At 40.0% G+C, this 55,444-nt stretch overlaps 3 protein-coding genes across 3 annotated transcripts; 2 read left to right on the top strand and 1 right to left on the bottom strand.

Moving 5' to 3' along the window:
• Positions 10,438 to 11,553, top strand: LOC100739746 (putative olfactory receptor 5AK3). The gene has a single exon (XM_003480701.3). It carries the CDS (start codon positions 10,504 to 10,506, stop codon positions 11,431 to 11,433), a length of 930 nt encoding a protein of 309 aa, XP_003480749.2. The 5' UTR covers positions 10,438 to 10,503; the 3' UTR covers positions 11,434 to 11,553.
• LOC110259548 (putative olfactory receptor 5AK3) lies at positions 26,425 to 51,682 on the top strand. The gene is made up of 2 exons (XM_021085041.1): positions 26,425 to 27,312; positions 51,524 to 51,682. Exons 1-2 carry the CDS (start codon positions 26,425 to 26,427, stop codon positions 51,680 to 51,682), a joined length of 1,047 nt encoding a protein of 348 aa, XP_020940700.1.
• On the bottom strand, positions 51,472 to 54,841 carry LOC110259264 (182 kDa tankyrase-1-binding protein-like). The gene is made up of 2 exons (XM_021083046.1): positions 54,334 to 54,841; positions 51,472 to 52,369 (listed from the first exon to the last, which is right to left on the bottom strand). The coding sequence occupies exons 1-2, from the start codon at positions 54,535 to 54,537 to the stop codon at positions 51,716 to 51,718; spliced, it is 858 nt and encodes a 285-aa protein (XP_020938705.1). The 5' UTR covers positions 54,538 to 54,841; the 3' UTR covers positions 51,472 to 51,715.

Genomic DNA, 55,444 nt, shown 5'->3' with positions numbered 1-55,444 from the left:
TCACCCTCGAAAACCTAAGCTAAATCACATGATTAGAGGTTTGGACCTTTCAGTTCCATCCCCCAACCTCCATGCAGGGGAGAGGGGCTTGAGATTGAGTTTAGTCACCAGTAGCCAATCAATCAAGCCTATGTAATGAAACCTCCACAAAAACCAAAAGGACTAGTTTCGGAGCACTTCCAGGTTGATGAACATGTGGTGATTCAAGGAGAATGACATTCTGAAGGAAGGCATGGGAGCTCTATGCCCTTTCCCCATACCTTCCCCTATGCATCTCTTCCATCTAGCTGTTCCTGAGTTAAATACTTCTATCATAAACCAGTTATCTGGTAAGAAATAAATGAATAAATAAAAATAGAACCTAGGCTAATACAACAATGGGGTCCTCATTATATCCCTACTTACTCATAAGTCCAAGTCCTAAAAAATACAGATGACAGCAGATGAAAGCCATAGCTTTACTTCTAACATTCTTAGGAAGATTGTGTGCTCACTTAACCTGAGCTGTCATCTCCAGTATCAAGTCATTCAAAAGTCAGTATATAGGACAGAATAACTCATTGTGAGACTAGCCCTAATCCACAACAAAAATAAAATTACATGTTCCTTTATTAAAATCCAATCAATTTCTTGATTGTTTAAAATTTATAATTTATTTAAAATGTATTCTAAAGTATACGTTATCTCTGTGTATTTCCAAATTAATTTTTAGATAAGTTATGTGAATCAAAAAGCAAAAGGAATTAAAGGTTTAGTCACTATCTCCCTATTACTCAAAGGCAGCCACTCTTTTTTTTTTGAATTATTTTATTAAAGTGTAGTTTAAAGTGGTGGAATGTTAGGCTCAAGAGATTGGAGCTAAAGGCAAATATTTATATTCAAATTTTATATTTAGGCACCTTCAACTTTAATATCTGAGGTACTCGATGTTACACAGAACCCCAGCTTCATACATCTTTCCCTGACAAGTTTTGGCCATTCTCTGGTAGGACAAAAAGGGGGAAATTTAAGATTTCCCTCGCATCAACTTTTTATAGGCATGTAATAAAGACAGAGAAGGCAGTACATCACACGTTTTGTAGCAACCTTTAGGTGCTCTTCAGAATTGGCTCTCTGCTGAGGTATCTCCTGCCCTAGGAAGCAGGGTTAGGGGTTCTGTGAGCTATTTTGAGCTATGTAGGCTGTAATGCAACTCTCTAAAAGGAAGTGTAATGGTTCATTTTACATGTCAACTTGACTGAGCTAAGAGGTGCCCAGAAAGGTAGCAGAACATTCTTTCTGGGTGTGTCTGTGATATGTTTTAGGGTACAGGAAAAGTAAGCATGTACTCAGCAGGATACATGAACAGATAGTGTCAGAATGGCTGAGAAGTAGAAAAATAAACATTATCAAATACACAATTATAAAGCATTAATCAATTTGCTACAAGATTTTTCTTCTAACTAGGCAATAATAATAACAGCAAAGTGAAATGTGAAATATAAATGCAGCATATTCCTCAAAGTATGAAGTTATGTGAGAGATCTAAAATCTAAAGTACAGCAGCTAAGTGAGAGGTGCTTTCAAGAGATTTTCATGAAAAAGAAAGGGAAAGGAAAAAGCTACCAGCCCCAAAACCTTTAAGAAACATTCATAGACCTGGTGAAATGATTCACTTCTGCATTGCAATAAACTAATAATCTATCAGGAAAAGTCTTCAAAATCACATTTAAAATTACATCAAAAAGAACAAAATACCTAGGCATAAACTTAATCAAGGAAGTTAAAGACCTATACTCTGAAAATTATAAGACACTAATGAAGGAAATTGAAGATGATACAAAGAAATTGAAAGATAGATCATGCTCTTGGATTGGAAAAATTAATGTTGTTAAAATAACCATGCTACCTAAAGCAATCTACAATTTAATGCAATCCCTATCACAAATACCCATGACATTTTTCACAGAATTAGAGAAGATAGTCCTAGAATGCATGTGGAACTCAAAAAGATCTTGAATTGCCAAAGCAATCTTGGGAAAAAAGAACAAAGCTGGAAGTATAACCCTCCCAGACTTCAGACTGTACTACAAAACTATAGCAATCAAAACAGCATGTTATTGGCACAAAAACAGACACACACGTCAGTGGAACAGAATAGACAACCCAGAAGTAAACCCCTGCACCTATGGCCAATTAATCTACCAAAAAATAGGCAAGAATGTATAATGGATAAAAGACTCTGTCTTCAATAAGTGGTGCAGGAAAACTGTATTGTTACATGTAAAACAATGAGATTAAGACATTTTTCTCACAACATATACAAAAATAAACTCAAAGTGGATTAAAGATCTAAATGTAAGACCTGAAACCACAAAACTAGAAGAGAACTGAGGCAGAATATTCTTTGACATAAATCATAGCAATATTTTTTGAATCTCTCTCCTAAGGCAAAACAAATAAAAGCAAAAACAAGCAAGTTACATCTAATTAAATTTAAAAGCTTTTGCACAACATGGGAAACCACTGATAAGACAAAAAGACAACCTAGGGGATGGAAGAAAATATTTGCAGATGATGTAATCGACAGGGGGCCAGTATCCAAAGTATATAAACAGCTCATACAACTCAAGATCAAAAAAAAAAACCCATTAAAAATTGGGCAGAATACCTGAATAGACATTTTTCGAAAGAAGACATACAGATGGCTAATAGCCACGTGAAAAGATGTTCAACATCACTAATTAGAGATATCACAGTGAGATATCATCTCACACTTAAAGTCTACAAATAACAAATGTTGATGAAGATGTGGGAGAAAGGGGACTTTTGATGGGAATGTAAACTGATGTAGCCACTATGAAAAACTAAGAATAGAACTACCATAAAAGATCCAGAAATTCCACTCCTGGGTATATATCCAAAAAAAAAAAAAAGCAAACAAACAAACAAAAACTAAAAACAAAAGCACTAATTTGAAAGATATACATACCTGAATGTTCATAGAGCCTTGCTCACAATACCTAAGATATGGAAGCAACCCAAGTGTCCATCCATAAATGAGAGAATAAAGAAGATATTACACACACACACACACAGGATTATTACTCAGCCATAAATAAATAATAAAATTTGCCATTTACAATGACATGTATGGACCTGGAGGGTATTATGCTAAGTGTAATAAGTCAGACAGAAAAAGGCAAATAGTGTATGTTTCTACTTATATGTGGGACCTTAAAAATAAAACAAACAATGAATATAACAAGATAGAAACAGCCTTACAGATACAGAGAACAAACTAGTGGTTACCCATCAGGAAAGGGCCGTTGAGAGAGTCAAGATAGGGGAAGGAGATTAAGAGGTACAAACCCAGTAGGTGTAAAGTAAATAGGATACAAGGATGTAATGTACAGTACAGGGAATAAAGCTAATATTTTATAATAACTTTAAATGGAGTATAATTATAAAAATATTGAGTCACTATGTTGTATACCTGAAACTAGTATAATATTGTAAATCAACTATACTTTAACTTTAAAAAAGACTCCTTGTTTTAGGGACCCAAAGTAAGCTGTGTTTTCTTTTACTAGCGGTTGAACACATTCCTACTTGAGACCCTGGTTATGCAATAAGTAATGCCGAATGCCAGTTAAACAGCTGTTGACCATAACTCTCCTTCATATGTTTGTTTGTTAATCAAAGAGCTACAGACTCATTGAATATAGCTTTCTCCTTTCATACTTATTCAGTGAAAGGCTTAACCCTAGCAGACGTTAGCCAAACACAACTTGAAGTCTCTTATTCCACAGAATTTTTTTTACCAGAAATATTTTTATGTCATAAAGTGCAACTGGAAAAAAAGATGATTTTTATTGAGGGATAATTTTTTAAGTATATAAACTTTTAGGAAAAAAAGAAAGAAGGAATCAAGATTAACTTTTTTCTTCAAATAAATAAAAATGGTAAATATGATAATATAAAATATGTTTAAATGGTAGTAGCTCTGTCACACTAGGGAGGGACCATGTGTCCTTAAATTTAATTAGCTTTGGATTTTGTTTTTCAGAAAGTCATCTCTTTCACTAATTATGGTGACAAATATAATTATCTAGACAAAGCATAGGTCCCTGGATGTAAGAAAAAATGCTCCATCACATTCATAACAATGGAGAAAAGGGAATTATTCTACAGCAAGGCGAGTCTAAAAAACCTGCAATAAATAAATAAATAATAAATAAATTTAAATTTTCTTCAGCAGAACATAGTGAATGCTATTTTTTTTTTCATTTCCATCTTAGTCCCTGGAAGCTAGGATTCTCAAGAGAGTGAGTATTGATCCCTTAGGTCCCAACTATAAATTCCCCAGATAGAAGGAACCACACACACAGACACTGTGGGCAGTCAGCCTGTACCAGTTGCAGAAAGACAAGCTGGAGGCAAGCCTGGTGTAAGTTCAACATCCAAATCCCATTTTTCACACCAGCCATGAATCATCCCAGAGTGGGCTGGAAATGGTGAAGCAAAAGGGTTAGAGCCTAAGGTCTCATACGTTTCACCCGCTCCCCCAGAAAACCAGATCAGTTCATCCCTGGTGACCTAACAGAAATGGAGTAAGAAAGTGGAATTAGACTGTGCATTGCCTGGGAAGAATGTGACTGAATGGATATTGTACAATTGGATGAATGAATGAGTCTGTATCTTGTGGCTTTCATGCATTATTTGCACAAGTTATTATGACCTTCGGTGAGTTCCCATTCAATGCCTAGCCCTGTGCTGGCAAGTTTGCAGAAGACACAGCCCTTGAACTTTACATCACTCCCAAGCAGTCTTTACTTCTTTCCCTACCTCTTCTTTTTAAAAAATGTTAAGCTATCTTAACTACCTGCAAGAAAATGAACCCCAAACTCACTCTTTGTCTAATTTAAATGTCACATTTGCAACACGGCATTATGTGTGTATAGGTGCACAGATAACATTTTGAATATTAAATATTCCTGATTATTGCACTAATTGCAAAAATCAAGCTATTTTTCAAAGAAAATAAGTTTATTAGTTTAAAGATTTGTCTCTCTCCTACTCCCGTGCCCACGGATAACCATTAAAACCTTAGTGTGACTCCTTCCTGAGCTTTTCCACACACTGAGAAGGAAAATGCGAAAAAGAGAGTGGGAGTGAAAGAAACTTTTATTTTTAAGAATCCACACTCTATGTATTATTCTGAGACTTGGTATGTTCATTGACAATATGACAAGAGCACCTTTCCATAAAAGTATACATTTATCTCATACTTTTTGGACCATGTATTGACCCATAATATGAATCTACTCTGACTTTATGTAACATTTTTTTTAATTTTTGCATTAATAAACAGTGCTACTACAAAAATCATGACCTTCTAGGTAATTCTGTGATCCTCATTTTATAGAGGACAGAACTGAAGGTGAAAGGAGTTACATCCTTTGTCTCTGTGAGGTGGTAAGACCAAAATTCAAACCGAGGTCTGCCTGTTGCCTTTCCACTGCACATCGTGTGTGTGTGTGTGTGTGTGTGTGTGTGTGTGTGTGTGTGTCCTTGTTTATATGGGACGAATTTATCTATAATATGTCCCATGATGGAAATTCTTAACCATAGGAAGGCATATATTTAATTTTACTACTATTTCCAAATTTGTCTCTAACATGACTGTGGCTAATTTACTTTCCCACCAGAAATATGTGAGTCCCCATGGCTCAACTTTCCCACCAAAACTTTGCATTTTAGATTTAGGAAGGTAAGATTGTATTTCAATGCAATCTGATTACTACTCAATTATCTGATTACTAGTGAGTTGTGTATATTTTTATATCTCTGTTGACCATTTAGGTTTTTTCTTCTATAATAACTCTGTGTACGTCTTTTGTGAGTTTTTCCACTGGGTATTACATGTATACTGGTTACTAATCCCTTACATGTGTATTTGTTACAAACAAAATTACCTGAGTAAATTTCCAGTGAGTATCTAGTCTTTCTTTTTATTTTATAATATTGGTATTCTTAATTTAAATATAGTTCAATTCGGTGTTTTATGATTCTTGCATTCATGTCTTGCTTAAATTTTGTTGTTTTCCTCTCAAAGCTTTACAATATAAGTCTTTAATACATTTGGAATGAATCTTTATAAAATGTAAAGTATAAATACTAATTTTTTTTGGCTGCTCCAGCAGCATGTGGAATTCCCAGGCCAAGGACTGAAACCATGCCACAGCAGCAACCCAAGCTGCTGGAGTGACAGCATTGGATCCTTAACCAGCTGTGCCACAAGGGAACTCCTACAATATTATTTCTAATATGTAAAAGCCCTAATAGCTCCATAGTGTTTATTGGGCTATCTTTCATTGATGTACATGCTACCGTTTTCATACGCCAAGCTTCCAAAGACTTATGCATCTGTTTTTGGTATCTTTTTCTCAGTTCCATTGATCCGTTTCTCCACCCTGACACCACACTGACTTTATTAGTATTACTTTATAAGATGTTTTTATTTCCCATAGGATAGGTTCTCACCTGGTTTCCCTTTAAGATTGTCTTAGCTATTTTTAGCTCTTTTCTCTTCCATGTAAAATTTAAAATAAGTCTGTCAGGGTGAACATAAAATTCTTTTAAGCATTCTATTGGAAGTACATTGAATATGTAGGGGAAAAAACCGAACGTTTACAATATTGAGTTCCTCTTCACGATCTTGGTTTATGCTTCAGTCTTCTTCAAGCATTCGAATAAAGTCTTACTTACTCTATAATGGTCATGAACATTCTTAGATTCACATCTAGGTACTTTTATTCTGGTTCTTATAAATTAAAATTTTTCAAACTCTTTCAAAATTATTGCTGGAGAACAGAAATCCAATTGATTATTAAACTACTATCAAGTAACTTTACTAGGCTAAGAATTTCTCTCTCAGTTCTCTAGGGTTTTCTATAAAGATTTTACATTCCCTAAAAATAATAATAGTTGCGTTCTTCCTTTAAAATCACTTTAGGAGTTCCTGTCGTGGCGCAGTGGTTAACGAATCCCACTAGGAACCATGAGGTTGCGGGTTCGGTCCCTGCCCTTGCTCAGTGGGTTAACGATCCGGCGTTGCCATGAGCTGTGGTGTAGGTTGCAGACGCGGCTCGGATCCCGCGTTGCTGTGGCTCTGGCGTAGGCCGGTGGCTACAGCTCCAATTCGACCCCTAGCCTGGGAACCTCCATATGCCGGGGAGCGGCCCAAAAAATAGCAAAAGACAAAAAAAAAAAATCACTTTACATTTTATTTTATTTGTATGTCCTTTATCCTGTCTAGGACTTCCAGAAAAACGTTGAATACATTCAATCATAACATGCATCCTTGTCTTATTCCTTAATTTACAGGCATTGCTTCTCATGATATATTAGTAACTATAATGTTTACTCCAGCAATATGTTAGATAATCTGTACCACGTTATATGTAGTTCCCAACTATTTCCAGTTGTGATCTGTTCTGTCATGAAAGTTATTGAGTTTTTCCAAATAATTGTGGCTTTCTACTGAGATAATCATGTGACATTTTCCTTTAAAATATTAATATGGCAAATTATATCCATAAAATTTCCAGCATTAAAAAAATACTTTCATTTTGGGATAAATATAACTTAGTCTTGATTACTGGTGGAAAATAATTTTTTCCCTGCTACCGATGTTTCTTTCCTACAAAAGGAGCTCATTTTGTGGAATCATGGCCATCCTGTTCCCTTTCTATTCACTCAGTTCCTAGAAGGGTGCAGTGACATATCTGATTGGTACATCTACATCTGCTCCGCCCTTATCCTCAGAGCAGCCGCATGCTGAAGCCCTTGTCCCCCTGCATCTCAGAGGGGCTTCCCCACAATGTGCAAGAGGCGTGCCCCCGTCACTGCCACCAACACTGGGTAGATAAGCTTGTCTACTCAGGGTGTTCACTGGGCACAAGAACCTGACTAAGAAAGTCTTCCTACAGGTGTCTGAAGGTGACATAAGATCTCTGTATATACACTTTTTTTATTTCTCGACTTGTTCAAATCCAGGGAAAGGAAGAAAATGGCTATTTACTAGACCCTCTTTGAGACCTTAGTAATTGTTTAACACATGATGGATTTGGTTGATGAATGCATGTTTTTAAGCTTTTTGCATCTATATTCATAAAGGAGATTTGTTCCAGAGTTCCCATCACGGCTCAGTGGTTAACGAATCCGACTAGGAACCAGGAGGTTGCGGGTTTGATCTCTGGCCTTCTCAGTGAGTTAACGATCCAGCGTTGCCGTGAGCTGTGGTGTGGAATGCAGACACAGCTAGGATCTCGCATTGCTGTGGCTCTGGAGTAAGCCAGTGGCTACAGCTCGATTAACCCCTAGCCTGGGAACCTCCAAGAAATGCCAAAAAGACAAAAAAAAAAGGGGGTGAGATTTGTTCCAATGTTTTTCTCATATTTGATTATTTTGGCTTCAGTGTTACAGTGATGTGAATTAGAGAATGTTCTTTACTGAGATTTTTAGGAAAATTTATATAATATTAGAATGAATTAGTCCATAAATATTTGGTATAACTTTCCTATAACATAATTGGGCCAAATGTTTGTGAGAGTAAATTTTAAAATAACTAGCAAAACTCTTCAATTAGTTTAAAATAGTTGAATATTTCACATGCAAACACACATACCAATTACTATCACTCTCTATCCAATTAGTCTGCTTTTTTCTGAAAATAAAATTTAGTAAACACAAAGTAACTATTTTCAAATTATATGTGTATATAGAATATTGTGGTTCAAAACATGTACCAGCAACTCAGTATAAGGAAAATAAGTTTTGTTATTACGTTTGACTCTCCTGGGTCAAACGAGCTAAAGGAAGGAATGAACTTTATTTAATTTCTTTAAAAAAAATGAAGTATAAGGCAAAAAAATGATGAATTATTATTTCAAATTTAAGGATTTCTGGTCTGTGAAGAACACCAAACATAAAGTTAATAAATAACAGAATGTGAGAAAATCTTTGTCAAGTCAATATCAAATATTCAAATCTAGATTTTTTTAAAAGAGCAACCCTAAATTAACTCATAGAAACATTGAGAAAAAAATGAAGTCAATTTTTTACAGAAAAATAGAATAGCAAAATTTTAAGAATATTAGACAATGATCAGATTTATTTCTAGTTAGGGAAAGAAAGAAATAAAAATTAGATATCACTTTACACTTATTTTTCTGACCAAAAAATATTAGGAAAACACCAATGTTCACTAGAAAGTGAGGACATGGGAACTCCATACACAATTAGTAGGAGTGTACACTGGCACACTCATTAAGGAAAGTTATCTGGAAAAACTTGTTAAATGTGTGCAAACCCTCAGACTCAAAATTTTTGTCCCTAGTAATATGCCCCAGAAAAGTTTTCACAGTGAGTTATATGTAATGGAAACAAGTTGTAACTAACCTACTATCTATCCATCACTAGGAAAGCACATATAGAAATTAGGATGCATGGACACCATAGAGCAGTGCTACTCAGTGTGGGGTCCATGAACCAGCATCAGGCCTTGGACTCTCTGTTTCCACTCTATGATGAGATAACTCTGAAAGTAACACTGAACATTTCAAAGTATAATAGAACTTTGCTGAGAATTTTTATTGCATTTTGCAAATATTGGTCTACAGCAGATTGGAAATTCCACAACAAAATGTTCCTTTCCCATAGACCCTTTGAGAAACACAATAAAAGATTCTGCCTGGGTATGAGTCTGTGATGGCCAGAGTAGAATTAATAAGGAGACAAAAAGAATAGGATGAGAATATGGAGATAAATTATAGGAAGATAATAGAACTCTGTGGGTAAGTCAAGATTCTCATATACAACAATTTACATTTATGTAAATTACAGTGTATTAATTGAAATGTATAAAGTGTAATTTTAAAGTGAGTTTTTATATGTTCCCTAACCTATATATTTATGAAATGCCAATCATTTTGCACAAGAGAACACAGCTGCTGGTCCATGGCAATTTCCCCACACTGTTTATCAAGTTCTCTAAGTTAGGCAGCAAGCTTCAGCCCCCTGCATGTTTGCTTTTAAGATCCAAGTTAATTATGTCATAGAAAGTATCTTGAGTCCACTACAGTACCACATTTTATACCATTTTTAGATCGAAAATTAATTAGAAAATCACAATGGTCTTAGCATTCTTTTTTTTTTTTTTTCCTTAGTGCGGCGTGTGGCATATAGAAGTTCCCAGGCTAGGGGTCCAATCAGAGCTGCAGCTGCCGAGCTATGCCACAGTGACAGCAAAGCCAGATCTGAGCCGCATCTGCAACCTAACACTGCAGCTTGCAGCAATGCCAGATCCTTAACCCACACAGCAAGGCGGGGGATTGAACCCATATCCTCATGGGTATTAGTCAGGTTCTTAACCTGCTGAGACACAATGGAAACTCCAGCTCTTAGCGTTCTGTGTTCTGCCTTTACAACTTTTCAGCTGATATTTCATCTTTGTCAACCATGGAACAAAACAATGGCACCAAAGTGACGGAATTCATTCTCCTGGGATTTGCTGGTCAACACAAGTCTTGGCTTGTCCTCTTCATAGTGTTTCTGGGGATCTATGTGGTCACCCTGGTGGGTAACATTGGCATGATCCTGCTCATCAAGATTGAAGCCTCCCTTCACACCCCCATGTACTTTTTCCTCCAAAACTTGGCTTTTGTTGATCTCTGCTATACCTCCGCTATCACTCCCAAGATGTTGCAAAACTTTGTGGGGACAGAACAATCCATCTCATTCATAGGATGCATGGTGCAATTACTTGTCTATGGTACTTTTGTAACAAGTGATTGCTACATCTTGGCTGCAATGGCGGTGGACCGCTATGTGGCCATCTGTAACCCACTCCGCTATCCAACAGTCATGTCCCAGAGAGTCTGCATTCAACTCTTGATTGGCTCATACCTCATAGGTTTCCTAAATACCTCTGTACATGTAAGTTTCATTCTCCCCCTGAACTTTTGCAAATCCAATAAAATTAACCACTTTTTCTGTGATGCACCCCCAATTCTTGCCCTCTCGTGCTCCAGTATTTATTTTAACGTCATGCTAATTGCAGCTTTTGTGGGGTTTAACTTGATGTTCACTGTGTCGGTCGTCATCTTTTCCTACATATTTATCCTGGCTGCCATCCTGAAGATCTCTTCTGCTGCAGGGAGGAAAAAAGCCTTCTCCACGTGTGCCTCCCACCTGACAGCAGTCACCCTTTTCTATGGGACTCTGTCCTACATGTATCTGCACCACCGCACCCTAGAGTCTCAAGAGCAAGAAAAACTGGCTTCCGTGTTCTATGGGATTGTGATCCCCATGTTAAACCCCCTCATCTACAGCCTGAGAAACCAAGATGTGAGAGAAGCTCTGAAAGGGGTTGGAAAGAAGTATTTCTAGTTCGAACTTTGGTTTCTAACTCAACATGGTTTGACAGGCAGACCAACATTTCTGTCTTATTTCTCAACAGCAGAAGATGTAGCAAACGTTCATGAGATACAGTCATTCCTTAGTTGTATCAGCAGCACCTGAAAAATAATGAAAACATTGCAAATGATTAAATGAGCTTCTAACTCATGTGTATCTTAAAAGATTGAAAAAATTTTGATATTTCTTTTATACATTTTGAGGAGCCCTCTTCAAATACTCCACATTAAAAAGGGAAGGAAAATTAAGGAGAAATGTATAATTGATATTGTATAAATACCTCTACTAGTGAGAGTATAAGGAATCACTAGGATAAAAACATTTTAACCTTCTCCTAAGAGTTACTGTTACTCTGTAATTTTTTATTAAAGTAGCCAAGCAACTTTATTATTGTAAAAAAATATTTTTGGAAAGAGCCATCTCCTTGGAGAAAACGTGCAGTAAAGAAGAGGAGGAGAAAAGGACCTTCGAGTGAATCTCCATAAATTTGGGGACATTTGACGTCAATATCCCTCCTTTCTGATGTATCCCATAAACAATTAGGAAATTGACACTGGAGTCAAGAAGACATACCACTTTTCTCTCTGGTAGTTATAACTTGAATCTCCAGATAAATCCCCTTGCAGATGTACTTAAGAAAATAAAATCCAATTAAAAAGTTGGTGCTATAAAGTAGACTCATTTATCCAGAAGTGTTCCATTATACCTCTCAAATTCCAAGAATGAAGAAAAATGCAGGAGTCTAGTCTTATTTCTAGAAGTCAACTAAGGGCTCAAACCCTTGTTGCCTTGCCATTTGGATTTTTAAAAGAATGAGAGGGAGTTCCCTCGTGGCCTAGTGGTTTCAGGATCCAGCATTGTCACTGCTGTGGCAGAGGTTCAGTTCCTGGCCCAGGAACTTCTGCATGCTGTGGGTGGGGCCAAAAAAAAAAGAAGAAGGAAAGATCAAACACAGTCATTCTGTGCTCAGGCAGCATAAACAAAATGACTGACATCACATATTTCATTTCTCCTCCCAGTCCTACTAGTCAGTTAAACCATAGGGAGAAGTTATTTGGAGAGCTGATGGGATAAGAGTTAACCATCTTTCCCAACAAGTTAACCATCATAACCCAGATAATACCAAGAGAAATCCGATGGCACCAGCCCATGCAGCAGGGTGCATTCCAGGAATCTCCAAATTAGGAAACTCTGATATTATATCAAGTTACTGGTGACCTGCCCATATTTCCCTTATGTAGAGAGAAACTGTTCTGCTCTAGCATATGAGCAGATCCTCTTCTAAGAAGGAAGAACTTACTACTCTAAAACATCATCCGAGAGGGATACACCTGTTTTACTGTGCTGATATGTCACCTTATACAAACATCCTTATATTAATGTTTATTAATGCCTTTTCTCAGAGGAACTGGGCTGTGCAGAAAGGTAAAATAATCGTGAAGAATATGTGTACATAATAATGTTTAATATTCATAGAGTGGAAAAAACAGAAATACATGAACAAAAGAAACACAATAGTAACAGTAAATGTAAACCCATCTCTTCCAATCCGTGACAGATGAAATTGAGGAAAAAATTAATAAGGATATTTATGGGAAAACATTGAGGATGTTCCTTTTAAAGTCAAGAATAAGGAAAAGATGGAGTTCCTGTCGTGGCTCAGTGGTTAACGAATCCGACTAGGAACCATGAGGTTGCAGGTTCGATCCCTGGCCTTGCTCAGTGGGTTAAGGATCCGGTGTTGCCGTGAGCTGTGGTATCGGTTGCAGACATGGCTCAGATCCCGCGTTGCTGTGGCTCTGGTGTAGGCCGGCGGCTACAGCTCCGATTAGACTCCTAGCCTGGGAACCTCCATATGCCACAGGAGCGGCCCTAGAAAAGGCAAAAGACCAAAAAAAAAAAAAAAAAAAAAAAAAAAAAAAAAAAGAATAAGGAAGAGATGGCCTTAATCAAAATTATTCTTTGGCTATTGTGAATAATTCTGCAATGAACATGCAGGTGCATGTGTCTTTTTTTTTTTTAAGGAAAGTTTTGTCCAGATATATGCCCAAGAGTGGGATTGCTGGGTCATATGGTAGTTCTATGCAGTTTTATAAGGTAACTCCGTACTGTTTTCCATAGTGGTCATACCAGCTTATATTCCCACCAACAGTGCTGGAGGGTTCCCTTTTCTCCACACTCCCCCCAGAATTTGTTATTCATGTGTTACAAAGGATGGCCATTCTGACTGTGGTGAGGTGATGTCTCATGATAGTTTTGGTTTGCATATCTCTAATTATCTACTCAGCCATAAAAAAGAACAAAATAATGCCATTTGCAGCAACATGGATGGAACTAGAGACTCTCATACTGAGTGAAGTCAGAAAGAGAAAGACAAATATCATATGATATCACATATCTGGAATCTAATGTATGGCACAAAGGAACCTTTCCACAGAAAAGAAAATCATGGACCTGGAGTATGATTGTGGTGGCCAAGGGGGAAGGGGAGGGAGTGGAATGGACTGGGAGCTTGGCGTTAACAGATGCAGACTGCTGCCTTTGGAATGGATTAGCAATGAGATCCTGCTGTGTAGCACTGGGAACTCTGTCTAGACACTTATGATGGAACACGTAATGTGAGAAAAAAGAATGTATACATGTATGTGTAACTGGGTCAACATCCTGTACAGTAGAAAAAAATAAAAGGTAAAAAATTAAAATTAAAATTAAAAAAATAAAACCACCCGAAGATTTAAAAAACAAAGTATAGTTGATTCACAATATTTCTTCGATTTCTGTTGTACAACAGAGTGACCCAATCACACCCAGTTCCCTTCACTGTACAGCAGGACCCCATTGCCCATCCATTCTAGATGTTACAGTTTGTATCTGTCAACCCCAAAATGCCCACCCATCTCACTCCCTACCCACTGCTCCCTTCCCTCCAACCCGGAAATCTGCTCACCATGTCCATGAGTCTGTTTCTGTTTTGGACATAGGATCATCTATGCCGTATATTAGATTTCAGATATAAGTGATATCATATGGTATTTGTCTTTCTCTTTCTGACTTACTTCACTTAGTATGAGAATCTCTAGTTCCATCCATGTTGCTGCAAATGGCATTATTTTGTTCTTTTTTATGGCTAAGTAGTTTTCCATTGGATATATATACCACGTCTCTTAATCCACTCATCTGTTGATGGACATTTAGGTTGTTTCCATGTCTTAGCTACTGTGAATAGTGCTTCCATGAACATTGGTGTGCATTTATCTTTTTGAATGAAAGTTTTGTCTGGATATGTGCACAGGAGTGGGATTGCTGGATGATATGGTAGTTCTGTTTTTAGTTTTCTGAGGAATCTCCATACTGATTTCCATGGTGGTTGTGCCAATTTGCACTCCCACCAACAGTGAAGGATGGTTCCTTTTTCTCCACACCCTCTCCAGCATTTGTTATTCGTAGACTTGTTAATGATGGCCAATCTGACCAGTGTGAGGTGATACCTCATTGTAGTTTGACTTGCATTTCTCTAATAATTAGTGATGTTGAACATTTTTCCATCAGCCTGTTGGCTATTCTTGTGTCTTCTTCAGAGAAATGTCTATTTAGGTCTTCTGCCCATTTTTCAGTTGAGTTGTTTGGGTTTTTTATTGTTGAGTTGTATGAGTTGTTTACATATTTTGGAGATTAGGTCTTTGTCTGTTGCATCATTTGCAAAGATTTTCTCCCATTCCTTGGGTTATCTTTTGATTTTTTAATGGTTCCCTTTGCTGTTCAAAAGCTTTTAGGTCCCATGGGTTTATTTGGGGGTTTTTTGGTCATTATTCTAGGAGGTGGATCATATAAGATGTTGCAGTGATTTAGGTCAGAGAGTGTTCTCCCTATGTTTTCTTCTAGGAATTTTATAGTATCTGGCCTTATATTTAGGTGTTTAATCCATTTGGAGTTTAGTTTTGTGCATTGTGTTAGAGAATGTTCCAATTTAATTATTTTGCATGTATCTTTCCACTTTTCCCAGAACCACTTATTTAAGAGACTCTTCTTCCACTCTATGTTCTTGCCTCCTTTGTCATGGATTAGTTGACCATAGGTGCTTGGGTAAAGTACCAAGCCAATTCTATGATGAAGTGATTGAATGTTTTTTTAAAGTGGTGCTGGACTGAATAGCCAGGGAGATAAATCCCAACTTTTAGCTTATACTATACACAAAAACTAACTTGAAAAATGTTGTGTATACCTAATACATATTACATACAAATTGTAAATGCTAAAACTAAAAATTTCTAAAAGAAAATTTCTAGAAGACAAATCTCATGACCTTAATAGTGAAGATTTCTTCGATAGGAAACCAGAATACAAACCATGTAATTAAAAATTGAAGTATTTACTTTATTAAAATTTAAAACTTCTGCTTTTCTAAAAACATCAGGAAGTAAAAAGATATAACACAGACTGGGGGGAAATTTTATATATATATAATATTATACATATAATATACATGTTTTATATATATATTATGACAAAAACTTTCTGTTCAGAATATATAAAGAACATTTACAACCCAACAATAAAACTGTTCATTTTGGAGTTCCCATCGTGGCTCAGGGGAAACAAATCTGACTAGGATTAGGATGCAGGTTAAATCCCCAGCCTCACTCAGTGGGTGCAGGATCTGGCATTGCCATCAGCTGTGGTGTAGGTCTCAGACACGGCTCAGATCTGGCATTTCTGTGGCTGTGGCTGGCAGCTGTAGCTCCAATTCGACCCCTAGCCTGGGATCCTCCGTGTGCCATGGGTGTGGCCTTAAAAAAAGGACCAAAAAAAAAAAAACTGTTCATTTTAAAATGGGAAAGCGGTAACAGTGAAAATCTCAGAATAAGTTCCTCTGAAAATTCATTCCTTCATAAAAGCAACTAGAACACTGGGATGTGCTGCACACATGCACACACATACAAACACACACATCACAATCAACTTTTTTAGCCTCTGGAAGTTAAACAGACTTGCAGAAATCCAGGGAGCATCTATTCAGAAAACACAATTGAGTCTTAGCAAGAATGCCAAGCTTTGGGGTGCTTTAATGTGCCCTATCCTCATCCTTCCCCTCCCCATCTCCACAGAAACCCTAAAAACCAAAAGTTGGCAATCAGGTTGAAAAGCAGTAGCCTGGCAGCCAGCTGGAACAGACCAGTTTAGGAGCACCTTCAAAGCCTCATTCACAGCGAATTGTCATCCTTTGGCCCATGTAGTGGTTCTCTGGAAGGTCCTGTTTGCAAGGCTGTCAATATTTGTCCAAAGCTCACTCAGTCCAAAGAGCCTTTTTTCTGAGGTCATTTGTCAAAAACAGTCACAGGTCAATTAATTGTCTAACATCACAGCTGCTTATGGATGGAGGTAAGAGTTGAAGCAAACAATAGGCAAACCAAAAAGCTTAAAAAAAACCTCATGAACAAAATATCCATAAGGATGTTGAAAATGTCCAGTATACTCTTGAGAATATAGAAAACAAAGAGCAACAGTAGGGGTATATTCAAAATTGAACTAAGAAAGCCCTAAGCATTCACTTTGGCCAATCTTGAGGCTATACTCAAGCAGGAAGTGAAGGCTAAGGTGATATTGTAATCTGCCTGACTGAGCATTGAAATCTTACCCCAAAACACTCAGAGGCCCTTAGCAAAGACTAATTGACTTGTGGGTTCCAGACGTTTTCAAATCACTAGCTAACTGCTAAGCTAACTGAGCAGAAACTTCAGTGGCTGCATATGAGAAGGAATATACACTTTACAGAATTAACTCAGAAAAGTCACTATTCAAGCTATCAGCAGCAGCAATAACAACATCACAATAATGAATGCTGGGGAAAAGGATAATCTGATTTTCTGATATGCCACGTTATATCATTTGAAAAGTTCATTTTTCAACAACAGAAAAGAAAGGTTGTGAGTCATGCAAGGAAAGAATAAAATATGACCCAGGTGCAGGGGGAAAAAAAAAGCAGTCAATAGAAATAGTCCCTGAAAAGCACAGACTTTAGAATTAGTAGATAAGTCTTTAATTAAGCTATTTTGAATATGTCTCAAAACACTTCTTAAAATTTCTAAAATACTAAAGGAAACTGGGAGAGTATATTTCACCAAGAGGAGAATATCAATTAAAAATAGAAACTATTTTTAAACAATAGAAATTCTAGAGTTAAAAAGTAAAGGAACTGAAATGAAAATTTCACTAGAGAGCATCACCAGCAGATTTGAGCAAATAGAAGAAAGAATCAGTTAACTTTCAGCTAGATTGAGATTATCTAGTCTAAAGATTAAAAAAAAAAATTAAAAGAATGAAGAAAAATAGCCAGGCCCTGAGACGTCAGTAGAACACCAGCAAGCATACCAAAATATACATAATGGGGGTCCCAGAAGGAAAGTACAGAAAGAGACAGAAAAATCATTTTAAGGTGTATTGGCTGAAAACTTCCCAAATATGAAAACATTCATCTATACAGCCAAAAGACTCAATGAAGTACAAATAGAAGTGAAAAGGGATTCATTCCTGGACAATATATGACCTAACTGCCAGACGCCAAGGACCAAGAAAGAATCTTGACAGCAGCAAGAGAGGAGTGACCCATCGCATAAAAGTGTTCTCAAAACTATCAACAGCCAACTTATCTTTAGAAATCATATAGGCCATAAATCTATAGGGGTGACATATTTAAAGTGTTGAAAGGAAAAAATTATCAAAAATTACATTCAGCGTAATTCTCTTTCAAAAATGAAGGAGAAACAAAGATTTTCCAAGATAAACATAAACTAATGAAGTTAGTTACAAGTAGACTTGTCCTGCAAGAAATGCTAAAGGGGATCATTCAGGCTGATACAGAAGGACAACAGATGACAGTAAATCAAAGCCATATGATGAAATAAGACAGTGGTAAGGTAACCCAGTAGGTAAATATAAAAGCCATTATTACTGTATTTTTGTTTATAACTTCTCCTTTTTTTTTTCCTATATAGTTTAAAAGACAAATCAGGAGTTCCTGCTATGGCTCAGCAGTAATGAACCTGACTAGTATCCATAAGGACAAGGATTTGATCCCTGGCCCCACTGAGTAGGTTAAGGATCCAGCATTGCCATGACTGCAGTGTAGGTCACAGACACGGCTCAGATCTGGTGTTGCCATGGCTGTAGTGTAGGCTGGCAGCTGCAGCTGCATCTTTAATTCGACCCCTAGCCTGGAAACTTCCATGTGCTACTGGTGCATTCCTAAAAAAAAAAAAAAAGATGAATTCTTTAAAAGACAAATCATAACAAAATAGTTATAAATACATGTTAACAGGCACACAATATATAAAGAGGTGTCAATAAAAACATAATGGAGGCAGAGCTGTGTAGGAGCAGAGATGTTATATGCCTATGAGGCTAATTTAGTATTAATTCAAGTTAGATTGATACAAATTTAAAATGTTAGGAGTTCCCGTAGAGGCTCAGTGGAAACAAATCTGACTAGTATCCATGAAGACACAGGTTCAATCCCTGGCCTCACCCAGTAGGTTAAGGATCTGGCCTTGCTGTGAGCTGTGATATAGGCCAGCGGCTACACCTCCAATTTGACCCCTAGCCCAGGAACCTCTATATGCCACAGGTGTGGCCCTAAAAAAAGACCCCAAAAAATGTTAATAGTAATTCCCAGAGTAACCACTTAGAAAATAACTGTAAAAATAGCAAAAGCAAAATGAGAAGAGAATTAAAATGGAACACAACCAAAAAAAAAAAAGAAAAGAAAAGAAATGAAAAGAAAAACAAAGAAACACTAACGGAGGAAATTAAGTACTAAAAAGATAGATGACACACAGAAAACAGGAAAATGGCAGAAGTAAGTCCTTTATTATCAATAATTACTTTAACCAAACATAGATTGGCAGAATAATTTTTTAATACACCAGCTGTATGTTCTATTCAAGAGACTTGCTTTAAAGCCAAAGATGTACAGGTTGAAAGTGAAAGGATGGAAAAAAATATCTCATAAAAATAGTAACCAAAAGAAGGCTGAGGTGACAAATTTATATTACACAGAATAGACTCTGTCAATAATTATTCGAAGATACCAAGAAGAAGGTTATATATTATTAAAAGGACCAATCATCTAGAATATATAACAATTATGAATATATGCCTACCTAAAAAAGAGCCCCCAAATAAATGAAGGAACAATTGACAGAATTGAAAGGATAAGTAGGCAGTTTTACAGTAATAGCTGAGGACTGTGACACTCTACCTTCAAACATAGAAATTATGTGCAGAAGATCCTTGTGGAAATAGAGGCCATGAGCAATACCAGACCTAACAGAAATCTAGAGAACACTCCAACAAAAAACACAGAATACATTAAACATGGAACATTTCTCCAAGATAAACCATATGTTGGGTCACAAAACACATGTTCACTGAATTTTGAAAGACTAAAATCATGCAAAGTATAATCTCAGACCACAATGAAAAGAAACTAGAAAAATCAAAACAGAAGGAAGATTAGAAAACTCACAAGTATGTATGGCATATGGAAGTTCCCAAGCTTAGGGTTGAATTGGAGCTATAGCTGCAGGCCTAAGCCACAGCCACATCAATGCCAGATCTGAGCCACATCTGCGACCTATACCACAGCTCACGGCAATGCCAGATCCTTAACCCACTGAGCAAGGCCAGGGATCCAATCTGCATCCTCATGGTACTAGCTGGGTTCATTACCGCAGAGCCACAACAGGAACTCTAAAGCAACACAGTCCTAAACAACCAATGGGAGAAAGAAGAAATCACAGGGGAAATTAGAAAATACTTTGATGAATGAAAACAAAAGCACAGTGTAGCAAAACTTATGGGATGCTGTGAAAGCCGTGCTCAGAGGGAAATTCATAGCTTTAAAAATTGAAGCAAACATTAAAAATGAAGAAATATCTCAAATCAATAAACAAATATTACACCTTAAGGAACTATGAAAAGAACCAAATGAAACCCAAAGCCAACAGAAAGAAAGAAATAATAAACACTTGCTATATGACCCATAAATTCCACTCCTACTTATTTATCCACAAGAAGTGAAAATATATTTTCACACAAAGACTTGTATAAAAATGTTCTTAGCATCTCTATTGATAATAGCCAAACATGGAAACAATCAAAATGTTTATTAATTGACCAATTAAATATGTAAATAAATTGTAAGATATTAACTCAATGGAATACAATACAAAAATAAAAATAAAGGAATTATCGAGGGAGAGTACAGACTCTAGAGTGGAAGCTCATGCCTCTCCATTCCTTGATCCAAGAAAAAAACATTTGAAAGTTCCCATCATGGCTCAGCAGGTTACAAACCTGACTAGTACCCATGAGGATGCAGGTTTGATCTCTGGCCTTTCTCAATGGGTTAAGGATCCAGCATTGCTATGAGCTGTGGAATAGGTTGCAGACTTGGCTCAGATCCCGCATTGCTGTGGCTCTGGTGTAGACTGGCAGCTGCGGCTCCAATTCAGCCCCTACCCTGGGAAATTGCATTTGCCGCAAGTGCACCCCTAAAAAAAACAGTAATAATAAAATAATAACACTAATAATAAACTTTCCTTTGCTTCTGAAGGAAAGTAAATGAATTATTAATGCATACAACAACATGGCTAAATCTGAAATAAGATCAGTGGTTACCTGTGAAAGAATTTATGACTGGGAAAAAAACAAAGAAAATTTTTAGATGATGAAAAATTTTGTTTTTAACCTGATAACAACTGCATAGATATAAACATTTCTCACAATTCAAAAAAAGTACCTTCAAATGAGTATGTTTATTGTATGTAAATTATACCCCAACAAAGATGATATTTTAATTTTTTTTTTTTTTTTTGGCTGCACTCTGTGGCATGTGGAATTTCCCAGGTCAGGGATTGAACCTTCACCACAGCAGTGACAATGCCAGATCCATATACTGCTGCACCACCAGAGAACTCCATAAAGTATCTTTACTTTAAAATGACATGATTCTTGGAGTTCCCGTCATGGCACAGTGGTTAACAAATCCGACTAGGAACCATGAGGTTGCGGGTTCAATCCCTGGCCTTGCTCAGTGGGTTAGGGATCGACGTTGCCCTGAGCTGTGGTGTGGGTCGCAGATGCAGCTCGGATCCCGTGTTGCTGTGGCTCTGGCGTAGGCTGGTGGCTACAGCTCCAATTAGATCCCTAGCCTGGGAATCTCCATGTGCTTCAGGAGCAGCCCTAGAAAAGGCAAAAAGACAATACATTAATTAATTAATTAAATAAAATGACATGATTCTTTTTAAGAAAACCCAGAGAATCAACTCTCACAAACAATATGGAAATTCAGCAAGGTTGCTAAATAAAATTACTGTACATAAATTAATACTATTAAAAACAAGTTATTGTAGAATATAGATTTCTCCCTGAAAAAGCTTAAAATAAACTTAGCAAGAAAAAGTGAAAGATCTTATCAAGAAATCTATAAAAATCAGAATTTAGCAAATCAAAACACTCTCCCATTTTTTGACACTTCCTCATATGTTAATATGTAAATCCAATATAAACTCAATAAATAAATAAATAGACTGTAATTGTCTACCAATGGGGGGGAGGGTGCTTCTGATTAAACTAATTAAGGAATGTCTCTATTCAATAAAGTATAATAATAAAGTGAGATTTCCCTTTCTACACTGATTACCCAGAAATATTAAGTGAATGTGCCCTGAGGATCAATGTGCATAACATGCCAACACTTGTGTGGTGGAAGAAAAAAGAATATTTACTAACATGTTTACAAATGCAGTGCAAGGTTTATATCTGGGGAAATGACAGCAGCTTTTAACAGTGGTGATCTTCAGGGTGGGAAACCAGAGATTGAATCAAGGGATTGAAGGAGACTGGGTTTTTACTCTATGAACTTCCACCCATCTGAATTTTTAACCATTTGGTTGGTTTGTTATTATCCACACACACACACTCCTCCCCCTGCCAAAAGGCACGGAGGCAGGAAGGAGGAAGGCAGGAAGAAAAGATAAAAGAAGGGAGAAAGGAAAAAAGGGAGGAAGAATGCAGGGAGGAAGGAGAGGCAAGGAAGCAAGGAGGGAGAGGGGAAGCAGATAAAAAGCAGTTTGTCAGCATGGGGACCCAGCCATACATATATACACATTCTTTTTCTCATACTCTGTTCTATCATGTTCTACGCCAAGAGACTGGATATAATCCCCCTTGCTCTACTGTAGGACCTCATTGCTTATCTATTCTAAATGTAATAGTTTGTGTCTACCGACCCCAAACTTCCTGTCCATCCCACTCCCTCCCCACTCCCCCTAGGTGACCACAAGTCTGTTCTCTATTTCTGTTTTCTAGATAGGTTCATTTGTGCCATATTTTAGATTCCACATATAAATGGTATATGGTATTTGTCTGCACCAGAAATTGACACAGCACTGTAAATCAACTATACTCTAATCAAAAAAATAATAATAGTTTGTCAGAAGCAGAACAACTGTCAAAAATGAAAGCAAGAAGTCCCTAATGGCAGTAACATAAAAATAAATGTGTCCCCTCTGGAAATCTGAACTCTCCTTCAGCAGAAAATGACTACTGAATGCTATTTTTTCCAATTCCATCTCAGGCCCAGAACCTCAGATTCCCAAGGTATCCAGTACTGATCCCTCGGGCCCCAGCTATAGACTCTCTGACTGGAAGGAACCACACAGAGAGACGTGGTGAGCAGTCAGCCTCGACCTGTTGCAGAAAGAGAATCTGGACACAACACCCATGTAAGTACACATCAGCCATGTGTCACTGCTGTGTGTCCAGGAAGTGGCAGAGTGAAAGGCTCAGAACCACAGTTCCACCTGCCCCAGAGCCAGGCAGGAGGAATCACTTCCACACCATTCCATGGTGATACTATGGAAATGGTGTGGGAGAATTCAGCTGGGCTGAGTGTTGCCTGGATAAGGACAATAAGTAATTGAATAACTCAATCAATCAATACATCAGTCAATCAATATTTATGCCCTTAATGTAGTATTTGCATGTGTCATTATGGCTATTTAATGAGCACTAATTCAATACCTGGCCCTTTGCTGAGTAGTTCACATACGTTTACTTACCTGACATGTTAACAGGCTTACTTTTTCTTCTTCTTCATTTTTGTTAAGCTTTATTTTGAACTAAACATGCATTCACAGAAAGTTGCAAAGATAGTACTGAGAGGTCCCGTGTATCCTTCAACCGGTTTTCCCTCAAAGATTGTATCGCATGATTATGACATCAAACCAGGATTTTTATATTGGTGTGTGTGAGTGTGTGTATGTGTAGTTCTGTGTCATCTTTTCACATGTGCAGATCCATGTCACCACCACTACAATCAATGTATGGACCTGTTCTATCACGGAGGTCAGATTCCACACGGATCTCCCTCGTGCTGCCCCTTATTGTCACACACTCCCCTCCTGCTACCACTCTGAGCCCTGGCAGTCTGTTCCCCATCTGTGTAATTTTGTCATTGTGAGAATGTTAGAAAAAAGGAAATGTGGCACTATGTGACCTTTGCAGAGTGACTCTTTCGCTCCGCATAAGGCCCTTGAGATCCATTCAGTAGTCTGTTCCTCATTATTCCTGAGCAATATTCCACAGCATGGACATTCCACGGTCTCTTTAACCCATCACCTATTGGAAGACACATTGGTTGTTTACAGTTTGGGGCTATTGCAAATGAAGTCGTTATGAAATAAGGTTTTGGTGTTGTCATTTTTTTTTTTTTAGTCATTCTGTTGGATGTGTGATGATATCTCATTTTGTATTTCCCTCATGCCCAATGATATTGGACATCTTTTCACGTGCTTGCCCACCATCTGTGTAGCTCTTTGGTGAATTTTCCAGTCATTACCCATTTTCTACTTTGTTTTTTTCTTTTTTTAATGTTAAGACTGAGAGTTTTTTATATTCCAGATACATTTTATCAGTTTGAGTGAATATGGAAAGTTTATTTCCCTCTTTATCTCCTTACTCTCCCCATTCATAATATAATTGTTTTAAATATTTCTTCTACATCCACTGAGAACCATATTAGACAAGGTCAAACTTTTTGCTTCTACCATCAAACGTAATTTTGAAAACTTAACAGAAGTTAAGTCTATTGCATTTATCCATATTTTTTGTTCTTTCCATACTCTGTCATCTTAATATTCTAAGATTCTTCCCTTTGATATTGATTTTTTAAAAAAGAGTTTGGCAGAGTGGATAGGAAAACGTGATGCAATTAAATGCTCTGTACCAGAAACTGACTTCAAATGTAATGACATAATGTATGTTTAAAGTAAAAGAAAGGAAAAGATATATTGTGAAGACATTAGTCAAAAGGATGAAAATGTGACTATATTAATATCATATAAAGTAGACTTACAGCAAAGAAAATTACCAAGGACAGTGACAGACATCATGTAATGCTTGAACAGCCAAAAGAAATAGCAATCTTAAATGCATAGGCAGCAAACAATGCTTTGCCAGCTCCTACTCTGCACTTTGTCCAGAGTAGACACAGAATAGTTATTTTTAAATACATAAACCAAAGAATGCATGAATGTTTTAACTTATTTTTAATCCTGGCTATGTATTTTAGTTTTCTGTTCTTATAGTTAACTTGTCATAACTCTTTGAATCAGAGAGGCACATTAAGGAAAAATAAATAAATGCAGCTTCTTAAAAGAAAACAGTGGGAGTTCCCATTGTGGCTCAGTGGTAACGAACCCAACTAGTATCCAGGAAGATGAGAGTTCGATCCCTGGCCTCTCTTAATGGGTTAAAGGATCCGGCCTTGCTGTGGTTTAGGTCATAGACACGACTCAGATCTGGTGTTGCTGTGGCTGGAGCATAGGCTGGCGGCTATAGCTCTGATTGGAACCCTAGCCTGAGAACTTCCATGCCAGAGGTGCGGCCCTATTAAAAAAAAAAAAAAAAAAAAAAAAAAAAAAACAAGAAGAAAAAAGGAAGCAGTGTACATTAATTACAGGGAAAAAAAAAACCTTTATTTAACTTAAGTAGTTGTTTTCTGCATTTTATAAATCTTTTCATTTATCCATTCTTTCATTCATTCCTTTGTTCATGTATTCATTTAGCCACTATTTACAGATGTAGGCACTTGCCCCAACTGCTGTATTCGTGAAACCTACAATCCACGAAGAAATAAAAATTAAGCAAAAATGTACAGAACAATCTCTAAAATAATTATTCAAACTCATATGAATCAAAAGGAACCAGACTTATGGCAGGAGAAAAATGGCTCATTTGGGCGGTCAAACAAACCCAGAGTAAGTATCATTCACACTGAGACCAGAAGAATAAGAGTTAGCAATGGAAATGCTGATGGAAATAAAGAATGGACCGGAGAGCATTTAAGTCAGGAGGATCATGCTGGAAGGGCCAGAAGTAGAGGAGAGCAAGGAACAAGAGGAGTCCATGATGCCTGGGGCATTAACACGGGAAAACAGAATCTAAGATGAGGATAAGGGAGTAAACTAGAAGGAAGATCATGTGGAACCTTAGGGATGCGTCAAGATTTTCAGATGAAATGACATGTGCTTTGGTAGATTGTGGTCTTTTCATAAAATTATATGATCAGTAGAAGTAGGCAAAAATAAATGAAAATATTTTACTTGCTCCTTGACTGATGTATTGATGAAACGCCAGTTCACACCCTGAACACACACCTTCTGATCCGTGGCAGTTTCCCCACACTGTATATCAAGTTCTCTAACTTGGGTAGCAAGCTTCGGTCACCTGCATGGTTGCCTTTAAAACCAAGTCAATTATGTCATAGAAAATATTCTGGACCCACTACGAAACCACATTATACTATTTTCAATTCCAAAAATAATTTAAAAATCGCAATGATCTTAGCTTTCTATATTCTTCTTCCTTTGCAACTTTTCAGCTGATATTTCATCTTTGCCACCCATGGAACAAAACAATGGCACCAAAGTGACGGAATTCATTCTCCTGGGATTTGCTGGTCAACACAAGTCTTGGCTTGTCCTCTTCATAGTGTTTCTGGGGATCTATGTGGTCACCCTGGTGGGTAACATTGGCATGATCCTGCTCATCAAGATTGAAGCTTCCCTTCACACCCCCATGTACTTTTTCCTCCAAAACTTGGCTTTTGTTGATCTCTGCTATGCTACTGCTATCACTCCCAAGGTGTTGCAGAATTTGATGAGTACAGAACAATCCATCTCATTCATAGGATGCATGGTGCAATTATTTGTTTATGGTACTTTTGTAACAAGTGACGGTTATATCTTGGCTGCTATGGCGGTGGACCGCTATGTGGCCATCTGTAACCCACTCCGCTATCCAACAGTCATGTCCCAGAGAGTCTGCATTCAACTCTTGATTGGCTCATGCTTCATGGGCTTCCTAAATGCTTGTGTAAATGGAAGTCTTACTTTCCAACTGAACTTTTGCAAATCCAATAAAATTAACCACTTTTTCTGTGATGCACCCCCAATTCTTGCCCTCTCGTGCTCCAGTATTTACTTCAACATCATGCTTCTAGCAGCCTTTGTGGGGTTTAACTTGATGTTCACTGTGTCAATCATCATCTTTTCCTACATATTCATCCTGGCTGCCATCCTGAAGATCTCTTCTGCTGCAGGGAGGAAAAAAGCCTTCTCCACGTGTGCTTCCCACCTGACAGCAGTCACCATTTTCCATGGGACTCTGTCTTACATGTATCTGCACCACCGCACCCTAGAGTCTCAAGAGCAAGAAAAACTGGCTTCCGTGTTTTATGGGATTGTGATCCCCATGTTAAACCCCCTCATCTACAGCCTGAGAAACCAAGATGTGAGAGAAGCCCTTAAGGGGATAGGGAAAAAAATGCTTTAAGTTTGATCCTCAATTTCGATTTTACACCTGTAAACACCCAGACTTAACAATGCCAGTTTTTAAAGAATCAAAACGAAGAACCAAGCGACATAGGAAAATTGCTCGATTTATTACTGTGGAGCTGCAAATGAAAGTTACAATGAGATAACAACTTTACAACCAATGCAGCTGGCAAAAATTGTAAAAGAATGGTAATACCTGTTAATTGCTGTGATGTAAGAAAAATGATCCTCTCACGTATTATTAATAGGAACCTGGAAATATCTTTTTAAAAGAAAACGTATTCAATCCAAGATTTCAGCCTTGCAAATGGATCTATGGAAATAAAAGTTTGGTCTATGGAAATAAAGTCTTATGGTTTTATGGGTCAGGAATCTGGACGCCTTTTAACTGCATCCTCTGAGATGCTATAGACAAGGTGTCAACCAGGACTTGGAACTCATCGGAAGGCCCAAATGAGGATGGATCTGCATACAACAGCTCCCTCATTTATTGACAGAATTTATTTCCTTGCTACCATAAGACAGATTCCTGCCTTCTTACAGGCTGTCAGCAAGGGGCTACTCACAGCTCTTAGACGCTATCCACAGTTCTTTGCTGCATGGCCCTCTTCATAATCCCTCTCACAACACGGCAGCTTCTTTCTTTTACTCTAGAAAGCCAACTACAATTATCCAATACATACACCATGTGAAACAGCATAATTTCATATACTCAAATCTTACTGCTACTTCAAGAGTCAGTCTCTCCCTGAAGTTTTCCCAGCTCAAAACACGTTTCCTGCCAACTTTCTGCTGCTGGAAGTAATTTCTTCTTCCACTGAATACTCATAGGATTTCACTTGTGTCAATAAATATTATGTATTATTCATCACGTCCTGTCTAAATTAGTTACTTAAAGACCTTCATGATCATCTATAATGCAGCTGAAATACGTTTTTATTCCTATGACCTTTTAACATCTGGTATACAGCCGTAGACACAGTAGGTATTCTATAAATATTAAATGAAAGAATGATGATTAAAAAAACAATAATATGGACAGTTTTCAAACTGGAAGTTATGTGAGTATGCAGCCCACGCTTGTATTCTGGTAAATACTGATCTGTGGACAGCAGCATTCAAGGGCAAGTTTTTTAAAGTGCGAATTACCCCAGCTCTGGAGATATTAATTCAGTAATATTAGATAGAGCCCAATATCTTTAAGAATCTGCATATGTAGAATGTTGCTTTAATTGCATGCTCCACTGGAAAGTGGTTTTTAAGAGCACAGGATTTAGAATATTTTAGAATGTGATTTATGTCCCAACACTGCCACTCCCCAGCAGTGTCTTTTTGAAAGTTATTTGAGCTTTCAAGCCTTGTTTCTCCTAATAATACACATCTCATGAGATTTTTCAGTGTGTTTGTCTACTCACTTGTTAGGAACAGATAAGATAATACATAGAAATCAATTGTCTGGCACTAATAAACTCTAGATAAATGTTAAAAGTAATGAGTATTAACAAGGGTTATTTCAACAAGTATGTGACAGATGTTACAAAAACAATCTCATCACATATGTGTGCATGCACACACACACACACACGCACATAAGACTTTATTTCCACAGATCAAACTTTTATTTCCATAGATCCATTTGCACACATGAGTCAATAAGAAGTCTCTTAAGACATGAAACATAAAAACTTTTCCCTCTGGAAATCTCCTCTCTCCTTCAGCAGAAAACTAATAACCTGTATTTCCTATGATTACATATTTATTGTGATTTTATATATTATATTTTATATGTTACATATATGATTATATATTTCCTATGATTATGAAATAACCCGTATTTCCTACGATTCATACATAGAGTCATAGGCACTCAAGGGAACAGATAGTAATCCCATAGGCCTCAACTGTGAACTCTGTTCACAGCCTGCTCTAGCCTGGGAAGAAAATTTGAAGACAAATCTCCTGTGAATAAAGCAAATTGAATTTTTCCTCTTCAGCTGTGCATTATTCTGGCATATGAGAAGCACAGTAAAGTCTGCAGGATTAGAGCCAGTATGCCAGCATAGTTCAATACAAGTTTGGATGGAGTCATCTTATCATCAGCAAAATAAGCTATAAATGGAGGGAGGAAATTATTGATGATATGAATATCATTGAATGGCCCCAGAGATGATAGCTGACACATTAGCTATAGTGTTCCCAACTGAATATAAATAACCCTTAAAGATTATGAGCAATATTTAGGTAAAGCCACTCCATGATTCAGATGGGGCAAAATAGAAAAAAAGGCCACTCTGTGAGTCGGAAATAAGCAGGGACAAGGACTCTTAGCAACCAGAAAAATAGCTAAACATTGCCCTCTTCCAAAATGAGTAAATACTCCTTTTTTTAGAGTATAGTTGATTTACAGTGATGTGTCAATATCTGCTGTACGGCATAGTGACCAGTCATACATATATGTACATTCTTTTTCTCATACTGTCTTCCATCATGTTCTACCCCAAGAGGTTAGATACAGATCCCCCACTTCACAGCAGGACCTCATTGCTTATCCATTCTAAATCTAGCAGTTTGCATCTACCAACCCCAAATACCCCATCCATCCCACTTCCTCCCCACTCCCTCTTGGAAACCGCAAGTCTATTCTCCATGTCCATGAGTCTGTTTTTGTTTTGCAGTTAGGATAATCTCTGGTATATTTTATATTCCACATAATAAGTGATATCATACTGTATTTGTCTTTCTCTTTCTGACTTACTTCACTTAGTATGAGAATCTCTAGTTGTGTCCATGTTGCTACAAATGGCATTATCTTGTTCTTTTTATGGCTGAGTAGTATTCCATTGTACATATGTACCATATCTTCTTAATCCATTCATCTGTTGATGGACATTTATGTTGTTTCCATTCTTGGCTATTGTGAATAGTGTTGCCGTGAACATAGGGGTGCATGTATCTTTTTGAATGAAAGTTTTGTCTGAATATATGCCAAGAAGTGGGACTGCTGGCTCATGTGGTTGTTCTATATTTAGTTTTAGTTTTCTGAGGACTCTCCATACTGTTTTTCATAGTGCTTGTACCAATTTACATTCCCTAGAATAATGACAATAAAAACAAAAGTGAACCAAAGGGACTAAATTAAACTCAAAAGCTTTTGCACAGCAAAAGAAACCATTAAAAAAATGAAAAGACAACCCACAGAATGGGAGAACATCTTTGCAAACAATGCAACCAGCAAGGGCCTAATCTCCAAAATATACAAACAGCTCATACAGCTCAAAACAAAAACAATTGAAAAATGGACAAAAGACCTAAATAGACATTTCTGCAAAGACATACAAATGGTCAACAGGCACATGAAAAAGTGTTCAGCATCACTAATTATTAGAGAAATGCAAATCAAAACTACAGTGAGATACCATCTCACACCGATCAGAATGTCCATCATTAACAAGTCAACAAATAGCAAATACTGGCCAAAGAAGATATACAGATGGCCAACAAGCACATTAAAAAATGCTCATCATCCGTGATTATTAGAGAAATGCAAACCAAAACTACCACAAGATACCACCTCACACCAGTCAGAATGACCATCATTAATAAGTCCATAAATAATGAATGCTGGAGGGGGTGTGGAAAAAAGGGAACCCTCCTGCACTGTTGGTGGGAATGTAAATTAGTACAACCACTATGGAAAACAGTATGGAGGTACCTTAGAAAACTATATATAGAACTACCATATGACCCAGGAATCCCACTCTTGGGCATATATCCAGAGAAAACTTTCCTTGAAAAAGACACATGCACTATTCACAATAGCCAAAACATGGAAACAACCTAAATACCCATCGACAGATGATTGGATTAGGAAGATGTGGTATACATACACAATGAAATACTACTACTACTCAGCCATAAAAAAAGAACAAAATAATGCCATTTGCAGCAACATGGATGAAACTAGAGACCCTTATACTAAGTGAAGTAAGTCAGAAAGAGAAAGACTAATATCATGATATCATTATATCTGGAATCTAATATGTGGCACAAATGAACCTTCCCACAGAAAAGAAAACCATGGACATTTAGAACAGACTCGTGGTTGCCAAGAGGGAGGGGGAGGGAATGGGAGGAATGGGAATTTGGGGTTAATAGATGCAAACTATCGCCTTTGGAATGGATAATCAATGGGATCCTGCTATATAGCTCTGGGAACTATGTCTGGTCACTTGTGATGGAGCATGATAATGTGAGAAAAAAGAATGTATACATGTATGTGTGACTAGGTCACCTTGCTGTGTAGCATAAAATTGACAGAACACTGTAAATCAGCTATAATGGAAGAAATAAAAATCATTATAAAAAAATGCTGGAGAGGGGTGGAGAAAAGGGAACCCTCCTTCACTGTTGATGGGAATATAAATCAGTACAACCACTATGGAAAACAGTAAATACTCCTTCTTTACCCATTTTAATTTTCTCACCTCTTAGGTATAAATTACCAAGATAATTCAATCACCAAATTCCTGAAAACAGTCAAAACAGAACTTGCCTTCTCTTCCCAAATCCTTCTTAGAGTCACCCAGCACTAAAGTCTAAATCCTGCAAGAGGCCTTCCTAATATCCTCTTATCTAATAGTCTGGCCCTGGAAGGGTGTGCACTTCCTTATCATGAAGTAAGCCTGTCTTTGCTTGACTGCATGTGTGCTCCTGATGTTTGTTGACTACTTACTGGACATGACTTGTGCCAGGCACAGCTGTTATCTCTCTTGAACTTTGATTCTTTTGCTATTCAATTTTATTGCAAAAAGAAATTAATATGTGCCCATTTTTTTTAAATACAACTGTTTATAGGGAGTTCCCTTGTGAGTTAGTAATTAAGGATCTGGTATTGTCACTGCTGTGGCACAGGAATCCCTGGCCCAGGAACTTCAGCATGCCACAACCATGGCCATAAATAAATAAATACAATTGCTTTTAAAATTTTTAAAAAAGAGAGATTCTGTTTCCCTAAATCCAACTTTTTACTCATCACCTTAACTTAAACCATATATCCTTCCAGATGGTGTTTTTTTCACATAAAGACACACCCACAGAGAATTTTTTAATTAAAAATCAGTTCACACACCACTAGTTATAAGTATACAAAAATAGCTAGCAACAAACATGACACAATTCACAATGTCTGGCATCCAATAAAAAATTACCACACATGCAAAAAGCAGGGAAACATGGCCATGATGAAAAGAAAAATCAATGGTCAAAACTGACCCAAACTGCCAAAAATGTCAGAATTAGCCATTAAGAACATTGAAATAATTATTATAAGTATGCTTCTTATATTCAAAAAAGATAAATAGAAATGTGAAAGAAAAGCTAAAAGCTATAGTGTCTGATGATTAAAGAAACAGTTACACTAGACGGAATTAACTACAAATTAAATATTCCAAAAGAAGTGATTAGTGATCTTGAAGACTTAGCAATAAAAACTATCTAAAATAAGAAAAAAAGTGACTCAAAAAGGTAAATGAACAACATCAGTGAGCTGTGGAACAATTTCAAGAAGGCTTATATATGTGTAATTGGAATCCCTTCCATGGAGAAAACATGGAGAAAAGGGGTTGATATAAAAGTATTTTCTGGAAAAATATGTTTTCTTAGGTCATTCCCCCACAGCAATAGAAATAACAACAAAAATAAATAAATGGGATCTAATTAAACTTACAAGCTCTTGCACAGCAAAGGAAACCATTAAAAAAAAAAGACAACTTACAGAAAGGGAGGAAATAATTGCAAATGATTCAAACGACAAGGGCCTAATCTCCAAAATATGTAAACAGCTCATACAACTCAACAATAACAAAAAAAAACTCAATCTAAAAATGGGCAGAAGACTAAATAGACATTTTTCCAAAGAAGACATAGAGACGCCAGTAGGCACATGAAAAAAATGTTTAACATCACTTATTATTAGAGAAATGCATACCAAAACTAAGATGAGGTAGCAACTTCACACCAGTCAGAGTGGCCATCATTAATAAGTCTACAAAAACAAATGCTGGAAAGGGGGTGGAGATAAGGGAACCCTCCTATACTATTGGTGGGAATGTAAATCAGTACAACCACTATGGAAAACAGTATGGAGGTTCCTCAGAAAACTAAAAATAGAACTACCACATGATGCAGCAATCCCATTCCTGGGCATATATCTGGCCAAAACTATAATTCAAAATGATACATGCACCCCTGTGTCTAGCGGCATTATTCACAATAACCAAGACATGGAAACAACCATTGATAGATGAATGGATTAAGTTGTGGTACATATATACAATGGAATTTTACTCAGTCATAAAAAAAGAATAAGGCAAGGGGGTTAAGATGGAAGAATAGAAGGACTGGAGCTCAACTTCTCTCATAAAAACAACAAAATTTACAACCAAATGCTGAGCAACATTCAACCATATGGACTGGAAACTTTCAAAAAGACAACCTACTCCAGAAGACAAAGAGAAGGCCACATCAAGAGGTAGGAGGGGTGATTACCTGATATAAGCAACCCCATACCTCCTGGGTGGAAGCCCCACAGACTGGAAATTAACTGTATCACAGAGAATCACCTACAGGAGTGAGAGTTCTGAGCCCCACATCAAGTCACCATGCCTGGGGATCTGGCATTGGAAGAAAGAGTCGCCAGAGCATCTGGCATTAAAGGCCAGTAGGGCTTGTGTGCAGGAGCTCCACGGGACTGGGGGAAATGGGGACCCCATTCATAAAAGGCACACAAAGACTTTCACGTGCACTGGGTCCCAAGGCAAAGCAAAGCCTCCATAGGAATCTGGGTCAGACCTGACTACAGTTCTTGGTGGACATCCTGGGAAAACAGAGGGTGAATGTGGCTCATTGTGGGGGAAGGACATTGGAGGCAAAGCTCTTGGGAATATTCATCAGTGTGCATTTCTTTGGAGGTGGCCATTTTGGGAAAATCTGGCTCCACCCATCAGTGCCGAGAAGCCTCAAGCCAAACAACAATCCAGGTGGGATCACAGCCCCACCCATCAGTAAACAGGCTGCCTAAGGATCCCCCCAGGAACACAGCCACCTCTAATCTCACCCAGAGACAAAGCCCCACCCTCCAGAGGGATAGGAATCAGCCCCATCTACAGGTGGTCAGGCACCAGTACCTCCCATCTGGAAGCCTACAGCAAGCCCCTGTACCTACTTCAACCACAAGTAAGAGAGGCTACAACTCTACTACCTGTAAAAAGGTCACCACACCAAAAACCTGTAAAAATGAAAAGACAGAGAACTATAACTCAGATAAGGAAGAAATAAAAAAACCCAGAAAAACAGTTAAGTGATCAGGAGATTCTCAGCCTCCAGGAGAAAGACTTTAGACTATAGGTGCTGAAGATGATACAAGACATTGGAAATAAACTGGAGACAAATATTGATAATATACAGGAAACACCGAGCAAAGTAATACAAGATAGAGGTTCCCATCATGGCACAGTGGAAACGAATCCAACTAAAAACCATGAGGTTGTAGGTTCGATCCCTGGTCTCGCTCAGTGGGTTAAGGATCCCGCATTGCCCTGAGCTGTGACGGAGGTCGCAGATGCGGCTCGGATCTGGCATTGCTGTGGCTCTGGCATGGGTCAGCAGCAACAGCTTTGATTAGACCCCTAGCCTGGGAACCTCCATATGCCACGAGTGTGGCCCTAAAAAAAAAAAAAAAAAGAAAGAAAGAAAGAAATACAAGATATAAAACTTAAGCAAGAAGAGAGGCAAAATACAGTAACTGAAATAAAAAATTCTTTAGAAGCAGCCAACAGCAGAATACAGGAGGCAGAAGAACGAATAAGTGAGGTGGAGGACAGACTAATGGAAATCACTGATGTGGAACAGAAAAGAGAAAAAAGATGAAAACAAATGAAGACAGTCTAAGAGAAATCTGGGACAACATTAAACATACCAACATCCATATTATAGGGGTGTCAGAAGGAAAAGAAAGAGAGAAAGGGACAGAAAAAGTATTTGAAGAGATAATAGCCAAAAACTTCCCTAACATGGGAAAGGAACCACTCACTCAAATCCAGGAAGCATAACAGGTACCATATAAAATAAACCCAAGGAGGAACACCCTGAGACACATATTAATCAAACTGACCAAAATTAAAGACAAAGAGAAAATATTGAAAGCAGCCAGGGAAAAGAAACAAATAACATCAAGGGAACCCCGATAGGGTTATTGGCAGATTTTTCAGCAGAAATGCTGAGGCCAGAAAGGAGTGGCATGATATACTTAATGTGATGAAAAAAGGAAAAAACCTCCAAGCAAGATTTACTTTACCCAGCAAGGCTCTCATTCAGATTTGAAGGAGAAATCAGAAGCTTTACAGATAAGCAAAAGCTAAGAGAATTCAGCAACACTAAACCAGCTTTACAACAAAGACTAAAGGAACTTTTCTAGGCAGAAAAGAAAAGGCCACAACCAGAAACAAAAATACCACAAATGACAAGGCTCACTAGTAAAGGCATATATACAGTAAAGATACGAAATCATCCACGCACAATTATGCCACCAAAATCAGAAATTGTGAGAAGTGGAGGGTACAAATGCAGGACACTGGAGATGCACTTGCAACTAAGAGACCAACAACTTAAAACAATCTCATATATATATATAGACTCCTATATCAAAACTTCAGGGCAACTACAAACCAAAAATCTACAATTGATACACAAACAAATAAGAAAAATCAACTCAAATACAACACTAAAGATAATCATCACACTGCAAGAGGAGAAAAGAAAGGAAGGAAAAAGAGCAACAAAAACAAATCCAAAACAATTAATAAAATGGCAATAAGAACATACATATCAATAATTACCTTAAATGTTAATGGACTAAACACCCCAACCAAAAGACATAGACTGGCTGAATGGATACAAAAACAAGACCCATATGTATGCTGTCTTCAAGAGACCCACTTCACTTCTAGGGACACATACAAACTGAAAGTGAGAGGATGAAAGAAAATATTCCATGCAAATGGGAATCAAAAGAAAGCTGGGGTAACAATACTCATATCAGACAAAATAGACCTTAAAATGAAGAATATTTTAAGAGACAAGGAAGGACATTACATAATGATCAAAGGATCAATCCAAGAAGAAGATATAACAGTGTTAAATATCTATGCACCCAGCATAGGGTCACCACAATATATAAGGCAACTGCTAACAACCTTAACAAGAGAAATGAACAATAACACAATAATAGTGTGTTATAAAAAAGAATAAAACAATGCCATTTGCAGCAAGCGACATGGATGCAGCTAGGGATTCTCATACTATGTGAGGTAAATCAGAAAGATTCTATACCTAGAAAACCCGAAGGACTCAACCCCAAAACTCCTTGAACTGATTAATAAATTCAGCAAAGTGGCAGGATATAAGATTAACATTCAGAAGTCAGTTGCATTTCTGTATACCAGCAATGAAACATTAGAAAAGGAATACAAAAATACGATACCTTTTAAAATTGTACCACACAAAATCAAATACCTCGGAATACACCTGACCAAAGAGGTAAAGGACCTATATGCCGAGAACTATAAAACCTTAATCAAAGAAATCAAAGAAGATGTAAAGAAATGGAAAGATATTCCATGTTCCTGGATTGGAAAAATCAATATTGTGAAAATGGCTATCCTACCCAAAGCAATCTACAGATTCAATGCAATCCCTATCAAATTACCCATGACATTTTTCACAGAACTAGAACAAACAATCCAAACATTTATATGGAACAACAAAAGACCCAGAATCGCCAAAGCAATCCTGAGAAACAAAAACCAAGCAGGAGGCATAACTCTCCCAGACTTCAAGAAATACTACAAAGCCACAGTCATCAAAACAGAGTGGTACTGGTATCAAAACAGACAGACAGACCAATGGAACAGAATAGAGAATCCGGAAATTAACCCTGACACCTATGGTCAATTAATCTTTGACAAGGGAGGCAAGAACATAAAATGGGAAAAGGAAAGTCTATTCAGCAAGAATTGCTGGGAAACCTGGACAGCTGCATGCAAAGCAATGAAACTAGAACACACCCTCACACCATGCACAAAAATAAACTCCAAATGGCTGAAAGACTTAAATATACGACAGGACACCATCAAACTCCTAGAAGAAAACATAGGCAAAACACTCTCTGACATCAACATCATGAATATTTTCTCAGGTCAGTCTCCCAAAGCAATAGAAATTAGAGCAAAAATAAACCCATGGGACCTCATCAAACTGAAAAGCTTTTGCACAGCAAAGGAAACCCAAAAGAAAACAAAAAGACAACTTACAGAATGGGAGAAAATAGTTTCAAATGATGCAACTGACAAGGGCTTAATCTCTAGAATATACAAGCAACTTATACAACTCAACAGCAAAAAAACCAATCAATCAATGGAAAAATGGGCAAAAGACCTGAATAGACATTTCTCCAAAGAAGATATACAGATGGCCAACAAACACATGAAAAAATGCTCAACATCGCTGATTATAAGAGAAATGCAAATCAAAACTACCATGAGATACCACCTCACACCAGTCAGAATGGCCATCATTAATAAATCCACAAATAACAAGTGCTGGAGGGGCTGTGGAGAAAAGGGAACCCTCCTGCACTGCTGGTGGGAATGTCAACTGGTACAGCCACTATGGAGAACAGTTTGGAGATACCTTAGAAATCTATACATAGAACTTCCATATGACCCTGCAATCCCACTCTTGGGCATCTATCCGGACAAAGCTCTACTAAAAGAGACACATGCACCCGCATGTTCATTGCAGCACTATTCACAATAGCCAGGACATGGAAACAATCCAAATGTCCATCGACAGAGGATTGGATTCGGAAGAGGTGGTATATATACACAATGGAATACTACTCAGCCATAAAAAAGGATGACATCATGCCATTTGCAGCAACATGGATGGAACTAGAGAATCTCATACTGAGTGAAATGAGCCAGAAAGACAAAGACAAATACCATATGATATCACTTATAACTGGAATCTAATATCCAGCACAAATGAACACCTCCTCAGAAAAGAAAATCATGGACTTGGAGAAGAGACTTGTGGCTGCCTGATGGGAGGGGGAGGGAGTGGGAGGGATCGGGAGCTTGGGCTTATCAGACACAACCTAGAATAGATATACAAGGAGATCCTGCTGAATAGCATTGAGAACTATGTCTAGATACTCATGTTGCAACAGAAGAAATGGTGGGGGAAAAACTGTAATTGTAATGTATACATGTAAGGATAACCTGACCCCCTTGCTGTACAGTGGGAAAATAAAATAAAAAAAAAAAGAAAGAGAATGACAAATACCATGTGATATCACTTATGTGTGAAATCTAAAATATGGCACAAATGCACCTATCCCCAAAACAGAAAAAGACTTACAGATACAGAAAACAGACTTGTGGTTACGAAGGTGGAGAGGGGAGGGAGTGAGGTGGACTGGGAGTTTGGGGTTAGGGGATGCGAACCATTACATTTAGAATGGGTAAGCAATGAGGTCCTACTATATAGCACAGGGAACTATATCCAGTCTCTTGGGCCAGACCATGATGGGAGATAATATAAGAAAGGGAATGTGCGCATACACACACACACACACACACACACACACACACACTCACACACATATATATACACACATACATATATATGTATACACACACACACACACACACACATATATATATATGACTGGGTCACTTTGCTATATAGCAGAAATTGGCACAACATTGTAAATCAACTATAATTTTTTAAAAGTAAAAAAAATTTTGGAAAAATAATGCTGAAAATTTTATAAATTTAATGAAGCTGTAAAGCCATGCATTCAAGAATCACAAGGAACCCCCTAAGCAAATAAAACATGCAAAAACTACACCAAAGGCACATCATAATCAAATTGCTCAAAACCAGGCATAAAGCGAAAATCTTAAATATATCCAGAGGGTGGAAAAACACATTCTGAATAGCAGAACAAAAGTAAAGATAAAAACAGATTTACTCTCAGAAACAACCCAAGTGAAAATACAGTGGAGCACCATCTTAAAGTGCTTAAAGAAAAAATGCTTTTATGATAGACTAAATAATTTCATATCTATCCTTTCCTTAACACATATACACATATGAATCCTTCTGTCTTTCAATGAGCTTCAAAAGTGCCCATATAATATTAAACGACTTTTCAGCTTTTAAGATGCTGTCCATGTGACTTAATTTCAAAATCATTTAAGACACATTAAGATGTAAATTTACATTATCTTACCATCATTAAAGCAAATCTAGTCATCCTGGCACACCATCTTGCTGTGAAATTGCTGCTTATTTTCTTGCTAAAATGTTCCTTATGGCTATGAGTCTCTATATATCAAGGAATTTGAAAGAAAGATGCCAAGAACAAATGACTTCGTTTGTATTATGCCCCATTTACCAAAGTCATATTCTGACTTCACCTTAATGATAGAGCAGCAGTTATGAGATGATTGATGTTAATAAACATAAGACCTGTGATGATTTACTAAATTGACATATTGTTTTCTCATCTATAGGCAACTTCTTAAGCTGCCCACTGGCACCCTAAATCCATTAGTTAGGGCCAGACAGTAAAGGCTACGAGTGTGGTCATATTTAAAAGCTTAGCTGTTCCTACAACAGTGCATGAGGATTTAAATCATCATACACATAATAAATGTTTCCAAACAGCCCCAATCTTGGACTTGACTAACCCCTAGAGCTATCAAAAATGCTGCCGATGAAATAGTAACTACTTTCTCTTAGAATTTTCTCATTGTTCTTTTTCATTTTCTACCTGTCACAGGGTTAACTTTCTTTTTCTATGTAGACCCTTTTTTCCTTCAATAAAAATAAGTACTATCTGCCTATAACCGTAGGAATCTACACTGATCATCTCTTTCAATTTGCCTCTAACTTGGGATCAAAATAATTTTAAAAAGATATTGTGAAATGCATTTCTTCATTCACCTATTCCCTGCCTTGTTCCTAGGAAAAGCTTAAAGCATGTTACAGGCTCTCTGAACACAATTTTAAAAAATTTTATTCAAGAAACTTCAACCGGAGTTCTTGTCATGGCGCAACGGAAACGAATCCAACTAGGAACCATGAGGTTGCAGGTTTGATCCCTGGCCTCGCTCAGTGGGTTAAGGATCCGGCGTTGCTGTGAGATGTGCTGTGGGTCGCAGACGTGGCTTGGATCTGACATTGCTGTGGCTCTAGCATAGGCCGGCAGCTGTAGCTCGATTAGACCCTTAGCCTGGGAGCCTCCATATGCCGCGGGTGCGGCCTTAAAAAGACAAAAGCCAAAAAAAAAGAGGAAAGAAAGAAAGAAAAGAAAGAAAAAAGAAAAGAAACTTCAATCCACTGTGACACAAAGCAATCTTCGTCAGATGCCAGTCCGTATAAGTGATTTTAACAAGACCCACCCATTTAATAAGTGAACATAAGCTTCCTATTTGATGCAAATTATCCAGAAAAACTTCATCATAGATGATCAGAAATTGAGGTAGCATCATTTCATACTAGCACCATAATTCAATGACTTGTAAAATAATGAAAGATAAAAATGCACCTTCTTGACCCTGGTGAGTTTTCACATTTTCTGGTAGATAGTGAGCATAAAGGAAACAGAGAATTTGGTAGAGAAAATGGGATCTTTGCCCTAAGAACTGTAAAGGCGAGAGAATGGGAAGAATCAAACATTGGGAACAAATTTTCTGCAAATCATTTGATGAAAGAACCCTTGAATCATAACAGCATCATTCCACTGATAAATGCCATGGATCTTCCTTCATGCAGGAAAGTGTATAATAGGCTTGGGGGAAAAATCAGAATTATTATCAGCTAATGATATTATAGACAATTTATCTGCCCACATATAGAAAATGCATTACCTCCCATCTCTCGAGGTAGAACATGATGAAAGATGGTATGAGAAAAAGAATGTATGTATATGTAATGACTGTGTCAGTATGCTATACAGCAGAAGTTGACACAACACTGTAAATAAACTATAATAAAAATACATATAATTCAAAAAGAAAATGTATTATCTCATTGAACCTTGATAAAATAATCCCCATTTTTAGATTATTAAAAATCTGTAATCCCTGTTTTCGCATTCTGTAACTCAGAGCTGTTAAACAACCGATCAAGCCACGTAACTAAGTCCTGGAACCAGGATTTTAACTCCAGAGCCTACTCTCTTGACCAAAACAGTACACTTTTTTTTTTTTCCCTGAAGGAAAAGTGGCTTCACTGGAATGTTTTTTCTAAGTCGCACATTGCTCTTCTTCCACACTTTATATTGAGGTGTCCATTTTACGGAGAGTAAAATGAGCTGTTTTTATTCACATCCCCAGAAGTCTGCATCCAGTGAGTCGCTGGCTCAGCGTTCATGGATTTTTAACGAAGTTCTTGTAAATATGTGCCCCACCTTTTCATTATCTTTCGTTAGAGCCAGTGTCATCCATGAGTCCCTTTTTCCATGATGAACCCGCAGTGCCTGACATTTCATGCTCCCATATTTATCAGTATGGCAGTTACTGCCTTCTTGGAGTTTAACCTGAATACAGCGTTGGTTGTCATGTTTGGTTGTCTAATTCTCCTACATGAATATCCTAGCATCCACTCCTAAGGATGTCCTCAGGGAGGAGAAAAGACTTGCCTCTGTGGCCCCCACCTAACAAAGGGTACCATTTCTTCTACAAAACCTCTCCTGCGAGTACCTACCGCCTGACTCTAACAAGCCACAGGAGAATATGAAGGTGACCCCCATGTTTGGCAGCACTGGGATGCTCATGTGGAAACCTTAATCTACAACCCAGGAAATAAGGAAGTGACAGAGGCACCACTCATGACAGTAAAGAAGTATTTATGGACCAGACCATATTTCCTAATATTAGACTCAAAGAAGCATCCAAGTAAGTTTTTTGCAAAATGTTTATTTGCCCAGAGTGATTTTTCCAAGAGCCTCAAAACCACGTTGACCTTCCTGAATCCCTAAATCACATGAAAGGTTATCAATCTTTCACAGAAATGGATTTATCTAGAGAGGCAACGTAGTCCTTCTGCCTGATGAACAAGGCTCTCTTGCTAATGACGGCTCTTTATAAATAGTATGAAAAATCAGCAATCAGTATTCCAAAGCAACATCACTCAAAGAGTATTTGAAGACCAACTAGTGCAGTATCAACTTGAGAGAAGTAACATCAGCTTCTAAGAAAAGTTAAGGGTGAAAAGGGAACTTCTTGCACACTGGGAAAGCAGGCAGTAGTCCATAAAGGCATTTGAAGTAGATTAAGGAGCAAAAAGTTAAAAGAAAAGATGAAGCAAATTCCATGAAGGTCCATCACTGAGCAAAATGTCTAAGGGTAGTCAGCAGTAGGAAACTCTTCCCAGATGCTCTGAGTATAAAGCATTCATATTATCCCATCACCCAATAGTGCCTCGATGCCCTCAGCCAAGATCTGAAGCCATTAGGGACCCCAGAGACAGAGGAAAATGTAGGCTGACCGATATGTTGGCAGCCATGGCCATCAGAGAGTTGCCAAGCTAAAGCTTCTACCTGGTTCTGCCCTCTAACAGCAAGTGTAGCAGCATCCTATCTAGTCAGCGGCATGAGCGGGCCAAACAAAGGAAAAATTTACTCCAACATCACAAAATCTGACAGCAATGTCAATTCACAGATGTGTTAACAAAATTTGCTTTGGCCAAGCATTTCCCAGAATGGAGTCCAGAGAATTTATTCTTACCGTTCAACATGAAAAGAATTTCAAGCCCCAGAAATGGTAAAAGTTTTAAGTTAATCAGTATAGATTTCTCTACTGCCACAGCCTCCAGAAGCATATCACATAGCACTGTGTGTTGTGGATCTCTAAGAGAGAAGCATGTAGAGCAGCTCCTGAACTTATCGGACCACGAGACCCTTTCAAATCTATGGACTATCTGCTCTATTGTCTCTATTGTGAAGTGTACTTTTTTTGTGTTTTAATATTTATGATGTTAGCATTATTTTGATATCTGCATATGCGTTTAACAGAGCAATAAAGTTATAAAATTGATGGTGAATCATTCAGTTTATCTACCTAATATAATATAAATGAAGGAAATATATTTTAACAGCTTGGAGCCCATGTCTCCTATAAAGTCTGAAAAATACCTTTTTGGCTTTTTTTTAAAAGATGGCTAAATGCTTTTATAAAAGGAACTAGAGTGATTAGACGAAGTACTTACTGTAAAACATCCCTTGAAGAATATCTTCAGCTCTAACCAGAATACCACATCTGTTTATAAAAAATCAATTTTCTATTCCATCATTAACACAAGTGATAAAATGATTTCTGCTAGGGAAGCACGTTATTTACCCTGCCCTAGCTATTGTGGATGCTAAACGTCTTTTTTCTTTAAAAAGTATCCAGTGATTCAGGCTGGCTATTTCACACAATCCACTTATTTTGGTGAACTCCTAGTCCTTGAAAACACATATTACTGTCATTATTTACCACCTTAATATGAGTCAGCTTTCTCCCTCACCTAAGGAAGTGAAACTTATAAACACTTTCTGGAATCCCAGCTCATGTTTGCCCAGAGTGGAAGTGAATTCCAGATATGGTCCACTTCAGTGTTAGGGATGGCTCGTCACACCGGTGCCTCACTTCCCTCGGCCCATCAGGGACACTAGCAACAGCCTTCGGAGAGCCAGCACGTTCCTAGCTGCCTTCGTTCCAGAGGGCTGCTGTAACAAAGTTTCACCAGTGGGGGGCTTAAACCACAGAAATGTATTATCTCACAGCTCTGGAGGCTAGAGGTTCCAAATCAAGGTGTTGGCAGCACTGGTTCTTTAGGAGAGTTGAAGAGGAGGGTGTGCCAGGCCTCTGTCCTTGGCCTCTGGATGGTTGTCCTTGTGTTCACATGCTGTTCTCTCTGTATGTGTGTCTGTCTCCAAATTTCCCCTTTAGAAGGACACAAATCATATTGGATTAAGACCCATCCTAATGACCTCATTTAAAACTATTGGAGGACAGCTGATTTACAATGTTGCATTATTAGTTTCAGGTGTACAGCAAAATGATTCAGTTGTACGTATACATATAACCACTCTTTTTCCCCATAGAGGTTATCACAGAACATTCAGTAGAACCTCCCTGTGCTATACAGTAGGTCGGTGTTAGTTTTTTGTTTTTTTGTTTTTTCTTTTTGCCTTTTTGCCTTTTCTAGGGCCGCTCCTGCAGCATATGGAGATTCCCAGGCTAGGGGTCTAATCAGAGCTATAGCCACCGGCCTACGCCAGAGACACAGCAACGCGGGATCCCAGCCGAGTCTGCAACCTACACCACAGCTCACGGCAATGCCGGATCCTCGACCTACTGAGCAAGGGGAGGGATTGAACCCACAACCTCATGGTTCCTAGTCGGATTCGTTAACCACTGCGCCACAACAGGAACTCCAGTTATCAATTTTATATATAGTAGTGTGTACGTGTTAATCCCTTCCTCCCAATTTATCCATCCCCCCTCCACAGTTTCCCCTTTAGTAAACATAAGTTTGATTTTGAAATCTTTGAGTTTGTTTCTGTTCTATAAGTTCTTTTGTATCATTTTTATTAGATTCCACATATAAGTGATGTCATGTGATATTTGTCTTTATCTGACTGACTTAGTTTAATAATCTCTAAGTCCATCCATGTTGCTGGAAATGGCACCTGGTGACCTCATCTTAATGTGATGAATCTCTGTAAAGTCCTTATCTCCAAATAAGGTCATATTCTGAGGTACAAGGGGTTAGGACTTTAACGCATGAGTTTTGAGGGGGACACTATTCAACCCACTGGATCATCTGTAATAAAGATGCTCAGCTCTTTAGGACACTAAGAATCCGATAAACAGCTAGATCTAAAGCAAGCCCAGATCAATCCTTGATTTCTTCTTCCTTTCTTGGTAGGTGAGTCTCTGCATGGCAATTGGATCTACCATGTAATTCCAGAATTACTGGAATTGCATCTTCTCCTGGCAAGGATGCCTCTCACATCTTTTAGAAAGAAATGGCCTCCAGTTAAGAAATCAGGACCAGAGACTCAGAGAGAACTGAGCGCCAGTATGTTCTCAGGGGTATGACAAGCATAAGGAAGATTATAAAAAGGTAAGAGATTAATATTATGAAAAGCTCAATTTCAAGATTAACTGCAATATCAAATGACATTAAACCTGAAAAATAAAATTCCTTAATCATTACTAATAATGATGATAATTATAACCGTTTATTGATAGTTACTATGTGCCTGGAGTAGGTACTTCATATGCATGATTTTACTTCATCCTCACTACCACTTATAAGGTTGATACTTTTTTTTTTCTGTCTTTTGTCTTTTTAGGGCTACCTACACCCACAGCATATGGAGGTTCCCAGGCTAGGGGTCGAATTGGAGCTGTAGCCGCCGGCCTACACCACAGCTACAGCAACACCATATTCAATCCACATCTGCGACCTACACCACAGCTCACGGCAACACTGGATCCTTAAGGCACTGAGCAAGGCCAGGGATCAAACCTGCATCCTCATGGATGCTAGTCAGATTCATTTCCACTGAGCCACAACAGGAACTCCCAAGGTTGTTACTTTCAATTAAATTTGATATGCAAGGAAAGAGCCTCCCACAAACCCTGGCACATGGTATGTGTTTAACAACCAAAACATAATGTACATGCCCATTTTACAGATGAAAAAACTGAGCTTCAAAGACACCTAGGAATGCCATGACCATGAGAGATGTCACCTGTGTCTGAGTCTAAGTATGTTAGAGAGCATAGAGAACAGACTTGTGGTTGCCATGGGGGAGAGGGAAGGAGTGGGATGGACGGGGAGTTTGGGGTTGGTACCTGCAAACTGTTACATTTAAAATGAATAAGCAAGGGATCCTACAGTACAGCACAGGGAACTGTATCCAGTCTCTTGGGATAGAAAGTAATGGAAGATAATATGAGAAAAAGAATATATATATATATATATTTATGGCTGCGTCACTATGCTGAACAGCAGCAATTGACTGAACACTAAATCAACTATACCCTGATGAAAATCAATTAAAAATGAAAATAAAAAAATTTAAATTTTTAAAGATTATATAAATCTCCAAAACCATTTATCATGTCCTCTGTCCTTTCTGAGTCACCGAAGCTTTTTACACCTGCCCCTGTTTTGTCTCAAGGGCTTGAGAATTACTTTTTTAAGAAGAACTAGAACTTCAGAAAAGGGATTTGTAAGCTTCCTCTTTTTCCAGGGCCCCTTTTCCCCCACACATGCACCCAGATATTTCCAGAAACTCACTATAATTACCACCTAGCAGCAGTGCCCCCTAAACTCTCATCATCAATATAGGAGACACTGTGACATCAACAGGTAAAGACACCAGATAAGACTTGATGATCTCCCAATAAATTAGAATCTGCCGATTGATGAAGGGCCCCCAGATTGGCTGGTTTCCACATCAAATGCTCTCTGTCAACTCACATTGTAATGACTATTTCCTTTGGTCAGTTTCTGCCCCAGAGATATGTAGAGTGTCCAAAACTATGCAAAGTACTTTTACATACTCCACCTTATCTGACCCTCACAGCCATTCATAAATCCACACTGTGTCATTGAAGAAAATGATGCTTAGGGTGCTCAAATGGCTTTCCAAGTCCCTCAGCCAGGGAATCTCAAGCAAAGATGGGCATTTGGGGGGCAGTTGTTTTATTCTCTTTCTTTCCACTACAAGAAAGATTGTATCTCTGGTTCTCAACATTCCTTTTCAACTCATATCAATAATTATATTACAGAAATCTTACTTAATCAGCCCACCTCAGCTTTCAGTCTTATTTGTCATTCCCTAATCAATCTTCAGAAATTCATTTCTTCAACAAATTTTTTTGCAGCGGTGGGGGCAGTGGACATTCCGTGTCATTCTGAGCTAAGTGGGGGCATAAAAATAAGTGGGATAGACGTGACTCCTGAAGCTTTCAGTCTAGCATTGGTGTCACAACCCATCCAGAACTTAGCTGAAGATGCCAGTATCGTTGCATCAATGAGGATAGGTTCAACCATACTCAAAAATAGGGGGTAAAGGGCCTTTCATAAGGAAAGTAAAAGGAAAGAGTTTAATTCCTGAAAGTGTTCATCAGGAAGATTGGGGTGCTCAAAGAGATGATTCAAGAGGCTAAAGTGAACCATCTTTAAAGTGGATATCTAGCTTCGTTTGCAATAGTCAAGTGAGTGTGAAATGATTAGGAGAAAATTCTTCTCTTCCCTTTTTACCATGTGAAATTCTCAGCCTGCATCAGACATAGGAGGTCTGGAGTTTCTCTATGTTTTCATAACAACTTACTCATAACAATAATGAGAACCAGAGTCAGTCTGACTAAGGCCACTAAACCATGTCTACACTGGGAACTGGCCCCAGGCCATTGGTGTCTGGAGCCCTTGTCAGCAGTCCCAATCTTAAATCTCACATGGTGGTCATGTTCTCATGTGTGATTACCTATCAAAAATGATTATTAGGAGATTCTGTAAGAAAATGTAGTCAAAGGCACTATGAAAATTCTTCTTATATAATCCCTCCTAAAGGCTCTGTCTTAAGATTTTCTTAAGCTCCAAGAGGCACTGTTTCAGAGTAATAAGGAAGTTTCTGCCATCTGTCTGAGAGTAAAATTTTCCTTTGCAAGAATCTGTTGTTTTTGGGAGACTCTCTTTAGTTGGCACATCTAGCTTTGCAGATGTCAGGTGAGCATTAGCTCATTGTTTGTTTGTTTTTGAGAGGACGACTTGAGTGGGATCACTTTAGGTTTATTGGCTCAAATAGACAAACACTCCGAGGACTGAACTGGCTTCCATTGCAGTTCGATCCAGAGGTTCGAGTAATAACATCCAAACTGAGTTTCTTTGATCTCTCAGCTCTGCCTCCTTCCTGAGCTGTCCTCAGACTCAAGCTGGTCTCCTTCCTGATAGTAAGTGGCTGTCAAAGCTCCAAGCCTCACATGACCAAATCCAGTGGTGGACCGAAAGCAGGAATCCCACAGAATATCTCTTTGTAGGATGTAGGCTCTGCGGGATGTGTGCCCCTCTCAGAAACATGGCTAAGGGGAGGAATGATCACTCACAGCCCTGACTCTGGAGATAGAGCTGATCATCCCCAAAGAAGATGACTTCCAGGGAACATAGGCACTCTCACAAAAGAAGAGAGACCAAACACCAGACCGCACGTGATAGCGTCCGTTTATTTGGGGAGAGATCAATTCCTGTGCCTTTTAATACAAGGCGGATTGAGACTAGCCAAGTAAAGGTGCAGGCAGAGGGCAAGGGGCAAAGGGCATGAGGCAGAGAGAGGCTGATTCTGAAGAGGATCTGGGAAGAACTGCGTCTTGAGCCCTAGTCTTGATTCTGCTGCTAGCACGATGGGAGCTGGTGCCTCAGTTCATCTTTAGGAGCCCTGCTGCAACTCCTGCTCCACCACTGGCCTGTCCCGCACGCACACCAACTCAGTTCTTCTCCATAGAGATTTCTCGCCTGCCGAACAAAAATGATCATTATAACCTTACCTCTATCTCCTCTGCATCATAAGCAGTGGAGTCCTGACCTCCTAGGACTCTTGCTGTGGCCCCCACTGTTGTGTCCTCCCTACTCTGCTCTCGGGTGCTCTGAGGCCATTTGTCCCTTACACTGTGATGCCTCAGCTGGCCCTGCCCTCTCTGGATTCTGCCCCAGGCCTTGACACAACCAGCAAGTAACCTACCTTGCCTTCTCCCAGCTAAGGAATGAATGAATCTTTGATATGGGATTATTATTTGCATTTTGAGAGAAGACGTCTAGAATTATACTTTAATACAACAAATTTTAGCGTGATGGAAATTTAAATATTTGTTTTTAACCAAGTGGGCTGGGGCGGGGCCAGTAGGGCGGGCGGCTTTCTGAAATTATCTGTGAACTTGCTGCCTTCACATGCAATTAGCCCTAGAATCACTAAGGAAAATGAGACCTGGAGAAGCCAAGCTTTCAGACTTTAATAGTGACATAATGTATTGGGGCAATGAACATATTAAAGAATTTTTTGTACATATAGTTGTAATCCTCTTTGACGTAGGAGCTCTGAGTTAGTGCTAAAGTTGTTTCCCCAAAGCAAGCATGGAGATGTTGAGCTGTGTGATATGAGGCTGCACTTCTGCAGTAAATGACCCATATCTGGTGTGCTTGGAGAGAGCATTAAGGAACAGTGGAGGTGGTGTGGGGGAAGCTTCATCCAAGTCACTTTGTACTATCTCACTGACCTTCAGCATCGACCTTCAGCATGGCCTCCTCAAGTCATGTTCTGCTCCTCCCCACCTCTGGGCCTCTGTCACTCCATCCTTCTCTTGGAATGTCCTTCGCTCCCACCTCAGCTCTGCTCTCCACACATCCTCTCTTCCTTTCAATTCCATCTTGAATGCTGTCTCCCATTGGAAGTCTTTTCTGGTCTTTCTGCTGAAAACAATACAACCCCCCAAGCTCCCCCAGCACCCCACTTCTGTCTCCACTACATCAGTGATCAAAAAACTCTGCTGGAGTTCCATCGTGGCACAGTGGTTAACAAATCCGACTAGGAACCATGAGGTTGTGGGTCGGCCCCTGCCCTTGCTCATGGGTTAACCATCCGGTGCCGTGAGCTGTGGTGTAGGTTGCAGACGCGGCTCGGATCCCGAGTTGCTGTGGCTCTGGCATAGGCTGGCAGCTACAGCTCCGATTAGACCCCTAGCCTGGGAACCTCCAAATGCCGCGGGAGTGGCTCACGTAAAGGCAAAAGACAAAAAAAAAAAAAAAAAAAATGCTCTGCTGAAGGAGGTCTTTGCTCAAACTCTACACACTCACCAAAAGGCTTGGCTACTGCATGACAGAAAGCCTCATTCTGGACCTTATTGAGAACCAGGCCTGGTTAATGCCTACCTAAGCGACAAAACGCTCTGATGATGTCAATATCATCAGGGACTTCTCAATCCCTTTCTGTGCCTGTGATAGGCAACCTATGAGACAGTCTCCAGTGATCCCTGCCTCTTGGGATGCAGGCCCTGGTAATTTCCTCGCCGTGACCCTTGAGCATAAATGGGACACAGTGACTCCTTATAGTGAATAGAATGTTGAAGAAGTAGTGAGATGTCACTTCTGAGATTAGCAAGACTAAGGTTAGGAAAAGACTCTGACTTCTGCTCTCAATGTCTGGTTCTCTGTCTCTATGTCTCTGTCTCTCTCTCTCTGTACCTGTTCTGTCTCTGTCTCTCTCTGTGTCTCTCTATGTTTCTCTTTGTGTCTCTGTGTGTCTGTCTCCATCTCTCTGTCTCTGTGTGTATATGTCTCTCTCTGTCTGTCTGATTCTGCTTCTCTCTCTCTCTTTCCCCCCCCTCCTCTCTCTCTTCTCCCACCCTCCTCTGAGGGCAGCCAGCTGCCCTGTCATGAGTTCCCTGTGGAACATCTATGTGGCAGAGAACTGATGTCTCTGGCCAGTAGCCATGCGAGTGAGATTGGAAGAGGATCTCTCCCAGTAGAGCCGGAGATAAGACCACAGACTGGAGAGCCTGTAAGAGACCCTGAGCCAGAAGCACTCAGCTAACCCATGTCTGATCCTTACCCACAGAACTGTGAGAAAAAGTCCTATCTTAGCCCCTAAGTTTTGGGTAGTGTTATACAGCACAGATTTCACACAGTGACAAGTCAGATGTGTCTTTCGGAATCCTACATTTTGAAAAAAAACTTTCCCTCTTGCCCTATATCTGTCTCCACTCCAAATCACTCTCTGGCCTTTGTTATTCTTTCAGATTCTTTATTTTTCAGGCAATATGCTGATTAGGATATATAGTGTGAGATTTGATGGTCTTCTCTGTATCACTTTCTTCTTTTTCCAAGTTATAATTAGTAGTGTTATTTTTGCTCATTTAAAAATTTTTTTTCTGTTACTAATATTTTAGGTCTGGGCTGGGAATGTTTTTTTGTGATATATATATAAGAGAGATTCCAGGCCAGCCTGCATCTCTGCTGGCCTCACCCGGGCTGTCTCTGCCTCTCAGAAGCTTCTTCTCAAACTCCTCGTCCTGCTGTTGGGCTTCCTCAGGGCTGAAGCCAGCACTCAGGACTCTCGTTCCGCAGCTTCTGTCCTGGGAGCCAAGGGCCTCGGGGCTGCCCCTGCCACCGTAGCTCCCATCCAAGCGCTCTTTCCGAAATCCTGATCCAGCTGCTCTGCACGGTGGCCCTGTAGACGCTCAGGGAAGAATGCTCTTCCCAAACTCCTGGTCCTGCTGGTCTGCGTCCTGGCTGCTGTACCCACCAAGCTGGTCCTTCTTCCCCGGTTTCTGGCTCTGCTCGTCTTCATCCCGGCGGGTGTAAGCACCCAGACAATCCCTCTTCCCAAATTCCCAGTCCTGAAGGCCCATGTCGCGGCTGCTGCAAGTACCCAGAGAATCTCTCTTCCTGAATTCCTGGTCCTGGAGTGCCACATCCCGGCTGCAGTAGGAGCCCTGGGAATCCCTCTTTCTGAACTCCCAGGCCTGGACGTCCACCTCCTGGCCCTGCGGAGTGCCTGGCTGGGCTGGCTTTCCAATCTCCCAGTCCTGGCCCATGAGCCCTCCTGAGGCAGATGCTCCACTCCCATCTGGGTGGCTGACCTGCATCTCCTCCTGGCCGATGCCACATCTGCTGGCCCACTCCCTAGAGCTCCCCTCCCCCACTCCCTGCCCACACTGGCTGGTCCAGTCCCTCTCTCTGAGGCCCAGGTCCCCTCTAGGGCTTGTACTCCCAAGGCTATAGTCCTGAGAAGTGTCTTGGGACCAGCCGGAAGGACTAAACTGGCTGGGATGTGGGTCTGCTGCAATCCCAAATTCACTCTGCAGATCCTTCTGGGCCCATCCAAGGAGTCCCTGGGAATCAGGAAAAAAAGAGAGAGAGAGAGACAAAAAAAATGATGCTTAGAGTCAATCAAGGTGGGATCAATCCAAAATGAAAATCAGCACTGCCTAGTGCTCAAGAGCTCCACCTTGGCTCCAGAAAGTCTGGGTTTGGATCCCAGCTGTGTGACCCTGGACAAATCACTTAACCACTCTGGGCCTCAGCGTCCTCATCCTTAAATGGGGCCAGTTCCTAAGCATGGGGTGGTATATGAGGATGTACCATAAAAAAGAAAACCATTTAAGCCAAGTACTCAGCATAGCACTGGCATGCCACGGCCACTCAATTGATGACCCCGTGGTCATGTTTACAGCCCTTGGGCAACACTTGGCTAACCACCAGGAGAAAGGCTGCCTGGCGGAGTGGGCTTCACAGGGGAGTGGGGGTATACTTTAAGCTAGAAGAGATCAAGACCCAAAGCCCCTCCATCACTTCTTTCCAAGGCAAAATTCCACCCCCACCCCCAACCCTTCTGGCCCCGGGTGAGTTCCCAGCCCCTTCCTCCCTAGGAAAGCACCTTCCTGCCTAGGCTCCCCAGGAGGCAGAAAAGCACAGCCTCCTCCGGCACAGGGAAGGCACAGGGAAAGACCCAGCCGGGGCTCCATGCACCCCACCCCACACTCCCTGACTCACTCCTGTGGGCGGGGAGCCCTGGGCTCAGGGCTACGGAGCCGGCCAGCCTCATCCCGCAGCGCCGCGTTGGCCAGCAGCCTCTCCAAGACAGACATGCTGGACTCCCTGTCCCCATGCCGGGCCATGGTCCCTGCCTCCTGCCCCCTGCCCGCCTCGGGCTACTGGGTGCGGCGGGTGCCTGGACAGGGCTGGGCCGCTCCCTCGCCCGGACCTGTCCGACGGCTCTGGCTCTGGCTCCACTCGCCCTGGCCCTGCTCCCTTCAGAGCAGCTGCAGTTCAGGCAGCCCCGCCCAGAAGCCAGTTGAGTCACCCACATCCCGGGACAGACACACCTACTGCAGGAGCCAGCCCGGTCTTAACTCCTTCCTGCTCCTCCTCCCACCTCCCCGCCTCCCCCCACCAGGCCCCCTGGCTCCTCCTTCCTTCCAGCCCCACCCCTACCCGCTCAGGCTGGATTTGAAAATACCGTTTCAAAAGCCACCTGGACCCCAGCCCTGCGATTCCCAGGCAGCCTGGTAGGAGAAAGGGCGCTGGCCCTGGAACTGGAGCTCTGTGCCTGGCCAGCCACCAACCTGCTGGATAACCTTGCACAAGCCTCTGCCTCCTCTGGGCCTCAGCGGCGTGTTTACAGAGGCAAGTCTGAGCTCAACAGTAACTACTTTCATAAAAGCCGAGACTCGCCAGCACTCATGATGAGCCAGGCGCTGTTCTTAGTACTTTACAGGTACTACAGCTTGTTTAGTTCTCGCCATTACCAGAAGGTAGAGCTCCCCATTTTACAGATGCAAAAACCGAGGCACAGTGGAAAAGACCCATGGTCAAGGTCACACGTGGACAAAGTGCTGAGCCAGGAGACGGAGGCAGGCGGTCTGGTTCCAGGGCCCACGATCTAACTGGTAGCTATGCTGGTGCCCTTGAAAACACCACTCGGAATAATGGACTGAACACTCAGTATGTGCCAAGCACTGCACCCAGCACTTTCTACATCTATCTTCCCCACAATACAAGCCTAAGAGGAACATGTCAGCATGAAAGGCCTCGGAAGCGCAGAGGCTCGGGTATCTTCCCAAAACCTCAGCGGGGTGGATCTGACTTCTGATATGCACTCGACTAAACTCTAAGCACCATGCGTACCCTCTGCTCCACCAGGCAACAGTACAGCTCTGAGGGTCTGTCCATAGGCGCCTTGCTCACGGCTGGATCCCAAGCTCTTGACACATGAAATTCATGTTGAAAGAAGGAAGCTCTCCCATGCCCTGGCTTCCATCCCGAGCCCCATCCCCACCCCCTGCCCTGTCCTCACCTCAGAGCAGGCACCTGGGGTCTGTGCATCCTTCCGCTCGGATCCGGCTCCCCGCCTTGCACCTCCTGCACTGGGTGGTGGTGAAGCCAGGAGGTCATCCAGCCAGCGGGAGCTGCTCTCAGGGCCTGCAGGCTCAGGGGACGCCCTACAGGGGTCTTGAACCTCTGTCCTGGGTTGGGTGGTCTCAGCCCGGGCCAGGGTCATGGCCCCCTCCTTGGCAGGCAGCGCCTGCCCAGGGTCAGGGGTGTCGACAAAGAGGACACAGGGCTGGTCAGGGGGTGCCGGATGCTGCTGCCCCAGGATTGGCTCCAGGATGGGTAGGGCAGCCTCCCTGGTGGCCAGAGGGAGTGGGGATTCCTGTCCAGCCAGGAGCTCGGGTTCCTCGTACCTCTCCTCTGCCTGCAGCAACGCTGGTCCAGGTGGGTCCCCTGCTATTGACAGGGGCTCAAGGGGACAACTTGGGGACTGGGGATGGCTCTCCTCATGCCCTTTTGAGTTGAAGAGGTGCCCAGATCATCTACCTGCATCCAAGAACCAGGCCTTCCTGGCCCTCTGGAGCTGCTTGTGCCCCTGGCCCCTCTGGAGCTGCTTGTGCCCCTGGCCCCTCTGGAGCTGCTTGTGCCCCTGGCCCCTCTGGAGCTGCTTGTGCCCCTGGCTCCTCTGGAGCTGCTGGCACCCCTGGCCCTCTGGAGCTGCTGGCGCCCCTGGCCCCTCTGGAGCTGCTGGTGCCCCTGGCCCCTCTGGAGCTGCTAGAGCCCCTGGACCTTGCAGGCACAATCCCTCCTCCCTGCTGGACCCACCCCAGTGGCCAGCCTCCAAGCATCCACAGCCGCAGCTGCAGATGCAGCCGCAGCTCAGCGGCCTCAGAGGCTTCAGTGATGGGGGAAGGGGCGGGGAGTCCAGCCGCCACACCCCAGACCTGAGGGTCGTGTTGGGAAGGTCCACTCAAAGGACTGTGACAAGCTCCAGTTGGACTCGGTCCCACTCCCAAAGGACGGTCCAGGGCCGACTGGCTCCCCTGGGTCTGGGGCAGGGCAGCCAGCGAGCCCCCCAGCTTCTCCTGGTCTTGGCCAGGGGGCCGGAGCACACCTTCGGAAAATCGGCGTATGAA

Source organism: Sus scrofa, chromosome 2 (genome assembly GCF_000003025.6).
Source record: "Sus scrofa isolate TJ Tabasco breed Duroc chromosome 2, Sscrofa11.1, whole genome shotgun sequence".
In the NCBI taxonomy this organism is placed as follows: Eukaryota; Metazoa; Chordata; class Mammalia; order Artiodactyla; family Suidae; genus Sus; species Sus scrofa.
The sequence above is the reverse complement of the archived record's forward strand: the minus strand, read 5'-3'. Positions and strand labels throughout refer to the sequence as shown.

Bases quoted from the DNA above. Each gene is read 5' to 3' on its own strand.
- LOC110259264 (XM_021083046.1), bottom strand. From the start codon at position 54,537: ATGACCCTGGCCCGGGCTGAGACCACCCAACCCAGGACAGAGGTTCAA. The intron at 52,370-54,333 runs GTGAGGACAGGG...CCTGATTCCCAG, and splicing joins CCCCAGGTGCCTGCTCTGAG to GGACTCCTTGGATGGGCCCA.
- LOC110259548 (XM_021085041.1), top strand. From the start codon at position 26,425: ATGGAACAAAACAATGGCACCAAAGTGACGGAATTCATTCTCCTGGGA. The intron at 27,313-51,523 runs GTGAGAGAAGCC...TCTGCCTCTCAG, and splicing joins ACAGCCTGAGAAACCAAGAT to AAGCTTCTTCTCAAACTCCT.
- LOC100739746 (XM_003480701.3), top strand. From the start codon at position 10,504: ATGGAACAAAACAATGGCACCAAAGTGACGGAATTCATTCTCCTGGGA.